Here is a 72089-nt window from a genome sequence, read left to right on the forward strand (position 1 = left end):
ACTATCGCACGGGCGCCGGGGCGTCCCGAGGGTTTTTTTTTTTTTTTAAAGCCAATGCCTGCAGTTCATTTAAATTCAAATTATTTATTTGTTAAACTTAAATACTGTACGTTATGTACACAACGCACTGACATTAGAAATATATTATTCAATGTAATAGAATTATATTACTGGTATGAAACGCTGAAAACATATTCTATCTAGTCATAAATCTTTAAACCGGAATGCAAAATTTATATTTGGCCTACTGTAATTGCAGAATATTTAGGCCGCTACTCATGTAAAGTATCATTGGAATGAGATAATTCAAGTTCAATATTCCAAATAATTAGATTAAAAATTAATCGCCGTGCATAGTATATGGTAAAAATTGATGTATTTTCCATTCCAGAGATTTATTTTGTTCACTTGTGCTTCGGATGTTTTGTCTTTAACTTAGTGTCCCAAATATACCATTCTCGACTAACCCCCAGGATGTATATATGTCCTTCAAGTTGAAGGATTGCACAACGAATAAAATGTGATCTCACAACTAACACCATAGTACGAAACGAAGATCGTTAATTAAAAAAAAAAAAGCAATGTGGTCTTGTGCCGAATATTTCGGCAACTGGACCGACGTGTGGACGCTACCACGCACAAATAAAGAAAATGAGCTGCGGAACGCCAGTGAACGGTAACCGGATGTAGCCGGAAATTGCTTTGACAGTTTTAATCAAAACAGTTACTCTTAAATGTGTGCGAATGCTACCTGTACAATAGGGGAACTACATTGTTAATATAAAATTATATCTGAAGAATGAAGTGACGAAATATAATTATGTATTTAATAAATCATTATTACAAAAAACCAGCCAAGTGCGAGTCGGACTCGCCCCACGAGGGTTCCGTACTTTTTAGTATTTGTATTTAGTATTTGTAGCGGCAACAGAAATACATCATCTGTGAAAATTTCAACTGTCCAGCTATCACGGTTCATGAGATACAGCCTGTTGACAGACAGACGGACAGCGGAGTCTTAGTAATAGGGTGCCGTATTTACCCTTTCGGTACAGAACCCTAAAAAAACGATAAATAACGCAAAAAACGCGGACTTAATGCCAATGGCACTCTCCTGCACATTGGACCACCTACTCGTAAATACATATTAAATATATTTATGACATGTAAAATTTGTAATTTTATCAATAAAGGAATATGAATAACTTAAGCACCGAACAAAAATAGATAAAATTGTGACCTACTGCGTTCGTTACGCCATCTGGCAATGAAACCTCGTTACGTTTGGTTTTGTTAGAATCGTCTTGATGACTTGATAAAATGCAGTCTGCGGTTGAAACTTGCACACATCATTTCAGTTTTTGTGTTTACTTTTATAGGTAAAAGAGACATCAGAAAGTATAGACGCCTGACTGGTCCGGATCAAGCTCTGCGAGTGCTACCAAACGAAATATTACAACGGGAGGTAAACCGACCGCCCACGGTCATCGGTCATACTCAGCTTATCTAGGTACTCAACTCAATCTGACGGACAACGAAGCCTGCACTCGCCCTCACATATATCGGAGCGGGCGAGGTACTCAAAAATGGCAGAACATGCACTTTAAGGGGCCCACCCATAGACATAGTATAGTAGTTATAGACATGAAACCGAGCGACCAGGGGTAAGAGAAAGACATATTCATGTATTGACAGGTTTATGTATGGCAACATAATCTTTTTTCTCTTTCACTCTTATAAATTTCGATATTTCGCCATCGCCTCCTACCTATGCTGCCATAACCCGACCATGAAAAAAAAACCTGGTCGGTGATAAGGACAAAGCATGGCACTATTTTCTCTTTCCTCTTATAGGAATCGCAATAAGACTATCTTTCTCTATCAAAGAGTGTCAGGCCCTTGGGCCCACCAGTCCGCTGGACGATATCAGCCTGTCAGTTAGAAAAGTTTTGACAGTTCCGAACAACTGACAGGCCGATATCGTCCGGTAGACTGGTAATGGGTGGGCTACTTTAGTCTAGTCTAGTCACCTTGTCCGCTCCGATATATCTGATGGGGACTACAAGATGAATTCAGGCAAGCGTAACCCTGCCTATGGCAAAATTGACATATTTTACGCATCGTGCCTAAGCATGCGAGGGGTTAGCCATATTTTATTGATCGCTCTTTTACCAAATTATTGGTTGGTTGTATCTTTGTTTGCACCTTTTTACAGATAGGTTTCAATTTTCAATTAACTAGTTTTTAAGCTTTAATTTTTCTCTATAATTTACGTGTACTAATTTGTCGTTTCTATGAACGCATAACGGATATAAGAATCAGACATGTATAGATGTGCACATGATCGCCCAAAAATGTATATAATGTCAATATAATTGCGCTATATTCACCAATTGCTTCCTTGGTTTATGACATAAATATGGGTTATGACGAAATAGGAATAAAGAAGAATGTTTAAATACGCTCTTGATTTTCAGAATTTGTTTTTAATTTGACGTGTCAATGGGACATACGCTTTGGCTTCTAGTTGACCCAGAAATTAGCTTAGTATGACCGTCTTGTGTTAGTTGTTAGGTCTAGAATTATCAAATTACTGTTTGGCTGTGTTCTCGTCGAAATGGGATGACGTATTTATGTTTATTTTTCTGTTTTAGTTGTACTTTTTAACCCTAAATCATTGGGTTTTTTTTCTTACTTTGTTTCTAAATATCAATTGTAAATAGGTTTTTAGCGTTGTAACGCAAAGTTTCGCGTTCAAACCAAACTTTGCTAATATAGAAGGCGATATAATGAAAATCCATTTTATAAGCAACCACCATTCTTTTATAATTGATAAGTGATATTATTCTACTATCGCCTTAAATGTTGTGTGATACACGTACGAAAAGGTGAATTTAACTCGTGTATCAGTTTAAAATACCTGTTGTTTTGTAATGAAGTCTTATCTATCTGTAATCAAACGGTCCCATGCAGACAGAATTTCCTTAAAACTATGTCCAAATGTGTGAAACGTAAATCTAGATGTAATATAGATCTTTTTTATTGTAATAGTGGAATACGATTTGAAAGACTATTAAAGAGTATAATAATATTTCACATAAACAACATTATGAAACTGGTTAATCAATATAGTCATCAATTTTTCCTTTAAGTGGAAGAAAGTCAGTTTCATCTGTCGTTTTTTTGTAATAATTTTTAAACAAAAATCTTCGAACACATACGTATAACATCTAAATTAATCTTTAGAAGTAGATTTAATCATTAGTGTTGAATTTCGAAATTTTAGAAAAGACTGAAGTTTAATTGAAATCGAATACTTTACGATATAGACTATTACATAGAGCACAAGTTATAATAATAGAAAACACAAAAATCTTGGCATTTTGCTTTTCCGTCTATTGACTTGAATCAATCTGGAGTTGGCATCACCAAAGACCTATGTAACTCTGTATGAATACAGTCTAAGGAAAAAACGTGCCTTGGAAAACAAGAAAATTTGATTCTCGCACAGATGGCGCTACCCCCAATACCAACCCTTGGCTTATTCTCGGCTAGATGACGTTCACGGTTTCGTTTGTTATTTAACAATTTTAACACATATCAGATATCAGTGAAAGAACATGGGTCATATATTAATTTTTTGATATTTTTAGTTTTAATCGTGTGTCAATAGATGGCAGTAAATTTACTGTGACGACAAAATTTACTATGACAGTACCCCTCTATCCTATATATTCTCTTTGGCATCACGGAACACTACTGGGAGTGCTATTATTTGGGTGCGATTTTTCTGTTAGCACTATTATAACTCCATGTTCTCTTATGTGAGAAAGTCAAATGATGATTATACTATATAGCACTTTTACATATATTTTTTTTGTAATTAATAATCATTGCTTATTAAGAACATTCATGTCATAAGTAGTTAAAAGTGTTAAAACCATTAAAAAATAATAATAATAATGTTCTTTTATACCGGGTGTCATCTGTAACACGAGAGAAAATAATTGAAACATACATTGTAATCCTCAAACTTTAAAATATTTCCTCAACAACTTTGTTGAAACTTTCTTATCTGTGCGGTGGTAAAACTCGAAGGTTTTAATGCTTGGGTCGTGCCGTATTAGAGGAAAAAAATCGTTCTCGAGAAAATCCCAAAAAGTTCGACTAATTAGTCAAGATTCTTATCATACACAGTACTTGATTGATTGCTCCCTGTTATAATTAATTAAACATGCCACACCCGGTAAACAGTTATAAAGATCAGCGAATATAAAGTGCGCATATTATATGATTATATTAAACATGCCACACCCGGTAAACAGTTATAAAGATCAGCGAATATAAAGTGCGCATATTATATGATTATATTAAACATGCCACACCCGGTAAACAGTTATAAAGATCAGCGAATATAAAGTGCGCATATTATATGATTATATTAAACATGCCACACCCGGTAAACAGTTATAAAGATCAGCGAATATAAAGTGCGCATATTATATGATTATATTAAACATGCCACACCCGGTAAACAGTTATAAAGATCAGCGAATATAAAGTGCGCATATTATATGATTATATTAAACATGCCACACCCGGTAAACAGTTATAAAGATCAGCGAATATAAAGTGCGCATATTATATGATTATATTAAACATGCCACACCCGGTAAACAGTTATAAAGATCAGCGAATATAAAGTGCGCATATTATATGATTATATTAAACATGCCACACCCGGTAAACAGTTATAAAGATCAGCGAATATAAAGTGCGCATATTATATGATTATATTAAATAGATATCAGTACTACCATAGAGTAACTTATACTAGAGCGGTACTGTCATAGTAAATTTTGTAACCACAATAATTCCACTGCCATCTATCGACACACTTTAAAACTAAAAATGAAGATTGATAAAAATACGAAAAAATGTATTTAAATATGGATAAATGATTTTTTTTATTTGCATTAATTATTTTTATGATTTTGACCCATGTTCTTTCACTGATATGCGTTAAAATTGTTAAATAACAAACAAAACCGTCAACGCCATCTATACGACAGTAGGCCAAAGCTAGTAGCGCCCTCTGAATGAGAATAAAATTTTCTTGATTTTCGAGGCTGCACGTTTTTTCCTTAGACTGTATCCATCTATTATGAAGTTATCTATCTTTGGTACTTCCTAGTTTTATTTTTCACAAAAGAAGCAATTTGAATTGTTTATTATATATTTGTGTTCATAGCTTTGATTGCGATGTACTCGTTAGAATCTATCGTTAGGTTGATTATACCTCATTGTTGTCACGTAATGAGGGCTACCGTTTTTGTGCTCACCAGTTGGCGCCACTGTAGATATGAAATTCTTCTGTGCTTATATTTATAAAATCAATACGTTCTAATACACAAAGGTATTTTAACGACTAAATGTGTAATTTTTCAACCTGTTTAATTTTGCATGTACTTTAGTTGGCACTTTTTTTAAACCACTATCATTTATTGAGCTATATCTATTGTTTACCATGATTAATCAAAGATGGACAAAGATTTACCACAATTATTAATAGGGAGCGTGCATAAGCTGTAGGGGGCAGCACAGGACACGTCAGATTTTTTAGCGCGAGGCGTAAATGTGTAGTTTATGCTTCCAAAGTAGCCCACAAGATGGCAGCACTTGCTTTGGCGTGAAGTGTCAATGTACATGTGATGTACATATTTATGGTTCCGATTCAGGCCACAAGATGGCAGACCCTCCAACGCGCACGGTCCCTATAAGGAGTGAAAATTCTCGATAAAAAAAGATTGAAACCCCCCAAACTTTTATGCATTTGACATTTTGAAAGACCTCCATCTACACTAGCGCCCCTAGTGGCGAAATTAAATGCGGTAGCCCTCATTATGTATGTTAACCATTATTACTTAAGGAATTATACCAGTCCGCATATTTTTATGAAAACACTAATGACCTCACGTAATTCTGGGGTCCTTTGCCTAGTAAACAAATTAACTATAGTAGGTATATCCAATGAACTAAATGACGACATATGTTATGCAAGAGCCAGGGGCGGTAGCATGGTCGCGTCCTTATCGCCTGTCAAGTCATGACAAGTATGTAACGTTCTGACGCATGACACGACAGACAATAAAAGCGCAACCAATCAACCATGCTACCGCCGCAGATTGATATACGATATTGTTTGGATTATCCATGTTACTTATTGGGTTGTGCAGCGCCATCTAGTTCATTATAATTTTAAGTAAAGTTTGATTCATTTTTATTTACTAAAAAATTATAAAAACGTCACATTCGAAGAACAATATAACTTCGTCCACGCCAGTGAGTAATAGTAATATAGTCTTAAAGCAAATGTAAATATCTAAAACGGTCTACATCAAAAATATCGGAGCGGCCAAAGTGCTCAAAAATATCAGAGACTTCGTCTTGATAATAAAGGCTTTGTTCAGATATTTGTGAACACATTGACCGCTCCTATATATATGATGGCGACTACAATTTCGTAATAAAATGTCGCTCCATTATTGCGTCTATCGATACGAGATAGAACGACGATAGAATATATTATATTAACCATAGTTGATCATAGATCGATTGATTTAGAATGTTTTTTTACCAATATATTGCATGAAGACGATGGATAGATGAGACATTTTGACGTTTAACATGCGATTTATACTTAACTCGCATATTAATATACATGCAATTCGGTTTTTAAGTATAAATACGGCCAATCCAAAGGGAGGGTTATCATTTTAACACTATGTATAGTGCGACATAAAATAGAAATTAAATAAAAGGAACTAAAAAAATTCCATACTAAATTGTTGCCATGTTTAAGCATCATTTTACGTCAAATATGTGACAGTTGCACAGGAAGTGGCGCCCTCAATAATTTTGTGTGTTTCAAAGTCAAAATTGAAACTATAGAGCCGATTTTCACAAAAAACCGGATTTCATTGCCAAATATAGGCTTTACGAAATATAAGTTAAAAATACGTTTGTCGAATAGATTGTTATACGATCGTGGAAGTTTTATCTTTGTTCGTGTATACTTCCACGCAAGTAAGTGTACAGAAAAGTATGTATGACCGATGTTGTTTATGACTAGTCTTTTTTTAATAGAAACGGCCCCGAGGGAACATATTTAAATAAGGCAGTTATTTTAGCGACTGGCAATAATTAGTAATATTGTCCTTGGGTTAGTTCCAAAATGATATTTTCCATAAAATAAGAAAAATTAAAAAAAAAAAGCTTTTGTAAACTAAGCTCGTTATTTATTATAATAAATCTTCTAAAACTCGAGACTCTTTTATTTAAAGAAGGTTGAGGAATTGCTCCAGGTAGGTACTTAGTCTCTTGCTACGCTCAGTATGTAACATGTCACTCGTGATAATTTCGTATTATTTAATTTAAATGAAATGTTGTGGAATTGAGGAAAATTAATATAAACACAATTAATTGGGTGCTTTTATATAAGAATATATTTATCACATTTTTTCTCAGATAACATGACTGAGATCTTTAAAACTATCTGATAGGTTGTGTAACTTATGTACAATATTATGAGATTTATATTAGTCTACATAAGTACTACTATAATACATACAGCTCTTTAACACTATAATATACAATTTTAAACCCTTTCACGGTTTAAATAAGTGAGATTTTAAATAAAAATATCACAAAGATGATAATTACGATAATAACCATTGTTACAAGACTAAAAAAAAACAACATATACTTGCACTACGTTTAGGCTGCGTTTCCACCAGAGATGCGCGTGGATACTTCAAGGGATGTGGGAATAGAAACACTTTATTTGTTTTCCTCGCTCAGCTTGTAGCGCATCTCTGGTGGAAACGCAGCCTTCTATATACTTGACGTTACAGCTTTGACTGCCACTGTTGTCTAATGTCTTATTTACTAGTTTTTATCAACGTCAGATCACATCCAAATTCACTGCAATTCACATTCACACATGATTAGTTTCCACGACTTTCTTGTCTTTAGTCTTTCTCCCCTCCAAATCGGCGTATATGTCCTCTAGACTCCTCATCTTGGTCTCGGGCACGCACCAGATGAGGTAGAACACGTTGGCGAGGCAGATGAAGCTGAATATCCAGAAGATGGAGTGGTAGCCGATCCACGCGATGAGCGGCGCGAACAGTTTGAGCAGCGCGAAGTCTGTGCCGAGGGATATGGCCATGATGAGGGTCGCCACTGTGCCGCGGAGCTGGGAAATAACAGCAAATAATATGGGACAGCATCGACAGTAGCGTGTACTACATCAATAGTAGATTGTGTTACAAGAGAGCAAAATGACATTTACGGCGAGGGCGTACATTGAATCCTAAACGAAGCGAAGGATTCTATAATAGAATCCCGAGAGTAACGAGGGATCTAAAGTAGAATCCTGAGCGTGTTGCTCCCAAGATGAAAATAATTTTGCTACCATGAGACACATACTGCTTTTCACATCACCTATGAGGTAATTATGATGTTTAAAAATGTTATTTAAGCCAAAAAAATAATGTGCTATTTTTTTTTTAATACTGACCTAGAACAGAAAAGTGCCACTTTGATCCCTCCTAGCAGGGAAGAAAAACCCCTTTTTCAAATTGGTGATGTGTAAATGGGTTACTGAACATTTAAAGAGGTATGTCTTTATGTATAGACCAATTAAACTGATTCAGATACTTTTAGGCTCAAACTGTCGAGATGTATCTATTTGGAATAGTATTCGAGGGTCGCAGATACTTTTGGTGCGTTCATACGCTACTAATTGATGCTGACCGTACTGACGAATGTTTTATAAAGTGGAAAATGGTATGTATGCTATCATATGGTAGCGGCACTGATGAGGCCATGTTTTTATTCGCGGAATCCATTTATAATGAGGCCATGCACTTTTGCGGCTCGGTGTAAAAAAAATGCATAAGAAAATATTCGGTCCCTTACTTTTTTCTCACGTTCAGTCGGCTGTTGCCCATTTTCGTCTATTTTTAGAGAATTTAGAGCTAGTTTAGTTTGATGTTCATTAACGCCTGAAATATTTTAATAGCAATATTTTCTAGTTAGATAATTTTCGCTTGTCTTTTGCAATTGGCGTCGGTACTGACCGACAGGAGGGGAGGAAAGCAAAACTGGCCAAATATACATTTAGGGGGGACGATAAATGCATGAGCATTGCTAGCCTAGCGGTTAAGCGAGAGTTTTGAACCGAAGAACTCGGTTTTAAAACCCAGCGCGGACCAATGAGTTACATCACTTCTTCAAATGATGTAGAGTAAACAGCTCACCTGAAAATTAAACATCTCAGTCATAATGACGAAGGGCAGCGGCTGCAGGCCGGACGCGTCGGAGAAGATGCACACGCAGAGCGCCACGATGGGCACCCAGCCCGCCATGTGCACGCCGATACTCTGCAGGTAGAACCACACGCCGAGCAGACACATGCTGAAGCCCGCGAACAGGCTCGTCACGGCGAGGAGCGGCTTCAATGAGGGGAATAATTGTTATAGATTTCTAATAGATTTTCATATTACCTAGTTGTCTCTATTTATTTATTGCGTATGGTAATTCAGGTTACAATAGCAGGTACTATATAGGTATTGCATATTACAAAATAGTTCCACTGAACACTACCTTTACAGGTGTACACGCTTGTTTAGAAAGTTAAGGCAAATAGGGTAGGTATAGGGAGTGAGGTCTGAAGCTGTGTTGGGTGTTGGCTATGTGTGCTTTGCCACGAAGTGCGTTTTCAGCTTTCTTCCCTTTTAGTTTCCACATCTGGCACTTCGCCCATAGTCAATAATCAGCAGCTGAAGTGGCCAAGTGGGCGACGTTTTCAAACTGGACAGAAACCCGCCTGTCTTTGACCGTAAGAAACTTGGCATTCCTTTCTAATAATAGTTGCTTGTGTACGCCGGATGATGACAAAAAGTGACCTTACTCTGGAAATCATTAAAACGTCAATATGATGATAATCATGATAAATAATATAGATATGTGTGCCTAGCTACTGCATGGACGTATGTACAGATGTAGTGCATAATTATATGTATTTCCATCGTTTTTTTCACGGAAACGTACGAACTTGTCTTGCTATTTCAGTCAGTCTCGGTACAAAAAGTACTGAGGTTGACTGAAGCAGCATGACTAATACGAACGATTCCAAGAAAATACGACACCAAAAACATTTTCATGTAAAATGTTGCCAAGACAAACTGTCAAAAAGTTATCAGATATCTTGTAGAGCCAAGCTTCTAACTCTACAAGCCCTAACTTCACAAACTACACCTTAGTCAAAACATGTGGCTTGGCCGGATTTTGGGGTTGAAAACTATTCTATATCTTTCCCCATAGCAAAAATTATCTACATACCAAATTTCAACTAAATCGGTTCAGTGGTTATTGATTCCCCATACAAAATTCCACCCCCTTAGGGGCTAAGCATTTCAAGTTTTTGAATTCTTTGTTGACAGTAAGACAATTTTACATACCAAATTTCAGCTTCCTAGGACTTAAGGAAGTACCCTAAAGGTTTTGATGATCATCAGTGAGTGAGTGCGACACTCCTCACTCCAGGGAGTGAAACAAAGTAGCTTTTTAATTTAGTGAAGGCCATGAACTGCCACTTCATACTTCTATTACAAGTTCTCACTACTGAGGTGAAAAGTTATGTGTCACACGAGAGCAAAATTATTATCTCGTGTTTTTGAGTCCCTCGCGACGCTAAGATGCTAACTTAGAATCACTCGCTTCGCTCGTGATTCAATTATAGTATCTTTCGCTTTCTCGGGACTCAAAACCAACACTCGCAAAAACCAACTTTCCTCCTTTGTTGCACAATTAACTAATGCTTAATAAGTCCACTATTGACATCATATCTCGAGAATTTTGTTTATCTGGTATAATGCAAACCCAAGTTATGACGGTTCAAAAATCGACGAAGCGCTTCGAGAAAAGGTAGGTAGTGGTAGTGCCCTTGCGCTTCGCTTTGCTCGCCTTGGCGGGGGCACTACGGTGCCCCCAGATGGAAACAATTATTCACTGCATCTGTAGGTAGGTACTAGATTTCGCAATAATAAATCAGTCGCACCACGTTACGTTATGTAAGGATGTGCAGTATGTTGACCTTTGCTGGCACGAGTTTTCGATTGATTCTTGCACGTGGTGCGCGGGTCAACTGATAATGAACCTAGGGCTATGTGCGTCAGCATGTCTGGCTGGTGGTAATTAGGGTTCCGTACCCAAAGGGTAAAAACGGGACCCTATTACTAAGACTCCACTGTCCGTCTGTTTGTCTGTCTGTCTGTCTGTCACCAGGCTGTAGGTATCTCATGAACCGTGATAGCTAGACGGGTGAAATTTTCACATCAGATAATGTATTTCTGTTGCCGCTACAACAACAAATACTAAAAAGTACGAAACCCTCGGTGGGCTAGTCCAACTGTCCGGTGTTTTACTAAACAGCATTAGCGTGAATTTTCGTTATAGTTACACGAACGAAGTACGTCACATATTTTCGTTAGGGCCACTTGCGCCATCCAGGGTTAGCCACTAACTCGTCGTTAACCGGCTAAACCCGGAGTTACCAGTACGATTTAACCCTGGTTTAACGGTTAACTCCGTGGCTAACCCTGGATGGTACAAGTACAAAGTGGCCCTTAGTGAAACAATGTTGGTAATAGTAGATTGTGTCACAAGGGAACAAAATGACATATTTACGACGAGGGCGTACATTGAATCTTGAACGAAGCGAAGGATTCTATAATTTAATGCTAAGCGTAGCGAGGGATTCTAAAATAGAATCCTGAGCGTAGTGAGGGATTCAAGTGTTAACGCCTAAGGTGGAATAGTTATTTGTGCAACAAGAGAGGAAAGTTGGTTTTTCTTGCGAGTGTTTATTTTGAGTCCCGAGAAGTAAAATAACTTTGCTCTCGTGTTGCACACATAATTTTTCACCTCAGTAGTGAGAACATATTAAAGGTTAAAATGTATTTCAAATTACACAGAATAAACAGAAAAAAAAGTATTATAATATGTACGATACGATACGATACGGGTCGGGGCCGGACCGGACCGGACCGTACCGTACCATACCGGACCGTACCGTACCATACCATAAAAAAAAATGTAATAAAAGTATGAAGTTCATGGCCTTCACTAAATTAAAAGGCTACATTGTTTTACTCCCTGGAGTGAGGAAAGTCGCACTTTCCTCACTCCAGGGAGTGACGAAAGTAGGCTTGTTCGAGCTGCTGAGGTGAAAATAATTATTGCTACCATGTGACACATACTGCTTTTCACATCACCTATGAGGAAATTGTTATATTCCAAATTATTATTTAAGCTAAAAAAATAATGTGCAAAAAAATGTAAAAATAGTGTCCTAGAACAGAAAAGTGTTATTTTGATCCCCCCTAGCAGGGAAGAAAAGTGCTACTTTGATCCCTCCTAGCGGGGAAGAAAAGCCCCTTTTCGAATAGGTAATGTGAAAACGTCCTTTTAATGTAGGTAGAACGCAAAGCTCGACATTCTTATGTCTCTGGCCCTGGTAGAATGGCGCCTTGGACAGAAATTAATGCTTTCAAACCAACCTAGCCTAAAAACCCCTGGTATTTTTCTTAATGTATGTTATTTATAAACAGCGTATTAGTTACGCAGTATAATAATTATCACAGTGCGATGTCGGACCAGTCCCATATTAAATTAATTGTTGGGTATAAGCGAGTGGAAGATTTTCCGTTCATTCACGTTGGGCAGTTGATGAGAGGCTCCGTAATTGTTCATGATCAAAGGAAGAGTAACGTTAAGGACGCTTACATATAGATTAGGTACCTGCGTCGATATAATTTTATGTAGGTATCTTAACTTTCAATCAACTTAATTTACTCAGTCCGACGTGCATTTAAAATGGCACAAAACCCCCGAAGACATAGTTCTTAATGTTATCAAGTACTTTTATTTACACACAGAAAGCTCGTTTATGCGTCAGACATAGAAAATGGACTTCGTCCGCCGGTTGACTTCATCAGGGGTTCCAAACTACGGCCAACGTTACACTAACACTAAATCTGACCTCCAGGAGGAACGAAAGAAAGCGGCCGCAATAGGTACGTTAGGTACGTACTTATTCAGCTTTGTAGGCCAATAGTCTCACAACCCAAGTCAGAACCGGGTGAAGTGGACAAAAAAGTCTGAAAGCAAAACCTGTGCTCCGAAGCGGCGAGAATACAATTGGGATAAATGCTAAGCTGAGAAAGTAGTAACCTTCCTTTAACAGTATCTCACCTTTCTCCCAGCTCGATCAACCAGCTGACATGCTAGAAACGAGCCGAGGATCTGCACGACGGCCAGCAGGATGGACTGCTTGTTGGGCGACAGCGCGATTCTGGTGCTCTCGTCCTTGCGGGCCTCCTCGAAGATGTGACTGGCGTATACTAGCACGGCGATGCAGCCGCAGAACTCGCGTGTCAGGTTCACGATCAGCGCCACCCAGAATGCTTTCACGGCGGTCTTGTCGGTGACTGCAAGAGAAACAAGCTTGTCAGAAAATGTGATTCTTGATACGGGTTTTTAACCGACGGGGACTGTTTTTCAGACACTCAGTAAGGTCTTTTTCTCCAGATGACGCCATAAGCGTTACGTTTTATAGAAATGTTGCTGTTTGCCCATACCTACCGTTAAAGGTGGTTTCAGACTAGCGTTTTATACGCGCCTATAAGCTCGTTTTTGAAAGCGCGTGTAGGCGGGTACCTATAGACCAAATGTAGCGTAATACAGCGCGCGTGTGTAAGCGCGTTACCGCCGAAACGGCCGTACACGCGTAAAAAACAAGTTAAGTTTTTATTAATAGTCGTTTACATATAGGAAACTATAGGTCTATTGCTAGAAAAATGTTACTTTAAATACTCATCTGTTTTATAAGACTGTTTGTTTCTTAATAAATAATTTAAAAAAAAAACGCTAGTCTAAAACCGCTCTTAATGGCGTCAAATTATACGGTGGCAACCAAGGCCTAAAGCGAGGTTTAGACTAGCAAGAACTTGCATGCAATTTAAGTAACATTGCCGACTACTAAAATAAACTATATTCAAAAGTTTGATCAGATACCGCAATGTAACGAAAATTGCATGCAAGTTCTTGCTAGTCTAAACCTAGCTTAACAGTTATAACTTGCCTAAACTCGATTAGGTTGTGTTGTTTCATTTCATAAATCCTATGACCTCTTCTGCCTACACCATTATACTCGCCCTCAACCAAAATGACGACTCTTGAGTTCGCGTTATCAGTTTCCCATTGTATTGCACGGAGCGAGCGGAGACCATTAGTGCACGTAGTAAACCCACATAAAGGAATGTCGATATTTTCGATAGGTTGAGTGAGTGAATAGGAATACATTTCTTGTGCAGAATAGAATACGACCGCCGAGCTTTATTGCCCCTGCCTCGAGTTTTATGGCCTCAGTCTTCATTTTGGTTGAGGGCGAGTATAGATTAAGAGTAATGGTAAAGTAGGTATACAATAAATTTTGGTTTGATGGCCGAATTTTACTTCATTTAATAGTATTCTTAATCTATAATTTGCACTACTGATACTACACGATATATATTTATGTACGTATTATGTAACCCTATTAAATTCTTTAGTTTGGAGAGAATTACAAACTACATATTACACAATTAAGTTTCACCAATGAGGCTAAAACTTGAATGTCACGTAGGTACGAGTACCTGTATGTTTATGAAGTTCTAACGTAGAAACTTAATCGCTCATTAGTAAACCAAGTTATTGCAATGTCTAAGTTACAGGTCATTATTAATATGACTTTGATAGGTTACCGTTATAATGTGATGTGAACCTGAGCTGTACGTATTAGCTTTGTTGTTGCTAAGTGGCTTTTAAACTTATACCGTAATTTTAGTCGGTTTATTTGGGTTTTCCAACATTCACGAAAAAAGACTAGCAAGTCTGGTCAGCAGTTAAGAACTAGTATTAACACATGTGCGATACCTATTGTATTTGACGAAATGGGACGAGTGTTTTAACTTGTGTATATCAAACGTCAGAATTCCAATATTGAAAGTGGACCAACTTTTTGCGACAATAACCCCATTTAATGTCTATTAAACAGAAAGGAAGACAATACGGGCAGATTCATCATGTCAATTGGCGAGACCTCCCCGGCCACCGCGACCAATCACAGACCGTGCTGCAGCATCGCACATTACTTCCAATTTGCCCCATTAATTCATTTGTATGGCGTCAAAAGTCAATTGGCCAATGGACCTGTGATCTGATCTCTTGGTTGTTTTGTTTTTCTATTTTTTAACCTTGATTGGCTTATTGGTGCTATTAAATTCTATAAAATTTACGGGAAGTATGAAGGGTCGATGTCTATTCAGACTATAAAAGGTTTTACACGACGAAATACGCAATTTACCTATGTAGGCACCACATTTTGAACCAACGTAACACTCCACTATCATGGAACCACAACTCCAATAATATAGATTCCCCATGAAGACAGCATAGAAGTGGAACCCTTTTCCAGTAAAATTTGAATTCGAACGCTAATATACACGGTGGCTAAAAAATAAGTGCATTCCTGTTGCCAGGGGAGGTTTTTTTTCGCGATTTCGTGGTTGGCCCTATAGTCAAAGTTGCTCAGTATAATCCCAAAACCTCCCTGGCAATGGGAATGCACTTATTTTTTAGCCACCCTGTATAAGACCTTATCAAGATAAAAAAAAAAATGCAAGTAGGCCTCAAGGGGTCTTCTCAAATGGAAAGTGAATAAGTAAGCATATCCCGGGTGTACTTCATTTACTGACTGCCATTTGGTCGCCAGACTAACCCCATTGCTAATGTCAGATTGTGGTTTCTAATTTGAAAGTTACTTACACAACAGTTTCGGTGAGAACTTCGGTTCACTGGTAGTTTGCTCAATAATGAGACGGTCCACCTCCTCGCTGATACGTTTGTCGTCTTGTGGCAGAGACCGCAGCCAGCTCAAGACCTTCGCCGTTTCCTGTTTAACACCAGACATTTGAAATACACACATAATCAAAAACAAAATTGTACGTTTCCATCACCACATTCGTTTGCGTGAAGGCTCCCTTTTTTGACTATAAAGGAACCGAGATCTCAGTCTCAATCTAAATGTCAGTTCTTGCTTGACCGAAAGGGGAAAATGCTCTCGTATATCTGTGCGGCAGTCTGTCAAGTAAGCAGAGCTGTCTATACGACTTTTTTCCTCTACTGGTCGCATTTCTCAGCCGATTCTCGTGAAATTTCAGTTCATTCCGTTCTTGGAAAAATTATGGGGGTTCGTGAGGCGAGGTCTACAATTCACAGAACCCCTACAGTGATAGTTTCTCGTGCAGCATAGTTGTCACGTTAACTTTACCTACGTATATAGTTATTTATGCAACAAGAAAGTTGGTTTTTCTTGCGAGGGACTCAAAAACACGAGATGTAAAATAACTTTGCTCTCGTGTTGCATACATAATTTTTCACCTCAGTAGTGAGAACATATTAAAGGTTAAAATGTATTTCGAATTACACAGAATAAACAGAAAAAAAAAGTATTATAATATGTACCATACGACACGACACAACACGACACACGACACGACACGACACGACACACGACACGACACGACACGATACGACCAAAACCATACCATACCGTACCGTACCAAAACCATACCGTACCGTACCGCGTACCGCGTACCGTACCGTATCGCGTACCGTACCTTACCGTACCGTCCCGTACCGTACCGTACCGTACCGCCGTACCGTACCGTACCGTACCATACCAAACCATAAAAAAAATGCAATAAAAGTATGAAGTTCATGGCCTTCACTAAATTAAAAAGCTACATTGTTTCCGCACTTTCCTCACTCCAGGGAGTGACGAAAGTAGGCTTGTTCGAGCTGCTGAGATGAAATAGTTATTTGTGCAACAAGAGAGGAAAGTTGGTTTTTCTTGCGAGGGACTCAAAAAAACGAGATGTAAAATAACTTTTCCCCTCACTAGCTCGGAAAGTTGTCTTTTATCCTTTAAAACAAGCGGGGAAAAACGCATTTTATCCACTAGTGGGGAAAGTAATTTGACCTTGGATGGAGCATGTTTAAGTAGCTTGACAGATAACAAAACGTAAAACGCTCATAATAATGATTCGTTTGATATTAATTATTATTAAACAAATGGTTTGAGAATATAATAAAAAATACCAAATTTAGCTTTATTTAATGATTTTATGTCATAAACCTTAAAGTTCCATAAGAAACGTTTGTTTTTTAATGATGATGTTAAATATAATTCTGAACGCACAAGTTGAGTCGATGCAATTTCAAAACGCATCATTGACATTTCATACGTCAGAAATGTCAACATTGTCAACAAAATTTTTACTTAAAAACTTCTCACGTAAAAATACAGAATTTCCAGAGTTTTTTGTTATAATATCGTAAAAAAATGAGTGATTTCAGTGATGAAGATGATCTAACGCCTGTGGATGTTGCACTTTCCTCGCTATAGTGAGGTGAAAAGTTTTGTGTTACACACGGGTGCAAATGTATTTTACTTCTCGTGTGTTGAAACACTTGCTACGCTCAGGATTCTATTTTAGAACCACTCGCTTCGCTCGTGGTTCAACTATAGAATCCTTTCGCTTGCTCGTGTTTCAATTCCACACTCGCGGGTAAAATACAACTTTGCACCCTTGTATAACAAATAACTATTGCTCTCTTGTTGCACACATAATTTTTCACCTCAGTAGTGAGAACATATTAAAGGTTAAAATGTATTTCGAATTACACAGAATAAACAGAAAAAAAAAGTATTATAATATGTACGATACGATACGAGACGAGACGAGACGAGACGAGACGAGACCGGACCGTACCGTACCGGACCGGACCGGACCGGACCGGACCGGACCGTACCGGACCGTACCGTACCGTACCATAAAAAATGTAATAAAAATATGAAGTTCATGGCCTTCACTAAATTAAAAAGCTACATTGTTTCACTCCCTGGAGTGAGGAAAGTCGCACTTTCCTCACTCCAGGGAGTGACGAAAGTAGGCTTGTTCGAGCTGCTGAGGTGAAAAAATAATTATCACGTAACTATTAATTTCCCCTGGCCTAACCCTAAATACGCACAATACATACGAGTACGTCATACATGAAATACACGTGAATCTTCTCAATACGGACTCAATGAGCGGATGTTTAATGTTTCTAGCAGTATTCTTTCATTATCTTACAGATAATACTGTCAGTATTTTCCACCAAGTACAATAGGAATCGTGACTTCCTTTGAGTCTCTTTTCTGTATTTTCATTGTGCTACACTAAAGATAAATAGATGGGCGTTCAGTGAATACTTTATTTTGTCTACAAAAGGGTCGAGCTTCATTCTTGAAGCTAGAATCGTTTTGTTTGGGTCTTGGTTGGATCTGATACGAGATTAGGTACTTTAAACTTCGGATTACAATAAATGTATCCAGACATTCCAGACTGATGTCCTACACTGATTCGTTATTTCTAAAGTAGGTACCTTACTCGTAAGTACTCGTAAATCATTACCACCAGTCGGGGTTTGAACTAAAAGTCCATCCGTTATGGTTAGGCTATGGACGACGCTTAACTTCATCGTCAATGGGAGAAAGTTTTGAAAATAATGTTTTTGGCAACAATTTCATTTTTAGGGTTCCGTACCCAAAGGGTAAAAACGGGACCCTATTACTAAGACTCCGCTGTCCGTCTGTCTGTCCGTTTGTCACCAGGCTGTATCTCGTGATCTGCGATAGCTAGACAGCTGAAATTTTCACAGATGTATTTCGGTTGCCGCTATAACAACAAATACTAAAAACAGAATAAAATAGAGATTTAAGTGGGGCTCCCATACAAGAAAACGTGATTTTTGACCGAAGTTAAGCAACGTCGGGCGGGGTCAGTACTTGGATGGGTGACCGTTTTTATAGTTAATAAAATAAAATAATAAATCCGTTTATTTAAAAGACAACATAGGTCCACACATCACAAATGGTACGGTAATGGTAATGGTGGTGGTGGTGGTGGTAATGGTGGTGGTGGTAATGGTATTTAATGGTACGGAACCCTTCGTGTGTGAGTCCGACTCGCACTTGGCCGGTTTTTCGTACTTATAAGCTTTTATCGCTGACTGTACTTTTCGTTCCAAAGGTAACTAATACTCATCGAGACAATTCTAAAACCAAAATTAGGTTTCGTTGTTTTCACACAGAGTTCCTATGGCCACCTCCTGTCTTCATCATCAGATCGGCTCGATGGTACAATAATATTGCATTGTCAATATTGGCTTATAATCTGAATAAGCCTTCTGTTGGGATTATCGAGTTAAATATACAACTATGTAATAATACAGGGCAGGCGCGGATCCACCGTTGTGGGCACGATGGGCATGCCCACAACCTTAATTGAGTCCCCGAATAAAATTACGCCGATTTTTCGCACACGCTTTCGCAGAAGTACGCAGAGAAGTTGGCATAATATTGATACGCGGATTTACTTTTCATAGAATGATCGTTTGCCGTCACGATTACCCGAGTAGATAACCATTGGTCGAAACACCAGTAGGTAGAGTGATCATTTGGTATTAATTAGAAATTCTTGCATGTTAATATCAGCTGGCCACAGAGTCCTAATTATTTGCAAGAATAATAGTTATTTGTTATACAACGGTGCCTAGTTGTATTTTACCCGCGAGTGTGGAATTGAATCACGAGCAAGCGAAAGGATCCTTAGTTGAAGCACGAGCGAAGCGAGTGGGTCTAAAATAGAATCCTGAGCGTAGCGAGTGTTTCAACACACGAGAAGTAAAATACATTTGCACCCGTGTGTAACACAAAACTTTTCACCTCACTATAGCGAGGAAAGTGCAACATCCACAGGCGTTAGATCATCTTCATCACTGGAATCACTCATTTTTCTACAATATTATAACAAAAAACTCTGGAAATTCTGTATTTTACGTGAGAAGTTTTAAGTACAAATTTTGTTGACAATGTTGACATTTCTGACGTATGAAAAGTCAATGATGCGTTTTGGAATTGCATCGACTCAACTTGTCCGTTCAGAATTATACTTAACATCATTATTAAAAAACAAACGTTTCTTATGGAATTTTAAGGTTTATGACATAAAATCATTAAATAAAGCTAAATTTAGTATTTTTTATTAGATTCTCAAACCATTTATTTAATGATAATTAATATCGAACGAACCATTATTTTGAGCGTTTTACGTTTTGTTATCTGTCTAGCTACTTAAACACGCTCCATCCAAGGTTAAATTACTTTCTCCACTAGTGGATAAAATGCGTTTTTACCCGCTTGTTTTAAAGGATAAAAGACAACTTTCCGAGCTAGTGAGGGGAAAAGATTATTTACTAACAGGGGCAATTATTTTTAGCTTATGGGAGTTATGATAGGTCGTAGAAATCTTAAACATTCACAAATATTAGTTCAATTTCCTAAAATAATGCCAGCTTTTAATTTACACCTGTAGGAGTTTTTTTAGCGTAGCGTAGTTAGCGTAGCGTAGTTAGCGTAGCGTTTAGTTTCATATTTATCTATGTATAAAAAGTGCTATCTATGACTCAATGTTGTAAGTAACGCAATTGCTAAATTACTAATTTAACTGTTAAATAGCAAAATTTTTAATATTTAAAACTGTCATTTTATTCGAAAATCACTTTTTCACCACACCAGCTGGTAAAGGCTGATTGTTCAAAAACTGATGAGAAAGTTAAATTAAGTTAATTAATAAGATGCAAATTTTGAGTTGTTTCTTTATGATAGCTGGTAGAATTTACTTTTAAATGATGATTTTGAATTATAACTATTACTGACGTTCATTTGGATTTTGGATTTGATTTGGTTTGATATCTTACAGTAAATATTTTCTTCGGGCTGGGCTCGCAACGCTCAAGATTCCATTTTTCGCTACTAACTCTATTAATTATAAGGTATTCAAAATTCATTTAAAACTGAAAAATATAGTGTCTTTTAAACATGTCAAAGCATGTACTACTGTTAGAAAATCTTAAAGATATTTTTTTATAAGTTAGGCAATTATTAATTTAAAAAAAAATCTTGAACTTACGTCTTTTTTGTAAACTAAAACTATGTATAAAAATATTTTTACGCCAATTATTTTAACATTTTATTAATTTAAGTACAACAAAGCCGAAATTTCGAGAAAAATGTGTTAATTAATGATTGCCCAACAACAGTACATTCTTTAACATGTTTAAAATTCATCATAGTTTTTTTCAAATTTTTAAGTGAATAGATTTAGATTCAGATGTATTTATTTCATAATATTAAATTACATTATAAATTATGTTAAGCTAATCTATATGAATTTAATAAGTACCTTTAGGAATGTTTTTTCACTTGTGATTGTGATATTGTGATATTGTGTTTATGATATATTGGCAAAAAACTAAATACTTACCATCCATACTTAATATGATAAATGCGAAGGTCTGTCTTTCTGTCTGTGTGTTACCTCTTCACACTTAAACCGCTGAACCGATTTAGTTGAAATTTAGCATAGAGATAGTTAGAGTTCCGGGGAATGACATAGGATAGTTTTTATCCCGAAAATTATCCCTTAATAGGGTGAAAAGCGGGGTGGAATTGAGATAATTAATTAGTTGTCTGATAATTTGTGTGCATATTATGCTCAAATTGAATGATTGCTACAAGACTTTCTCCAGGCGAAGTCGCGGGCAAAAACTAGTAATATTATAAATGCGAAAGTCTGTCTGTCTGTGTGTTACTCTTCACGCTTAAACCGCTGTAACGATTTAGTTGAAATTTGGTATAGAGATAGTTTGAGTCCCGGGGAAGGACATAGGGTAGTTTATATGGGAATCATAAAATGCAGATTTGATAAAAAAATTACTAACTCCACGCAGACGAAGTCGCGGGCAAAAGCAAGTATCTTATATAACTCTTCCAATTTTTTATGTGTTTCGCGAATAGGCCTGCATATCTAGACAGTATTTTTAGGAGCAGTATATTTATTTTTTACCATTTGATTTGAACTTGTCGACTAGACTACTTAACGAAATCTTTAATAAAAAATGCATAATATCTTACAATAATTGTTCTCCTAATTAACACAGAAGCGACTTGAACGGTAAAACTAGCAAATGTCGTCTAAAAGTTAGATGTTTAGCGAAATGTTGTCTGTGAATCCATAATCTGCGAAAAATTGGTCGGGGAATCATTATTATCAAAACACATGTGACGTCACACTTATACGGTCTATTGAGATCGGGATGATCGTTCAAGAGTCATGATTGTTCATGGGCGAGTTCGTACTCTGACTCGTACTTGCCGATTTTCGTGTGGCTGTGACCACAACCTTTTTTGGGGGCTGGATCCGCGCCTGATACAGGGTGAAATTGTTATCTCTGACTAATTTCACTCTCTATAAAATACTAGTATTTGTGCAACTACAGCAAAATTCAACTTCGAGCAGCCTATTAAAAGCACGCAAAGTTATTTGCAGCGAATTAATTATTAACTACTTAATAGCAATACCAATTACAGTTCTAAATATATTTAGTATACGATTATTTATCTCCTAGGCAACCATTACTTAAAATGAGGTATTCCATTAGGAAGCCGGCCTTTTAATTGTGGTCGTTTGTGAGTTCATCATAATCTCATCCACATGTCTAAGCATAAATTACTAACGATGTTACGCATGTATTAGGTATAGGTCAGATCAGACTACTCGTCAAGACGCGACTACTATTCTGTAATAGCTTAACAAAAACCGGCCAAGAGCATGTCGGGCCATGCACAGTGAAAAGGTTCCGTAGTCCGTAGTTAACCCTCCGTCACAATATAGGCTGCCTTGAACGGTAAGTGATTAGTACAGTCGAATGTTTTAATTTATGACCCATTTTGTACCTTGTCACAGTGACAATAGTACCCCAGTGACAGTAGTAGAGACCCCAGCGACTGGTATCATTTGATATTTACCAGTCGCTTTTCGCTGAAGGAACATCGTGAGGAAACCGGACTAATCCTAACAAGGCCTAGTTCCCCCTCTGGGTTGGAAGGTCAGATGGCAGTCGCTTTCGTAAAAACTAGTGCCTACGCCAATTCTTAGGATTAGTTGTCAAGCGGACCCCAGGCTCCCATGAGCCGTGGCAAAATGCCGGGATAACGCGAGGAAGAAGAAAAGATATGCCAAGCAAACGGGAGTACTTACCTTCACAGCGCTTTGAAAAGGGAATCAAAAGCACGAGAAAAAGAAATGGGAAAGTGATCAATTGTTAATCCTATTGATGATGACTGCCATTGATAGACTTTATCTCGTCGCAATATCGTCTGGAAATAGGTAATTATATCGACGGCGGTACATACAAGAATACTAAAAAAAATTCATATAATATAAATAAAAAAACCGGCAAGTGCGAGTCGGACTCGCGCACGAAGGGTTCCGTACCATTACGGAAAAAAAGCAAAAAAATCACGTTTGTTGTATGGGAGCCCCATTTAAATATTTATATTATTCTGTTTTTAGTATTTGTTGTTATAGCGGCAACAGAAATACATCATCAGTGAAAATTTCAACTGTCTAGCTATCACGGTTCATGAGATACAGCCTGGTGAAAGACAGACAGACAGACGGACAGCGGAGTCTTAGTAATAGGGTCCCGTTTTTACCCTTTGGGTACGGAACCCTAACTAGCGACCCGCCCCGGCTTCGCACGATTAACCTTCCTCAAGAATCACTCTAAATACTCTAATGATACTTGAAAACCGCATAAAAATCCGTTTAAACTACTAAACGGATTGAGTTTATCGCAAACATACAAACAGATAGACGCCGCGGACTTATATTTTTTATAAGTAAAATAAAATAAAATAAATATCTATAAAACCATGATTACGTAGCTGAAGTTCCAACATATTTATTTTACAATTATGAAATTTCCTACCTTTTCAAGAAGCGTTACGTATTTTCAAACATCACTCAAGTGCTCATAATTTCAGGATTTAGGTATTTCCTAATTAATGTCATTAACGGGCCTACCGCGAAATCGGCGGGTCTAAATTAATTATGTGTACAATACGCGCCAGTTTAGTGTTAGGTATTTGCTTCTAAATTATTTATAAGCGTATTCTTACCGAAAGCTCACAACCTTATTAAAACCGGTCCCTTAACCAAAATCCGTTTTGATCAAAGGGATGCCTTCATGTCATGTCTTTATCTTCTAAATTGGCTTAATAATTAAATATAAATATAAGTATTTCCGATAATAATATTTACCGACACAATAGTTAGGTACTTATTTAGCTTACGTGATGGCAAAGATAGATATAACTCCGTAATAGATGGTTACAGTCTAAGGAAAAAACGTGCCTCGAAAATTTGATTCTCGTTCAGAGGGCGCTACTAGTTTTGGCCTACAGTCGTATAGATGGCGTTGACGGTTTCGTTTGTTATTTAACAATTTTAACGCATATCAGTGAAAGAACATGGGTCAAAATCAGAAAAATAATTAATGCAAATAAAAAAAATCATTTATCTATATTTAAATACATTCTATCGTATTTTTATAAATATTTATTTTTAGTTTTAAAGTGTGTCGACAGATGGCAGTGAATTTACTGGGGTTACAAAATTTACTATGACAGTACCGCTCTAGTATAAGTTACTCTATGGTGATGGTTACTTGTTAATGTGCAAGATCGGAATTTATAAATAGATAAATTAAACATTAATGGGATTAGACATTTGTCGCAATTGTCGCCAAATGGCTTGTTTATTTTTGTCAGTTTTGAAAATTAAATGGCTTTTATTTTTTTGAATGCCTGGTCCTGATTTGTCTCTGATCTGTCTGTCTGTCACTAGGCTGTATCTCATGAACCGTGATAGCTAGACAGTTGAAAATTTCACAGAAGATGTATTTCTGTTGCCGCTATAACAACAAATACTAAAAAGTACGGAACCCTCGGTGCGCGAGTCCGACTCGCACTTGGCCGGTTTTTTTTGCAACTTTCGCAATAGTAACCTACCTCGTTTCTCCCGCACTTGATCAGGTAGGAGGGCGTCTCGGGCAGCCGCAGGCAGATGCAGAAGTGCAGCAGCGGGATAGCCAGAAGGATCCACAGCACCGTCTGGAACGGCAGCAGGTCGCCCAGGATGAACACCAGCAGGTTGCCCATTGTCTGTTACACAAATTGAAAAAAGAACCGTTTATTTTAAGTCACACGGTTATCTGAGAATACGTTGATAAAGGAATGGAATTTTTAGGGGTTTTAGGGGTTAAAAACGGGACTCTATTACTAATACATATTAAATCACATTTACAAACGGGTCTATCGCGAATTTATTTTGTTACCTTTATTTACCGACGTTTCGACACAGTTTAATATGTGTTCAAACCGCGAAAGTTTAAAATGTTCTATTACTAATACTCCACTGTCCGTCTGCCTGCCTGTCCGTCTGTCTGTCACCACTATCACCAGGCTGTATCTCATGAACCGTGATAACTTTCTTGAAATTTTCACTAATGATGTATTTTTGTTACCGCTACAACAACAAATACTAATAACCGAATAAAATAAATATTTAAGTGGGGCTCCCATACAACAAAAGTGATTTTTTGGCGTTTTTTTTGCGTAATGGTACGGAACCCTTCGTGCGCGAGCCCGAATCGCACTTACTTGGCCGGTTTTTATCAATCATCATCATTTTACCACGCAGACGAAGTCACGGGCAGAAGTTATTTATTCATATAGGTACCTACATTTATTTGAGAGAGAATAGACGATAAATATTAGCATTCCTTGTATGAACGAAATACAAGCATACGCACATTTTCCTCTTAATAAGAAAACCGCTGCGAAAATGATCATAAATTCCTTTAAATATACTGACATTGCACGTTTTTCAGCGGCTACGAGACACGTGGGGTAAACTCTCATTATTTGGTGATACGCCTAATTCGGTGATACAAGGTTTGAAATATGACACCCAGAAAAGCTAGTGAATTAGGGCCTTTTAAATGGGACCTCACGGCTTCACGGCTTCGGCGGCTTTGCCGTGAGGCCATTTTGCTCTGGATATTAACATTATTAAAAATATTTTGACACAATTTGTTGTATATCATCCAAAGCTATGCCCCTAAGTTTGATGTTGTTAGATTTTTTGATTATTGTAAAAATTAGGAGCGAAAAACAGATTTCATACAAATTTTTAAATGCTCCTAACGTTTATAATAATTAAAAATTCTAGGAAAATGGGGACTTCGTTTGTATGGAGATGTGGCCGTCTCCTTTTCTCTTAATACATTTTTGATATTCTGATCACGACCCCACAATTACTCAGTAATATTGACACTTCATATAATAAGTTTTTGGCAAAAATTTAATTTTTCGTACAAGCTTTAATGGCTGACTGTACTTTTCTTTCCACAGACAACTAATACTCATCGTGACAATTCTAAAAACCACAAACACAATTAGGTTGCGTTGTTTTATCACAGAGTTCCTATGACCACCTCCTGTCTCCATCATCAGATCAGCTCGATGGTACCATAATATTGCATATTGCATTGTCACCCGACCTACATATATGTATGCAAATTTTTCAGCTTCATCGGAAACCAGGAAGTGGGTCAAATTTAACTTGCAAGATTTGATCCTTACAAACATGTTAGATACATATTACATACAGTAGTAATAAGTAACATCCGTCAAGGTGTGAGACGAAAGGCGTGCCAAAGAATAAGACATAAAGACATACACATTTTTTTAAGACTGTCAGGTAAAAAGCTACCATAACTAGTGGCTCTGCCAGCTTTAAACATAGAATCCGCTCACAAAATTTCACGAGAATCGGTTGAGAATAGCGGCCTAGAGGAGAACATACGGACATACGAAAGCATATTTCACAAAGCTGACATGGAGACCTTCGCTAACGCTTGGTCAATAAAGTATTGTCCTTAAAGGTTGTGAGCATTGAGAGTATCACGATTACGGATTATAACGTTTTTTTTTTGTCAGAGGTGGAGGTAATCCTCATTGGATACTGGCGGCCCGGTATACGGCAGCATGCCCGACTCGGCTGCTCTGGAGATTTAGCCGCCTACGGACTAAACCCCTCCACCCTGTAAAGTGTTTTTCCCCTCACTAGCTCGGAAAGCCGTCTTTTATCCTTTAAAACAAGCGGGGAAAAACGCATTTTATCCACTAGTGGGGAAAGTAATTTGACCTTGGATGGAGCGTGTTTAAGTAGCTTGACAGATAACAAAACGTAAAACGCTCATAATAATGGTTCGTTCGATATTAATTATCATTAAATAAATGGTTTGAGAATCTAATAAAAATACCAAATTTAGCTTTATTTAATAATTTTAAGTCATAAACCTTAAAATTCCATAAGAAACGTTAGATTTTTTATAATGATGTTAAATATAATTCTGAACGCACAAGTTGAGTCTATGCAATTTCAAAACGCATCGTTGACATTTCATACGTCAGAACAGAAATGTCAACATTGTTAACAAAATTTTTACTGTTCTTCTCACCGACTCACGTAAAAATCAGAATTTCTAGTGTTTTCTGTTATAATATCGTAAAAAAATTAGTGATTCCAGTGATGAAGATGATCTAACGCCTGTGGATGTTGCACTTTCCTCGCTATAGTGAGGGGAAAAGTTTTATGTTACACACGGGTGCAAATGTATTTTACTTCTCGTGTGTTGAAACACTCGTACGCTCAGGATTCTCAGGACTCGCTTCGCTCGTGGTTCAACTATAGAATCCTTTCGCTTGCTCGTGTTTCAATTCCACACTCGCGGGTAAAATACAACTTTGCACCCTTGTATAACAAATAACTATTATTGCCAGAAACTCGGCGCTATCGGTATACGCGTTGTTTCTGGGTGTGTAGTTGTGTGAACCGGGAAAGATTTAAGTGTCTAGATGTAAGTGTGATGAATTGTGAAGTGTGTTGTGTGTGTTGAGTGTACCTACGTGTTTATCAGTGTAAGAAGCTCTATGCAATGCGAAGTAGTAAGGATTATAACGATTCGCCCCTCAATTTATAACAATTATGCGTTATCTAGGTCGTTTATACTAATTATATGTGACGTTCGACTAGCTTGACATGGGAAAGCAATTTTAACAACAGTCACGATTCCAACGGCATACTAATGACGTTGTAGATGCTATATGTTATAATTTAGGGGTAAACATCGGACTGGGCCAGTGTGGGCTTCCGCTGCGACGTTATACTTAAGCTGTTATTCTGTGGCTAAACACTACTTTTCATTTCGAATACGAGGAAAGTAAAATACGTGTATTTAAAAATATAACGACTATATACGTCGTAGAAACTTCAATTGTATTTCTTATGGGTACTTTCAATTACCAATTTAGGCAAAAACATCTTTATTTCTGTCGAGGTAGGCCAAACTACCTCGATCGAAATGGGTTTTTTAAAACAGTTGCTTAAAAAGTGCTACTTTTCGTGGCTTGTTAGCGTGCGGAAAGTTGGTTTTCGCGAACTAGTGCTTTTTACTTTTCCAATATTTTAAAATTTTTACTTGTTCCAATTCATGACTGATGAGTGTTAATATTAGTTTCCTTTAAACGTAATCAACATAAAAACCTACTGTTAATGTAAGAATACGAAAAATATGCATATTTCATATTTTATTACTTACCTCTTCATCATTATAAGTATTATAACACGTTTATTTTTTAATGTTGAAAAACCGTTCTTAATAAGTTGTCTGAATGGAACGGAACGCCTGTCAAAGAAGAGGCGTATTTTCTTACTGCAAGAATGTTTTAAGTTTCCAAAGGCAACATTCGATATTGTTTTTATAAATATACGATACACAAATAATCGTAAATAACGATATTTAGGTAATAGTACAATGTTTTAATATTTACAATTGTTTCTGTCTTATTATTATTATTTATTTAAATATATTTACATGGCATCACAGCATAGGCCAATACATCGAATAATTAAACTAGTTACAGGTATACAAATTACAAATACAATAGTTATTTGTTATACAAGGGTGCAAAGTTGTATTTTACCCGCGAGTGTTTTAACACACGAGAAGTAAAATACATTTGCACCCGTGTGTAACACAAAACTTTTCCCCTCACTATAGCGAGGAAAGTGCAACATCCACAGCCGTTAGATCATCTTCATCAACTGGAATCACTCATTTTTTTACGATATTATAACAAAAAACTGGAAATTCTGTACTTTTACGTGAGAAGTTTTTATTGGATTAAGGCCATCTACAGGAAGTATTCTTGTAGGGTGACTCACGACGGCCTCGTCTCGGAGGACATACCGGTCCATGCGGGTGTTCGTCAGGGGTGTCTCCTTTCACCTCTCCTATTCCTTGTCGTCCTCGATGGCATCATGAATAACACCACCAACAGCAAGCGCCGCGGCATAGAGTGGGGACTGTCCAACGTCTTGGAAGATTTGGACTATGCCGATGACCTATGCCTATAGAGCCACACGCGCGCCGACATGCAAGCCAAACTGGACGACCTACGGCGAGACGCTTTGGAGGTGGGACTAAAGATTAACATCCGGAAGACCCAGGAAATGAGGTGCGGAGCGACGAGCTCGTTGCCGTTGCTCATCGGCACAGAGGGAGTGGAGAAGGTCCACAAGTTTACGTACCTCGGTAGTGTAGTGTCGGAAACAGGAGGAACCGAAGAGGACATCGCTTCGAGAATCGCCAAGGGGAATGCAACCTTCGCACAGCTCCGTCCGGTATGGCAATCGCGGAAACTGACTAGGAGAGTTAAGCTCAAGATATTCCGGTCCAACGTGAGAACCGTATTGCTGTACGGATGTGAGACGTGGAAGGTCACTAACAACATCTCGCATCAGCTCCAAGTCTTCATCAACCGCTGTCTTCGCCGTATCCTCGGTGTATACTGGCCCGAGAGAATATCCAACGTAGATCTGTGGGAACGTTGCGGTGAGACTCCGATCGACCAGCAGATCAAACGCCGCAAGTGGAACTGGATCGGCCACACGCTCCGAAGGGACCCGGATCACATCCCGAGGCAAGCCCTAGACTGGAATCCCCAAGGAAAGCGGAAACGTGGTCGCCCTAAGCAATCCTGGCGGCGGACGATCATCGCAGAGGCGGCGACCATTGGCAAGACGTGGAGCGAAATGAAGCGCGAAGCTCAAGACCGAACGGGATGGCGGAGCACTGTGGATGCCCTCTGCCCCATCTAGGGGATATAGGACCATAAGTCAAGTAAGTCAAGTCACGTGAGAAGTTATTAACCTCCTGGATCCTGGAGGTATCGATTCTATCAAAACTGATATTTTTTTCGAAAAATCGATTAAGTAAGTAACCCATAATGTCGAAAAATTAGTAAAAAAAATCATGGCGTTTTCCCCTCGATTTTTCCTTATGTTCTCAGGCGAGCACATGGGGACTTTGTCCTCACTCGAGGTACCGTATCAAAAAAAAACAAAATACTACAATAATCAACTTTACTTGCATATAAACTTACAAAAATTACTTTTTTGTACTTATTATAGGACAAGCATATAAATTCAGTCTTAAATAAATTGAAATCCTAATGAATCAACTATCTTGCATATAAACTTACAAAAAATACTTATTTTGTACTTAACAGCACAGGCTATCAAATTAAAGTCAGTAACAAAATAAACTTTTCTGAAATAAACTATGTACGAGTACTTAAATGTTACAATGGTACGTAAGTTGCATATTAAGTAAATTACATTACTGTAATATACTAACTAGAAATCACAGCTACAATTTTCCTTACTAACTAACATCTTTACTCTGGCATTTCTTAGGACATTTTTATCTTACCGTAGGTATATTAAGTTTAGTGTTTAATTCAGTAACTTAAATCTTCAGTCTCACATTTCTTAGGATTTTTTTGTCTTACCTTATAGTTTAGTTTTCAATTCATTAACTTAAATCTTCGGTCTTACATTTAATAGGACATTTGTATCTTGTATCTTACCTTAAAGATTAGTTTTTAGTTCAGTCGTTACCAAAAATCAGTCAGTCGCATCAGTAAATATTTAGAAAGTGACACAAATCTAAACAAATTTAAACTATTGTGAGACATACTAACATTAAATAATTTTACGTAAGTCTAAAACCAAGTGTCTAAACCGTAAAATTATTTTATGACACAAATCTGTTCTCCATATAATCATCGCATGACAAACTTGGACTAAGAGCTGCCAATGCACCGCTTATTTCACTCCGTAAACTTGGGCTAGAATATCTTGACGCCTCTATTTCTACTTCTAGAGCTCGACTAGGAACCGCCGAGGTTATATCTTCTAACAACCTTTAAATATTTTCAAAAATGTCGCTATCGTCGTCGTCGCTTTCCGATTCAGATGTTCCGGAACCATTAAGTTTAAGATTACTTCTGACATAAACATCAGAAAGACCGTCGGATTCGTCGAAGTTAAGGTATTCCTCTATTTCACAGTCCTTTAAGCCTCAAAATCGGAAATAAAACATAGTTAACTTTCATGTGACATCAAAAAAACTTACAGGATTGAGACCGGTTGTACTCGTACGAGGACATAAATTACTTGTTTAAGTCCGCTTGTACTCGCACGAGTACATTAAGTTCAGAGCTGTATAAAGCTAAAGTTTTTTCAATTTACGGAGGAAATCTACTTACTAACATATGAAATACATCATATATTTACTAATCAAAACCAAACAAAAATATATAATTAGACTTTCAGTGAGATAAATTTGGATTTACTTACCGCGGGGCATGGTGTGACCGGTAGTGTCAGATGTCTAAGCCGCACTGATCGCTGATTGGCCATCTGTGACTTGGTGTTTATTTTAATAGGTTGACAGTTTCGTCCGGAAACGTTATATGCGTGCAAACTTCTTAAGTTGCTTTGACATTTGACAGGAGATTTTTTTAAATCTTATGTCCTCAAGTGAGGACCGGGGGATCCAGGAGGTTAAGTAAAATTTTCGTTGACAATGTTGACATTTCTGACGTATGAAATGTCAATGATGCGTTTTGAAATTGCATCGACTTAACTTGTGCGTTCAGAATTATATTTAACATAATTATTAAAAAACAAACGTTTTTTATGGAATTTTAAGGTTTATGACTTAAAATCATTAAATAAGGCTAAATCTGGTAGTTTTTATTAGATTCTCAAACCATTTATTTAATGATAATTAATATCGAACGAACCATTATTATGAGAGTTTTACGTTTTGTTATCTGTCAAGCTACTTAAACACGCTCCATCCAAGGTCAAATTACTTTCCCCACTAGTGGACAAAATGCGTTTTTCCCCGCTTGTTTTAAAGGATAAAAGACGGCTTTCCGAGCTAGTGAGGGGAAAAATATATTTACTTACAGAACATGCATTTGAAAAACAAAAACTTTCATTGAAGTGGGTTCAATAATAATAACAAAATCTATTCTAGTCGAATAAAAGCTAGACAAACACTTCTTCATAATGTCAATGTCAATGATGTCAGTGTCACAGAATGAATAATATAAAAGTTTCGAATTTCATTCCTTAATACTTGTTGCTTTTCTTATTTTTTCGCAACTGTATTAAAAAACGTCGTTCGATACACGTGCGGATATGTCATTCTTCACTCATCCCGAGTCTTGCCACTCGCCTACGGCTCGTGGTATATCTCGGTACTCGTGAAGTAATGACATACTTTCCGCACTAGCATCGAAATGTACTATTTCATCCTTTGTTAACAATCTACTATTTAACACCAAGTTCCGTGCAGTTGACGCCGCTAGGGATGAAAGTTTGTTAAATAGGGTGTCTTCAGTCCAAGTTTGATTACTTATTGAGTGCAGTTGGATGGTTTGCTTTTCTTCTTCGATGCAATTTCCAGATAGGTACTACTTATTTATTAAAGTAGTTAAAGCTAGTCAGTATCCAATGGTACTATATGTTGATGATAGCACCGTTATTATAGAGAAAAACAGTGACATAGACTATGAAAATGCAATAAATACAGATTTAAGACATATTATTGAATGGTTAGAATGTAACAATTTAAAAATTAATTTAGAAAAAACTAAGATTATGCAGTTCAGTCAAAGGAAAAAAGCGCCAACACTTAATATTACATATCAAGGCAAAAATGTTGATAAAGTTCGTGTACTTAACAAAATTTCTAGGCCTTACAATCGATAGCGATATGTCGTGGAAGACGCATTCCGAAGAAGTATGTAAGAAACTATACCGATTTTCATATGCTCTATACAGATTAGCGAAAACTACCGACCGCAGTGCCTACTAACCGTCTATCATGGATTTGTTTCATCAACTCTACGTTATGGGTTAGTTTTCTGGGGAAACTTATCGACACTCTGTTTAGGGCACAAAAACGATGCGTAAGGGCTATCTGTGGACTAAACCCTCAGGAAAGTAGCATGCCTCTTTTCGAGTCGCTAAAGTTACTGACATTTCCATGTCTGTATATTTTCGAGTGCTGCGTTTTTGTCAAAGGTAATTTAAACTTTTTTCCATTCAAAGAGCAAAAGCGAGCCTTGCAGCCTTCGCCCAAGAAATCATGGCAAACGGCACCAATACAAAAATTTAACCTTATTATTTAATTTTTTACTAGTTAAGTGTCATAGTCATATCATTTATTGCATACATGTGTTTACATTAGGTCTTATTTATATCTTAGGTTACAAGATGCACCCGTGTTATTATAGTGTAACTGATTATTTTAATGATATTGACATATGCCAAATGTATTGAATTGTAATTGTAATTTTCAACACACTTGCTCAAAACGACGTTTTTATTCCACCGATTTTTGGCTCATAATCCTAGATATTAAACACGCGTGCTTTCAGTGTAATATTCCACTCGTGCTTTTTCATTATATTATCCGACTGAGTTAAGAAGCTAACTGATTGCTAATAATATGCATGGAAAGGGAGCCTTCTTTAATTGGTCGGACTGGCGGGCAGCGTATTTACAAAGGCTATACTGATATGGTTCAGATGCAAACGGTTCCACTCTGGCCCAATTCGTAACTGGCTACATACAAGGAATTTTAGATTCCCATTTTGTAGCCAGTTACAAAACTTATTTACCAAACGGTAACACGCTGGCCCAATACGTAACCGGCTTCAAATTAACTGGGAATCTTGATTCCCATTCTGTAGCTGATTACGAAATTTTGGTTACTCGTACCTATCAACTGAAATAATTCTAAAAGTAAAAATAAAATCTTAGGCATTGTTAAGTAATTTGCATGAACGGTAATTTATTTAATACAATCGGAGTCGTTACTAAAATATTATTCAAATTTTAGATCGCAACAGACTAGCATTTGTAGTAACAATATCCGTATGAATTTAGTTAATAAAGTCTATACGATTTCAGTTAATTTCTATACTATAATAGATTAGGGTTTTGTTAAGTTTTGTCCAAACAAAAGCTAATCTAGTTCAGTTCGCATCTGAACCATATCAGTATAGCCTTTGTAAATACGTGACCGGGACAACAACAACTTTGCCCCCGAGTGTAAAACAAATAACTATTAACCCCCGACCGCAAAAAGAGGGGTGTTATACGTTTGACGCCAATATCTGTGTGTCTTTCTTTGGCATCGTCACTAGCTCTCAATCGGATGGACCGATTTTGATGCGGTTTTTATGTGACAGCGAGATTTCTTGTAGTGGTTCTTAGCTGTGATTGATAAAAATCGATCAAGAAATTTCAAAAGTATAAGATGTTTTAGCATTTTTTGCGTGGGGGATTTTTAATTTTTATTTAATAGTTATTAGGTAGGTGGGGTAGAAAGAAAGTGACTGAGATCTTGCAAAACTTGACAGTTCGCCCGCCTTCGCTATTCATTCACCCCCTGATTAGGCAACATCCGTCCAACTTAAAAATAAATTTTTTTAAATTTAAATTTTTAAATTTAAAATTTTTTAAATTTTTTTTTTTTAATTTTTAAATTTTTTCACTTGAAAATAAAGCGCGGGTTTGCTTTGCTGCACATCATTTTACATCAGATAATCCAATGACCATATGTATATTGTTTTATGCGGTAAGCGCATTGTCATTTTTCCTACATTCCGTTGATTGCATGCGTTCAACGCTGCGTTTATCACATAAAACAACCGCGCGCTTAAGACTATTAAGTGATACCTCTATCTGACCTGTGAGAATATAACGAAGGTGCCGGTCATGCCGCGGATGCTGTCCTCGCTGATTTCCTTGACGTAGAGCGGGCACACGACGAAGCCGCCGCCCGAGCCGAAGCCGATGAGCGCGCGCGCCGCCACCAGCGCGCCCGGCTGCGCGCACGCAAGCTTCACGGCCCAGCCCAGCTGCGTCGCAAAAACAAAAGCTTAGGTCGGGTTGCACCAAACCGTCTGTCACCGTTTTAACGTTCGCTAAATTTTATTGTACGGGAAGTTTCATAGTTTTCTGCTGCTTGACGTTGATCAGTCTGTTAATTGTGATTGGTGCAACTGACCCTTAGAATTCATATCAGACGCCAACGTCTGATATGAATTCCAAAGACTATTTACGCTAAGTCAGCATGTCTATGCCAAGTGCTACCCCAAGTGACCGCAACGTCCGCAACATTGTCTCTGGACTCTGGCAAGTCCGTACAAACTTAGCGTAGACAGATTCTACTAAATCTTTCTAAAATTGTATCATTGGCACAGCCATAATTCATACAAAGCGATGAAATTTATAAATAATACTAATCTGGCAAATTTGGAGAAAGCGATTAAGTTTGACTATCCGACAAAGATCGTCAATACTCACAGCAATCGGCACTGAAGAACACAGCAACGCGTTCTTCCGTCCAAACTTATCGACTGCCACTCCAAACACGAAAACTGCAATTGGCGCGAAAATGAACATGATGCTCGCCATCCACGACACATGATCGTCAGTGAGCGGCTCGCCTGCGGGTGAGTCGGGCCCGGTCAGCAGCGCGCGGTGCGGCGAGATCCAGCCCATGGCTGTGCCGTACGCGAGGATCGGCATGCACACTGGAACAACAATACTAACATTAAGCTACTTACTTTTACACGTGCGGTCTGGGTAAGTTTTACACAAAGGGCCTACAACACGTTGCGAGTCCAATACAATAATGTCCTTGGGATGCTGTTAAGGGTGCCGAGGCACTGTAGTGCGTCAGGCATGTTCGCCGAGGCGCGAACGGACGACTTCTATGCCATTAGACGGAAGAGAGTGGCCTCATTACTCCGACATGTGCGCGGCAGCACTAACAGCATGCTAAGGGCGTTAGCCGAGCGTCTCGACTTGACTGCCCGCTCATTAGGTACTGGACAAAAGTAGTCATTGGTAGGTCTAAGTAGATATAGGTTACTAACATAGTATTAAGGCTAAAATGTTACTAAAAAATTATGGATCACTTTTGATCTGAAATAAAGAATTTTTATTTATTTACGGTTTAGCTCAAGGGTTTTAGACCACTCGCGCGACATTTTCGGAGAGCCTAGGTCTCCATTTTCAAGCACTAACAGTTTATTTTTCACTTTTTACTTTCAATCTTAACTTTATTTCATTAAAAAGTTAGTAAGTATCACTTGTTACTTATAATAATTTCGGGTTAGTTATTTCAATTGGAATGAAAGTACAAAAATCTACCCTAAAATTTCTGAACTTTCTTCTTTCAACTAACGTTATGTTGTTGGAGTTTGGCAAAAATAAGAAAAAATACAGTAGTTAATTTTTCCTATAATTCGATTTTCTAGTTCACTGAATAGTTAGCTGCTGGAAGTAAATTCCAAAAAAAGTCCAGTCACGAAAATGTAAGAAAAATTCCTTCATAAATTGGTAGAAACCATAAAAAATATGTTTAAATTATATATATACACAGTAGAAAAAGTGTTAAATTTGACTGACTGAAGGGAGCGCTTAGGGTCAAATACTAGGGCTGAAGATGTTTTTTAGTAAGATAGTTTCAGATAAAAATAATTTGTAAACTGGAACATAACGAGAATTAGAGAAGTCGACTAATAAGGCATTGAGATAAAAATGCGAACTACGAGTTATTTTAATAACAAAACTTCCGTGATTATTGAATGGTTCTGTGTCTACTCTTTTCGCAGATAAGTTCCAGGCAAAATGGATCAATTTTATGTACAGTCGCCATCAGATATATCGGAGCGCCCGAGGTGCTCACAAATATCAGAACACGCCTCTATTGTCAAGGCGTTAGAGTGCGTGTTCAGATATTTTGATCATCTCGGGCGCTTTGATATATCTGATGGCGACTGTACAATCATACTTTCAAATTAGGTACTAAGTCCAACTTGCACCATCCCACTAACCCGGGGTTAACCAGTTAAACCGTTAACCCAGTGTCAAATTGTACTGGTAGCCATGGTAACTCCAGGTTAAACCGGTTAACCCCGGGTTAGTGGGATAGTGCCATCTTCTGAGATGATCTGAGGATGGTGCAAGTGGCTTTAAGCAAATGAACTATTTTTATAAAGAACTAGCAACCCGTCCCGTCTTCACGGGTGAAATGCTGATGTATTATACATATAAACCTTCCTATTGAATAACTCTATCTATTAAAAAAACCGCATCAAAATCCGTTGCGTAGTTTTAAAGATCTGAGCATACATAGGGACAGACAAACAGCTGGAAGCGACTTTGTTTTATACTATGTAGTGATACGCAAGCTTCAGTAGGCAGTAGTAGGGGAGACCGAGGTGAGTTGTTACAGAGGAGAGTTGTGACATTGTCGATTTTTTGGAACCTATCAACTGTTAGCTCGCAACAGTGCGCGTTTGTCAACTAGTAACTTAAACTAGCTCGTTATTAGTTAAAATATTTCAAATAATCGACGATGTCACAACTCTCCTCGGTCTCCCCTACCTAAAAAATACCTACTACATGGAAAACAAATCATATTTCTTGAAATTATTTTCACTTGTAATATTTTAAGTAGAAACACTACTATACTTCTAATACCGGCTGTACACACTCGTGGAGCGACCCTGAGAGAGGCCGTAAACGAGTGTGTTTATACTGCTCCCTTTTTAGGGTTTCGTACCCAAAGGGTAAAAACGGGACCCTATTACTAAGACTCTGCTGTCCGTCTGTCTGTCCGTTTGTCACCAGGCTGTATCTCATGAACTTTGACAGCTAGACAGTTGAAATTTTTACAGATGATCTATTTCTGTTGCCGCTATAACAACAAATACTAAAAACAGAATAAAATAAATACTTAAGTGGGGCTCCCATACAACAAACCTGATTCTTTTTGCATTTTTTTGCGTAATGGTACGGAACCCTTTGTGCGCGAGTCCGACTCTCACTTGGCCGGTTTTTATAGCAAGTCAGTAGTTTTATGATATCGTGCAGGTCGTCGTTATGTGTGTTGAGGCCCTGTTCTACATAGATATGTGGCATTTAGAATCTAGTAAAGTTAATATTAGATTGTTAACCAAGGGATAAAAGGCACCCATTTCTGTCGAGGTAGTTTGGCGCTAGTTAAACAATACTTTTCATTTCGAATACAAAGGAAAGTACACCACATGTGCAGTTAAAAAAACCGGCCAAGTGCGGTAAAAACTCTTAAATCCATTTAAAACCATAATTTGAATTGATTATTGTAAAAAAAGAGAAAAAGTACTTAGAAAGTGTGCTCTAGAGCAGAAACGTATCAATTTCTGCACACTTTTTAGAACAACAACGACCCACTTTCAGAACATGAGAAATGAAAAATTATTATCTGTCATATGATGGCAAATGAAGTATGTCTTGAATTAAATTTAGTTTGTGATCATTTAGGTACTTATACTACTAGGCTACTAAAAGTTATGTGAACCTTCATTGAGATAAGGGAGAAAAGAACTAGTGGCTAACTGATGAACATCTGACCCTACTATAAAAAACCATATAATTTTGCTGGGTGAAGACTAAAACTTGATGTAATTCCTAAGACACAAATACTTATAGTAATAAGTTTAAACTGGATGTGCCTTCCGTGCTGGTTCACGAAATCACGAACAACCGTATTTCGATTTAATATATCAAATAAAATTTAAATATAATACATTAGTATATGGTTATAACACTTATAACACATATCTTATTTCTGACAAATTTTATAGGGGTTGGGCTAAGTTTGAAAATTGTCGAGTAGATGACGACAATACCACCACCAGTGACAAATTAGCTCATAGCACACGACTGCGCACTTCAAGTGAAGATGGAGCGAAATGGCAGTTGGAGCATGTTGTCAGCACTAAAAATATTACACCTCATTCAAAATCCCGGACTACTTTTTGTCTTACCCCTATTTTCAACTAACCCTAGTACACCTAATCAAAATTAAGTGGACTCGGAAAGCGTTACATTTATTACGAAATAATTACTCAGGTAAATAGTCTGGTGAGGTAGCTCGCAAGTAGCACCATCGATTGTCGATTGTTGACAATTACGTACAGATATCCTCACAGATGTTAGTCTTTGCCACTTTGCAATAGGATCTAATTTCCTCTGGCTCTTGCTAATTGTTTCTTCACCACACGACACCCGCTGCTCCTCATTATCCAACACAATGGTGCCGCTGAGAAACATGAGATAATGGAAAATCTATACACAATTCATGTGTTTCTGGCCTACTGATTAACGTTGGCAGGTGATGTGACGCTATATCTATAGAACGTACGTACACCACATATAGGCCAGTACGTAAGAGATCGCAGGTAGCTACGACGTACATAAAGCGAGGTTTAGACTAGCAAGAACTTGCATGCAATTTTCATTACATTGAGGTATCTGATGATACGTTTTGAATGCAGTTTACCTTAGTAGTCAGCGATGTAACGTAAATTGCATGCAGGTTCTTGCTAGTCTAAACCTCGCTTAAGCCAGGAGTAGTTATTTCCTAGAGTAATCTGCAAAAGACAATCTGTCTGAATCTTGAAGTAGGATTTTGTGTTATATATTTATGTAAATATGTTATGTTGGTAGATTATACCGTGCGTTATAATTGTTTCAGCCGTGGAAGTGACATTCGATTTACTTGTTTAAGTATATGTTTTTGAAACGCAAGAAGAGGAGGAGGTATTAAGTTTGAAATGTATGACATACACTGTACGTGTACATAATTATATCTGTGGCTGTTGGGGTCATCGAAATTCCTAAACGGATGAACCGATTTCGGTAAAGGATTTTGGTATACCCAGATACGCTAGTTCTTAAATAATACGTTTAAACTGGTTATATAGTGATCTCATAATTGTTCTGGATGTTCTCTTCCAAATTTTGAAATTAGAGTTACCTACACATGCCTACACTGTCAACTCATAGAATAGACGAAATGAAAACAAACACATTCAAATTCGTACCTTCTAGAACTGATGATAGATTGTGTCACATTCATGAACTTCATCTAATAATACGTGCATCGTCAAACTAGGAATACATGGAGTGGGTTTACAATTAACCACAATCATCAAACATAACTTGGGCAGAACTTTCAACAAACTCTGAAATTGATAATAATTAGTGTAAACTTTACTTCTTCTCATTTGCATGTCGATAAAAGTACTTCCCGAGACCTTTCCAATGAACCTAAACTCTATGGGCTTGTGTTTTTCCATCGATCCGATTCCGACTGCATCATCAGATCAGCTTCATATAAGCATATTATTGCAGTGTTATCCGAATAAAAGGAGTACCTACTCCAAATTTCAGCCGAATCAGATACAATAAAGTGGTTCATACCACACACACACACCTTATAAAACAAAGTCCCCTTCTGCGTCTGTCTGCATGTATGTTCGCAATAAACTCAAAAACTACTAAACGGATTTACATGCGGTTTCCACCTATCAATAGAGTGATTCTTGGGGAAAGTCTAGGTGTGTAATTTGTTAAGGTTTAACTGTGCAAAATCGAGGAGGATCGTTAGTTTTATTTATTAAGATTTTAAACAAACATATAATATACCTATACAAACATATACGCGGTGAAGCTAATTAAAAGTGTGTCATAAACAGTGATTGCAAGTTACAAGCAGTTCATAAAATGCAACTAAGTAGACTATTTAGGTTATTGACATCAGTAGGTATACAAGACATTGTTATTGAAACTAGATTGATTCGTAGCTCACCGGTACGTTAGTGCGAGCAACACACCGTGCCAAAATATTCACACGTGTCTTATATCCGTATGCTGTGACCATTGTCTTTATGATGTAGAATTTCAAGAATTATGACATTGAATTATGAAACATTGTATGGATTTAATGATATAATCATCCAAATCATGTCAGAATATTATGGTTTTCAGAGACGAAACAAAGATCCTCAACTCAATTGGCACCGAATATTATGATAATTGAATTTGCGAAACGAAACGATGTATGCTTAATTAATGGTCAAGGCACTTATTAAATCATTAAGGATTTTCACACATTATTCATTATTTCCCGTTAAAGTAATTACGATCATCACATTCAAGCGAGAATGATAATAATATGATTTGTAGGCCATTTATAATTATATTTAGAGGTATGAAACTTTGCATGTTGATTTAAATGACAATCGTACTTAGACAAACGCCAAACGAAATGAATGGAATTTAATGGAATGGGAATATCTGAAATGGAATTTTCACCCGATTGGCTCTAGATATAGATACAGACCATAATAGAATCTTGAAATTCCAATGTCAGATCTCTTAGGTGACATCTGTCTCGGCCCGATTGGTAAGAATCGTGTATTAAGTGGGTACACGCGTGTTTTTAGGATTCCGTTGTCAACTAGGAACCCTTATTGTTTCGCCATGTCCGTGTGTCTGTCTGTCCGAGGCTTTGCTTCGTGATCGTTAGTGCTAGAAAGCTATAATTTGGCATGGTTATATAAATCAACAAATAAAATGAAAAACAAGTCGTACAATAAAAAAAAAATAGGGTACCTCGTACCACGTAAAGTGGTTGTATTTTTTTTTTGCTTTAACCTTACAGTGTGGGATATCGTTGGATAGGTCTTTCAAAAATAATAGGGGTCTTCAACAAACAGTTTTTGACAAAATTAATACATTCGGAAATCAATCACATTATTTGTAATAAAACATACTTAAATGCATGCAAATACAATTATGTGTACCATACACAATAAAATCAACAAAAAATATAATAAAACAATCACAACAATAATAATGCATTACAGATTACAGCTTATAATGTCAGTCAGAATTACACGTAGGTACAGTATAGATGAAGTACATATTACTATTAAAAATAATACACTAATTTAAAGCATTTGCAAAATATTCTTTAATAAAATAATAAGGTGTATTTATAAAGGAGCCTAAACTTAATTTCAAATGTCTGTGTGTTTTGATGTTATTGTCCAATGTTGTGTAAACTGTTATCGAAATGATGGAAATTACATTTAGTCGTCATAAATTCATTCTTAGCTCTCAAGTTTGTGGAGGTATTTTCTCGACTTATTTGGACTTTTCTTTACTTATTTTATGTGTTACATGAAAGTAGATTGTTTAACTCGGGTGAAAGGCACCAAACATCATTTCATCCCCTTGTTAACAATTAGTATACAGATAGCTCCAGCTTAGCCTATTCTGACGGAAGGGTAACTACGGAACCCTACACTGAGCATAGCCCGACATGCTTTGGGCCGGTTTTTTAACCGACTTCAAGATTTCAAAAGGAGGAGGTTATCAATTCGGTTGTATGTTTTTTTTTTTTTTTAATGTTTGTTACTCCATAACTCCGTCATTTCTGGACCGATTTTGAAAATTCTTTTTTTGATTGTAAGTATATACATACAGATTGGTCCCGTTTTGGTCAAAACGCAGTTCTGATGATGGGATCCATGAGGAATCGAGGGAACTCCTCAAATGTTAAAGGTATACATATAGTGATTTTAGTATTTTCATCAACAAATCAAGCATTTACATATAAAAAAGTGACATTTGATGAAGTGGAACTGCTGATGATGATCAGAACGGAACTCTTCAATGACGCATAGTTCACGTTTGGCGATTTGTCCTCTTCGTTATGATTGGTAAGCAAGTTAGGTTTTCAAGACACATTTTTGTCAAGCTCGAGTTCTGATGATGGGATCCATGAGGAATCGAGGGAACTCCTCAAATGTGAAAGGCATACATATAGTGATTTTTGTATTTTCATCAACAAATCCAGCATTTCCATTTAAAAAAGTGACATTTGATGAAGTGCAGCTGCTGATGATGATCAGAAATATCAGAATGGAACTCTTTAACGACGCATAGTTCACGTTTGGCGATTTGTCCTCTTCGTTATGATTGGTAAGCAAGTTAGGTTTTCAAGACACATTTTTGTCAAGCTCGAGTTCTGATGATGGGATCCATGAAGAATCGAGGGAACTCCTCGAATGAGAAAGGCATACATATAGTGATTTTTGTATTTTCATCAACAAATCCAGCTTTTACATAAAAAAGTGACATTTGATGAAGTGGAACTGCTGATGATGATCAGAATGGAACTCTTCAACGACACATAGTTCACGTTTGGCGATTTATTCTCTTCGTTATGGACCCAACCCCAAACTTGGACCTTGACTTTTTTTTGAACTGCGATCCTCACAGAACCGAACTGCTATCAGAAAAGTGGGTTAGGTTAGGTTGGAACTGTGACCCTTACAGAAACGAAATGCTATCAGAACATTGGGTTTGGTTAGGTTAGAACTATGACCCTTATAGAAACGAAATGCTACTAGAAACGTGGGTGGTTTTACCTCATTTTAGTTAGGCAAAAGATGCTGTCTTTTTCATTTCATTGTCTGGAGTGCACCATCAACAATAAGTAACCTTTCAACGGCATCCCCCATTGAAGTCGGTTTTTTTTTCTTAAAAATTATTGACTATTTTGGGTAACAAGAATTTTATGCTCGAAAATAGTTATATAATAAGCAAATAATCGTTAGGAAACGTATTTATCAGCAAATACTGTAAACAGCTACCGAATTTTATTGCTTTTTAACCGACTTCAAGATTTCAAAGGAGGAGGTTCTCAATTCGGTTGTTTTTTTTTTTTTTTTTTTTTTTTTTAATGTTTGTTACTCCATAACTCCGTCATTTCTGGACCGATTTTGAAAATTCTTTTTTTGATTGTAAGTATATACATACAGATTGGTCCCGTTTTTGTCAAAAAGCAGTTCTGATGATGGGATCCAGGAGGAATCGAGGGAACTCCTCAAATGTTAAAGGCAAACATATAGTGATTTTAGTATTTTCATCAACAAATCAAGCACTTACATTTAAAAAAGTGACATTTGATGAAGTGGAACTGCTGATGATGATCAGAACGGAACTCTTCAATGACGCATAGTTCACGTTTGGCGATTTGTCCTCTTCGTTATGTTCGTTAAGCAAGTTAGGTTTTCAAGAAACATTTTTGTCAAGCTCGAGTTCTGATGATGGGATCCATGAGGAATCGAGGGAACTCCTCAAATGTGAAAGGCATACATATAGCGATTTTTGTATTTTTATCAACAAATCCAGCATTTCCATTTTAAAAAGTGACATTTGATGAAGTGGAACTGCTGATGATGATCAGAATGGAACTCTTTAATGACGCATAGTTTACGTTTGGTGATTTGTCCACTTCTTTATGTTTGTTAAGCAACTTAAGTTTTTAAGACATATTTTTGTCAAGCTCGAGTTCTGATGATGAGACCCACGAGGAACCGAGGGAACTCCTCAAATGTGAAAGGCATACATATAGTGATTTTTGTATTTTCATCAACAAATCCAGCATTTACATTTAAAAAAGTGACATTTGATGAAGTGGAACTGCTGATGATTATCAGAATGGAACTCTTCATAGTTCACGTTTGGCGATTTGTTCTCTTCCTTATGGACCCAAACCCAAACTTGGACCCGGACTCGGACCCGGACCCGGGTCTGGACATGGACCCCAACTCGGACCCGGACCCGGACCGAACTCTGACCCAAACCTGGACCCGGACAGCCGGACACGGACCCGGACTCGGATGCGGACCCAGACCCGGACCCGGAAATGCTACTAGAAAAGTGGGTAGCTTTTGAACTGCGATTCTCACAGAACAGAACTGCTATCAGAAAAGTAGGTTAGGTTAGGTTAGAGCTGTGACCCTTACAGAAACGAAATGCTACCAGAAAAGTAGGTTAGGTTAGGTTAGAACTGCGACCCTTACAAAAACGAAATGCTACTAGAAAAGTGGGTCGGTTTACCTCCTTTTCTACATAATTAGGCAAAAGATGCTGTCTTTTTCATTTCATTGTCTGGAATCTAAGAATGCTTTCAGCGGCATCCCCCATTGAAGTCGGTTTTTTTTTCTTAAAAATTATTTATGAGCACTATGTATAGGTAGGTCGCTTACCTACCTACATAATATATAGGTAGGTATATATTTATGTTTGAAGGTACACGTTAGGTATGTAAGCAAAGACATTTCATAAACTAAAATTATGAATGTGAAATTCACTCTATTTTTTTTTAAGACACTTAACTTTTTAACCGAAATGAATTGATATAACAAACTTAACACATTCACTGCCAGCAACGCATATATGCGTTCACCGTCATACGATATCACGCCCCAAAATCAAACAGACCAAATTTCACGCCGATAGAGCGATTTAGTTAAATGCGATTTTGCTCACTGTTTTTAAGTATAAAGAAAATGGTGACAGCAATTCAAGATTTGGATAGGTATATCCACTAAAAACTTCTTTTAATTTTAGCCAAAAAATTGTGTACCGACAAGACCTTTGTTGCTATAAAATACATCTATAAGTTTATATAATAAACGATATGAATATTAATTTGTTACAATTATTTGTATAAATGTAAAACATTTATAAAACAATCCAAATAACCTGCATTTTTAATCATTTAGTCATTTATTTATTGCAACCATAGTGTAGAGATCTTAATAACTATTAGGTACATTCAGTCATAATTATGGGCCCTGGCAGGGCATTGCAATGTCATACATATTTTAATTTACAATAAGCCCAATCGCTTACTATTTTTTTCTATAAACACATATCTAATAGTCCTAATTTTATACATTCTATCACATTTATTACCTACTAGCTGTGCCCGCGGCTTCGCCTGCGTGGAATTCGGTCTGTGTCAGAAAGCGGCTAATTCACCCCTAATTTATCTCCCTGTCCCCTGGAGACAGAACTTAAAGTAAAGTTGACAGATGGATACGCTAGAGGACTGTAGTCCAGATTAAATATTTTACAATTAGGTACCTACCACCAAAGATAGATATAACTCCGTAATAGATGGATACAGTTTAAGGAAAAAACGTGCCTCGAAAATCACGAAAATTTGATTCTCGATCAGACGTCGCTACTACCTTTTGCCTACTCTCGTATAGAGGGCGTTGACGGTTTCGTTTGTTATTATTTAACAATTTTAACGCATATCAGTGAAAGAACATGGGTCAAAATAATAAAAATAATTAATGCAAATAAAAAAGATCGTTTATCCATATTTAAATACATTTTATCGTATTTTAATAAATCTCCATTTTTAGTTTTAAAGTGTGTCGATAGATGGCAGTGAATTTACTGTGGTTACAAAATTTACTATGACAGTACCGCTCTATAACATTATATCCTCTTTGCTACCACTAAATAAAATTACACTCCAAAATGTTTTTTTTTTTGCCGTTATTCAAATTTTTGACGTGATTTAAACGGCATAGAGTAGTAGGTGTATATCGAACGATACAGTACCATTTTTGTATTTTTACGTCCTTACTGTACCTATGCAAATCGGGTACACTACATAATTCCGAAATTTTTTATTCCGGATTTTAGAATGTCGAATTTTATCAATCCGATTTTAAAATGCTCGACCCATCAAAATTCCGACAGTCATAATTACGAATGATGAAAATCACGAAGATTTATATTTCCGAAAACCCATAAAGCCGAATATTGTAAATTCCGAACTACATAATTCCGACTATAACAATTCCGATGGTGGCAAACACCGAATTTAACATTTACGATTTTCAAAATCACGAATTCGGAATTGCCCTTATTCCGAATTAACGTGATTCCTATTTTAAATATCCCAATTTTTAAATTTCCACTTTTCTGGCAACAGTTCGTTTTCTTGGGGGTCGCAGTTCTAACCTAACCTAACCCACTTTTCTGGCAACAGTTAGTTTTCTTGGGGGTCGCAGTTCTAACCTAACCTAACCCACACCCTTGCTAGAAAGCAACAGTTCGGGTTCGCAGGTTCGCAGTTCTGTCTAATTTATTTACGCCGAATTTTTATGCCAAAAATATTTTATGCCGAATTTAACTCCCCGTAAGTACCCGTAATAATTACTAAAACGTGAGTCTTCATTTGAATATCACAGATTTCATTTTTCCGATCTTGTAAAAAACCGAATTTCTGAATACCGAATTATTTTATTTCCGATCGGACAATGATTATTCGGAATTTAGGAATTCGGAAAAAAATTTTTTTCGGAAAAGTGTAAAATCGGAACTTTAAGCTTTCTGTCAAGTGACAATCGGATTTTAAGTTTTCGGAAATAGCACATTCGTGATTTTATTCCATCGTGTTTTTAAAAATCGTAATTTTGATATTTCGGACTTATAAATAATCGGGATTATGAAAGTCGTGGTTATAAAAATCGGAAAAACGTATTTCGGAATATTTGGGTGTTCCCATCAACGGTACGGAGTGAAATATGTCGAGCGTTTTCGACTTAAAACACGTGAGTGACCCGTTATTAATATATTTAATATGTTCCCATCAAAATCATGTTATCCAAATCGGTCCTCCAGTCAAATCAGTCTAAGCATGACGCCGGCGGCGGGCAGCGTCTGCCCCTTTTTTTTGTTTTTGGAGTGGGAAATGCATCTGCCCCTACGACTTGTTGATGGTCATAGCGAAGCAGACGCTCACGGGGACCTGTAGGCGCTTGAAGCGGAACGGGAAGTTGCTCGGAATGAGGGGGATACGCGAGATGAACACGGCTTCTCCGGCGCCACACTCCGTCAGGATCTGCGCCTACATATGTATTACGTACGATGTATTTGGGATCACAATCGAACTCGCGCTGGCTTGCCGTTTCAGCCGAAAGCGAAGCGACCTGCCTGGCTAGAGCGCCACTGAGTCTCTCACCGTGGTTTTTCTCAAACTCCTGAGACCGTGCCCCTTGTGGCCGCAATGCATTGCGAGACTTTCGCGAAAGATTCGTTTTTTTTCGGGAAGGCATGGTAACGCGTTTAAGTCCCAAATCGTTTGACATTTACTGTTTTTTTTTTAAGTACCCACCTTCGTGACCATTATTAAGAGGAAAGGGCACGGCCGCTTCTCCATGCAAACGCAGTCTCCATTTTTTTGGTTAAAAACTACCCTATGTTCTTCCACGGGACTCAAACTATCTCTATACCAAATTTTATCTAAATCGGTTTAGCGGTTTAAGCGTAAAGAGAAATTAAAAAAAGTTTTTTCATATTTTTTGTGTTTTCACTCGGGAATGGTGTCATTTTGATATCATAAATGAATTCGGCATACCCGATTTATACAAAAACGATACCTAACTTGGCCTAGTAGCTAAAATGATATATAGTTATTAAGATAAAGTTTTTAACCCCTTTTTCACCACATAGGGGATGAATTTTTAAAAACGCTGAAAGTAATTTTCTTGCTTTTTAATATAATAACGTTTTGCAAAGTTTTAAGTTAGTAGCTTAAAATAAAATTTGCACCCCAAGACAAACTTTCATCCCCTTTTCAACCCCCTGAGGGGTTACATTTCAAAAAACGTCAAAATTAGCTTTTTTGTAATCGTCTATCATACCTTTCTAAGAAGTTTCAAAGCATTTGTAATGAATTCAAACTTTCAACCCCCTTTTAACCCTGTTAGGGGACGAATTCTTGAAAACGCTAAAATCACTCTTCCTGTGTTATAATAATATGCCCATTATACAAAGTTTCAAGTAACGCACTCAAAAAAAAATTGATCTCCATACAAACTTTCAACCTCTATTTCACCTCCTTAGGGGATGAATTTTCAAAAACGCTGAAATTAGTTTTCTTGTATTTCAATAATATATCTTCTTACGAAATTTCAAATTGCTAGCTTAAAATAAATCTTGAACCCCATACAAACTTTCATCCTCTTTTTAACCCCCTTAGGGGTAAAATTTCTCAAATTTTTATAGCCTATAACCTGGCCGTGGATTTTTTCGACAGATTAGTAAAGTTTGCATCAAAATCCGTTCAGCCGTTTTCATTAGTTGCGCGGTCAAATAAACAGACAAACAGATAAACAGATAAACAGACAAACAGATAAACAGACAAAAATTCTAAAAACTGTTGGAATGTGTTCTGTTATCGATTCTAAGTATCCCCAGCCAATTTTTTTTCGAATATCTTCCATGTACAGACTTTCGACCCTCTTCCGCTTTATTATATGTATAGATGTATATTTCTACAACCATTGCACTTACATTGTGACAGTCACTATTTTTAAGTTTGTATGATATAAAAAAATAAAATAAAATAAAATATCTTTATTTCAGAACATTCAAGATTCCATACAATATTGTTAGTACCATCGTTATAGCTATGTGTTAGCATGTGTGCGTGTGTGTATGTGTATGTGTGTGTGTGTGTGTGTGTGTGTGTGTGTGTGTGTGTGTGTGTGTGTGTGTGTGTGTGTGTGTGTGTGTGTGTGTGTGTGTGTGTGTGTGTGTGTGTGTGTATGTGTGTCTGTGTTATGTGTGTGTGCGTGTGATATGTATCGTTGTTTATTTCAAAGTTCTGTTTATTTTCTTTGGTGTCTATTTGTAAATAAGTTTTGTCAGGTTTCTAATTAAATTTAATTTTAACCTTCACAACTTTTGTTATTTAATCTAGTCGTATGATGAAAACCAAAGCGGTCATAGGAACTGCAGTCAAATAATGCCACATTTATTATTTGCTATTAGGATTTGAGCTTGCTAGAACCGTTTTAAATTCTATTTAAAAAATACAGATTAGTTAGACTAGAAAATACACACGGCAACGAAAGCTTTCATAAAACATAATTTTTTTAACAAATTCTTGTATTTTTTTTTATCGAGTTTGTAAACTTACCAACTATGGACATCAAAACTTGATTATGTTTGCTTCCATTCTTCTCCATCACTTGTGAACCTAATTTGTACACTTTGTTCACCATTTTGTGGTATAAAATATATTATAATTAAAATCTAATAAATTAAACTTATAAAAATAAAATTAAGCGGCCATTTTAACTAGGTCTTAGAATTTTGTAAATTGAATGATAAAAAAAATATAATTTAGAATATCGCGAAAAATCAATGCATTAAAATAGATCGCGTGTATACCGGCCGCGCGCGCATTGAACTGAGTCTACTGCCAGTTTGCGCATGCGTAATATTTATGATCGCAGCGCGCGGGCGAAAGGTTAATTGATATATCTTTGGTCAGATAAATAAACAATGATTAGTTATTAGGAGAGCGGTGGTTGGTACAGTCAACATAATAAATATCTATATCTACTTATATTATACAGTAACTAAAACCTAATCTGCATAATTTTGGGAGCCTATTCGAGTCGAGAAAGTGAACGAAGAAGCCACAAGATTTGTTTGTATGTTTTTGCCCGACTTAATCCAGTAACTTTGTCGCCTTTTGTAAGGGGGTTCGTTTGCGTCAAATCAGGTAGTTCTGATTTTTTGTAGACTTGTTTATGATGTTGGCTCAATTAATTGAATGAATAATCCAAATTTGAAACCTCGAGCGCCGAACGCAACTTTGTCAAAAATCGAAACAAACCGCGATTTTTTTTTAGATTTGGGCGATTAAAAAGTTGACTAAATTTGCTACAATACGAGATTAGAGTTGTCTCTGTAGATCTAATAGTTTCCGAGTTAAATCTTTTCAAAATTTATAATTTTTGGAACTTGAATTCGTAGGCTAAGTGAGTGCATTGAGTATGCGGTGTTCTTCCTTTTAATTTCAAATTCTTGTAATTTCATTTCACTTGGCAACCAACTTTTCGCCAAAGTTTCATTTGGCAAACCAATCGTTAGCATAACCTTACTGGAAGAGATCCCTCATAGGGATAAGTTCGCCTTTGTACATCTTATTATTTGTACCATGTAATTTTTAATGTGTATATTTGTACAATAAAGAGTTTACTACTACTACTACTACTTACTTTGCAACCATTTCATTTCCCAACCCCATACTTGCGAAATGAAAATGACGTACTAAGGTTGGGTTAGGTTAGGTTGGATAATGTAAATTTGAGAAATGAAATTTCGCCCAACTAAAATATGGGATAAATAGTTTGGCACTGAAAGTTTGTCAAGTAAACCTGAGTATGCACTTTTCTCTCAGGCGATGCCGCTTGTTCCTACGGTCAAACAAAGCTTGCAATTTGGCCCGAGAGATCGTACCGTGCCTACCCCTCTGAAAATCGAAATTTTGTGTGACGTAATTAATGGACGACCCCTAAGGGCCCTAAGTAGGTATATAATACAATAATAATGTGACATCTTTACGTTAGTTAGGACACTGATCAGCCTTTTGTCAATTTATGTTATTCTGAATTTTCATTTCGAATTCTGTGCATGATTTACATATAACATTTAAAACTTTCGAGTTTTGAACACATACTAAATCACATTTACAATCGGGTCTATCGCGAATTTATTTTGTTACCTTTATTTACCGACGTTTGGACCACGACCTGTGAAACCTGTGTCGAAACGTCGGTTAATAAAATGTAAATGTGATTTAATATATGCATGATTTAGGCTACGTTATTTTATTGTATACATTTTTGCATGATACATTGTATCTTAAGAAAGCAAATATAGAACTGAAAGTGAAGCTGAATATATATGTTTTCGATATCAAACTGATAGGATTCCTATATCATTCTAATATCGGTTAGATATCAGTGCACCTTTGAATTAGCCTGTTAGTCGTTGATTGGGTTTCAGTAAAGGTTAGATAGGGCCCGCTAGTAGCGCTGTTACAATTTTGTCGGGGGTTTTAAATTCACAGTTATGTATTTACGGATGTTTCTTTGGCCCACTGATTTGGCAAATAAACACTGACGGAACTTGACATATGAAAGAAGATTCGTAAAGTTTGTGTTCTTTTAAAGAGCTAGCAAAGCGGTAGCGGACCAGTGCGAAGTTGCGTTCCCATTGAGTGCCTAATGGGCCTATGACAGTATGGGGATCTTTAGGCCGCGCCGGTGTGCGATCCGTATTTATTACTGGGATAATCGTCGCGTTGACGGATGTTTAACTCACATAACGCTATATTAAAGTATCTTTGCAGAGGTTAACTTTAGAAAAAAGTTTATTGACCCATCTTGTGGGGACGAGTCAGTACACGTATCTGTCGAAAATAAAATTAGATACCTACCGTTATATTAGGCGGGCATCCGGTTTTTTTTATCCAATATCAGTATTGATTCCATCACTATCCTCCAATAGCCAGGTACATTTTAGATTTCATCAACTCTTAATAGAATACACCCTTGCGGAGGCTGCCTCAGTGTCACACGCGCAGGCAAAGAACAGCTACCACTAGGTGTACTCTTTACATTTATAGGTATTTAATCGTCGCGTGTGCGCAACACCACTGTAAGGGAAACAGACACCGTGTTTACCAAATTAATAAGAATTTCTGCTCGAGCACATGTGACTGCGTTAGAGCTGTCTAACGCTGCGTCTTACGTAATTAAGCGAACAAATCGCGAACGCGTAGCGGCGCGGCGGTTCCACGGCGTTCGCGTTCGCAACGAGATCGCCCACGTAAGACACTTCTATAGTTATCAAAGGATTGATTCACCCTGCGCCGTATCGCTTCGCTTCGCGTTCGCGTGTTGTTCGCCTACGTAGTACGTTGCGTAACGCAGCTCGCTCGAGCGAGTGTGTGTTTAAGGCGGGAGCTAACTAATGATGTTACTGACTTACCCCTGTATGCGGTTAGGGTGAAAGGATGTTTGTGTTTGTTTTTGACACGAATGAATATTTCCATGTATCTTCAGAACGGTTTTGTAAATTGAATGTTTGGTGCCGCCGCCTACACTCGTCCATGTAACTCGATGAAAGGTTGAGAGTGTTACTGTTTGTACATTTGCGATGGTTCTTAGAATCTTAGATAGGATTTAGAATTTAATCCAACGTTGACATAGTTAATTGAACACATGCGTGTACCTTATACTCCTTATAGAGTCTTATGAGTTAAGAGTCCCTCGGCCGAATTGCACCTTACCATACAAACGTAGTTCCGCTCTCATTTTAAAACTACGTGTGGGATTGTAATTAAACTTTGCACATACAATGACATGAGGTATATCTAGGTTTGAAATTAGTTTATGTAGCTCCAGTTTATAAAATAAACGAAATAAAGCAAAAACAAAGAAATGAGTTTTTCATACAAAAGTTAAGTTTTATATACCTAAACCAATCAAGTGCGAGTCGGACTCGCGCACTATACAGCGTGTATTTTTAATATTAACTCAAACCGTAACCAAACGTAGGTTTTAGTACTATAAACCGATATTGCAAAGTAATTTTAAGTTAGCCTTTACCACTAAAGCGTAATGAATTTTTGAAAATTTATCGAGCAGCAATGTATTGCGTACACTTATTTGACACGTGGAAGAAAAGAGTCTAGTATTGTTTAGTTATTATTTTTACGTATTTCCTACATGAGACTACTTGGCAGCCAAAACCAAATTATTATTGCGTTTAAACCACCAAATTAAAGGCAAAAAAATCTTATTAGAAAACAATACTTACCATTTTATTACAAAACAATTGTCTTGCAACGAAGAAATCACAAAAGTTTCACCTCATACTACAACATTTTTTGAATTCTTCTGAAATTGTTATGAAACCAATGATTCTACTATTAAATTAGCATTATTTTAAATTACTAAGCACTGTAAAGAAGATAGTAAATAATCAACAATCGGTTGACAAGATAACGTCAATGACACACTTCAACCCGATACCTCTACCACAGAAATATCTACTTACTTGAATAAAAAGTTTGTTCAAAGAATTCATTTCATTCAAAATTAATTTTAAGGTATTAATACAAACTACCAACCTAATGATAACCAATTTCCACAAACTCAGGCAGACTATGCATTACTGTTTACTGGCTGGTAAGATAAAATTACAAAAAAGAAAATAATTTGTTTTGACGTAGATTGTCTCGTAAATAGGTGTCGATAACTTCCGCACACAATGCCAAGACCATCAATATTTAGTTCTCAGGAACTAGCCGAAATGATTTTAATTTATGGCGAAACTGGACGAAGTGGGCGGCAAGCCATAGCTGTATACAGGCAGCGATTTCCAAATAGTAGGGTACCGCAGGACTCCCGCGTTATTATTCGTGCGTTACAGCGAGTTCGTGATGATGTTCCTATTACAGGAAGAGTCATAGTACCAGAAAATGTTAGACATGTTCCTGTTCAGAGAGAAGAAAGGATATTGCAACATTTAGCTGCGAACCCCGAAACTAGCACGAGAGCAGCAGGGCGGCGATTTGCTATGAACCACAGTACGGTTCACAAAATTCTTAAAAAAGACTTGCAACATCCCTACAAATTTTAAGTTCACGCATTATTACCAAGGGACTTACCGCCTCGTGCAGCGTTTTGTGACTGGCTACTCAGACAGCATGAAAATAACCGCGAATTTTTGTCGCGGATTATCTGGACTGACGAAAGTACATTTACAAGGAACGGTGTATGGAATCAGCGGAATAGCCACTATTGGGCCGAGTAAACCCCCACGTATCAAAAGAAACAGGCCATCAGTACCGCTGGTCAGTGAATGTATGGGCGGCAATCCACGGAGATCGCGTTATCGGACCAGTTTTCATTGACGGAAACCTTAACGGCGATAGATTTCTCGAGCTGATTAATGGCACTTTAGCAGATTATGTTGACGCATTGCCGGAAGCTGAACGTATGCAGACGTGGTTACAATTGGATGGTGCTCCTGCACACTCTTCAGTTCGCGTCCGTAACGCATTAAACGCGATTTTTCAAGACCGATGGATTGGAAGGTTTGGCCCCCGTCGTTGGCCAGCTCGTTCGCCGGACCTCACGCCGCTCGACTTCTACCTATGGGGAGCGGTAAAAAATAAAGTTTATTCCCAACCTAGAACGACTGTCGAACAACTCCGGGAAAAAATTACAGATGTAATTGAAAATCTCCAGCAAGTTGATATGGAGGTAGTACGACAATCACTGTTACGTCGTTGTGGCGCCTGCCTCGAGGTTCAAGGACGAAATGTGGAAAATCGGTACCTCAGACGTGTAAATCGTAATGATTTTTAATTTTTAATACAAACTTATACCAAACTCAATGTCGGCTATTATTGATTGACAGCAGTTAAAAGTTAATTATCACTTGTGACAGTTGTGACGTCACGCCAGTAAGACAAAGTAGCGATACATTGCGTGCTGAATTATTTTATTAAGGAAAAAAAAGAATAGTTAACGAGTTTTTTTCTTGCAATATCGGTTCATAGCACTAACGCCTACGTCTGGTTAAAATTTGAGGTAATATTAAAAATACACGCTGTAGATTCCGTACCTACATCACAATTTTTTTTGCAAAATTACTTATCCTCGAAAACTTTGTTTGGCTAATCGAGTAAAAAGTGTATTTTGATTTATCATAAGCGTGTGAAAAGTTCACAATTTATCGTTAAGGTCGAAAATATACGGGCAGTCGGCAGGCGGGGAGTCCCAGTCCCAACTTGAGGAAACTTATTAATAAACACCACATTAAATCGTGTTATCACTAGCGAATGGCGGGACTTACCTCTAAAGAGATACAGTCGCCATCAGATACATATATCGGAGCGACCAAGGTGGTCAAAAATATCTGAACAAGCACAACAATAGAGGCTTTATTCAGATATTTGTGAACACGTCGGCCGCTTCGATATATCTGACGGCAACTGTACAAGGTGGCACCAATCCATACTAATATTATAAATGCGAAAGTCTGTCTGTCTGTCTGTCTTTCTGTCTGTGTGTTCCCTCTTCACGCTTTAACCGCTGAATCGATTTAGATGAAATTTGGCATTGAGATAGCTTGAGTCCCTGAGAAGGACAGGATAGTTTTTATCCCGAAAATCATCCCTTAAGAAAGTGAAAAGAGGGGTGAAATTGAGATAATTAATGAAGTGCCTGCTAATTTGTGTGCATAATATGCTCAAATTGAATTTGCTATGAGAATTTTTCCAGGCGCTACACTTACTTTAGCTGCTGTTACTAAGTCCACGCAGACGAAGTCGCGGGAAAAAGCTAGTAAAGACATATTTTTAGCTGTTAGATAAAATCTCTGAAATGTCTTGGTGTCTACGGGGGAAGTCCCGTAATCACGGACGGCATATAGTGACGGACACACGTACTATCTCGGCAACTAAGATGTTGATGTCAACTTTAGCCGTCTTCTCCGAGACCACGGGGACAACGCCGTCCTCGTAACTTCGGAGGTGCTCGTGCTCGTTCTGGTGCTAGTGCTCTTGCTCGTATTATCAGAATCATTTAAAACCAAAATTTTAATTACTTATCGAAAAAAAAAACGTATTTAGAAAGTAGAGCAGAAACGTATTATTTTTTGCACACTTTTTAGAACAACAACGACCCACTTTCAGAGCATGAGAAATGAAAAATATTTAACTGACTGCCTGAGGAGCTTAAACAGCTACTACTCAATAAATTTAAAAGCAAAATTATTATAATCAAAACATGCATTATTAAACTAGAGTCAGAAGGAATGTTTAGTTAATTAACTGTCACTTTATAATTTGTCTGTAACAGTCCACGTTAATGACTTAATGGCTTCATAACTAGTTTAATAATGCATGTTTTGATTATAATAATAATGTCAATTAAAGTTTTTAGCATAATTTCAATTTGCATGGCTTTTTAAAGTCTAAATATGGCTCTATAAATAATACAGCGTACAGGTACAGCGGAAATAATTCGTGTATAAGCAAATTCTGGCATAGTTGTTAGGAAATGTGTATTAAACAAGATACTAAAAGTACCCGAGGCTGGGGGTGAACCTAACGGGTAGGGGGGGTGTAAAGGTCCCTTTTTATAGTTTTTCGTAAATAATTCTTTGTGGTGGCTTTTAGCAAAAAATGTTCTATTACATAAGTAATCTACATACAATTTTCTACAAAGAAGTACACAGTCAAAGGACGAAATATATATACATTCCCAAAGTTTAAAAATTATGTGTACGCTCTTGCACCTTAGACAATAAAGTCGTGTTCACATATATTTGAGCCATTTGTTTGGATCGATATTTTTGCCTTCGACTGTACTTACACTTTTTCGCTAGGACCATTATTTCAAAATATATTAAAATGGAAAAGTTACTTATAATTTGGACTAAGGTCGTTTTGTTTAGTTTTTCGTAAATAACTTGTAAACGTTAGCCCACAGCAAAAAAGAATAGTACGTGAATACGAGTTAATTACGAAAAACTAAAAAAAACCGGCCAAGTGCGAGTCGGCCTCGCGCACGAAGGGTTCTGTACCATTACGCAAAAAACGGCAAAAATATTACGTTTGTTGTATGGAAGCCCCACTTAAATATTTATTTTATTCTGTTTTTAGTATTTGTTGTTATAGCGGCAACAGAAGTACATCATCTGTGAAAATTTCAACTATCTAGATCACGGTTCATGAGATACAGCCTGGTGACAGACGGACTGACCGTCAGACAGGCAGACAGACAGACATAGTTATAGGGTCCCGTTTTTACCCTTTGGGTAAGGAACCCTAAAAACGACAACAAATGATACTACCCACTTTAATACTACCACTTTACCACTTATATTTTGAAATATTGATCCTAGCGAAAAAGTGTACTTAACCTTTTTTGTAGACAATTTTATATAGATTACTTATGTAATAGAACATTTTTTGCTACAGGCCACCGTTTAGGAATTATTGACAAAAACCTATAAAATGGGACCTTTAAACCCCCCTCTATCCGTTAGCTTTACCCCCACCCTCGGGTACTTTTAGTATGTAGTTTAATACACCATTCTCTACAATACAACTATGCCAAAATTTGCTTATACACGAATTATTTCCCCCGATTAGCAATGTTTAGCCCGCTCCAGATTACGCGGCGCGAAGCCGCGAACGCGAGTGTGGAGTCGATTTCGCTGATTAGCGAACTAGACTCCACACTCGCATTCGCGGCTTCGCGCCGCGATTTGCGCAAGAGTGTGGGGGGCCTTTAGGGCTTCGTTTGATGGCCTACACCATTGCATACCACATTTAATGGCGAATAAATATATTTGTATTTGTATTTGACAAAATTACAATTCCCTTGTTTTCTTTTGTACTGAGGCACTAAAGAGAGAGATCTCTCTTTGTAATCTTCGCAATTAAGATACCTACTTTGACCATTATTCTGTGTTTAAGCTACCAGAACAGACCTAAAATTAAGCTCACGCTTAAAGCCGTAACAGACTACCGCACCGAGACCTTTGCGCGCCGCACCCATAAGTGAGAGCGAGAAAGAGATATCTCTCTATAGGTCGCGTTGCGGTGCGGATAAAATTGTCCGATCAAATCAGGCCGTGCGGAACAAACGCCAATTTGGCTCGCTGATTTCGACGCGCGATCCCGTTTGGACTTCTATGGGACTTCCCATATCTACTGCCTGTGTTGCCAACAACAAGTCCATTAACTTTTCTCGACAAGAGGTGTTTGGATGCGTGGCGATTCGCCTTCGCCACAACTTGCACAGTCTGCTGTCAAAATCGTAGCAGTTATCTTACTCTAACTCTATTAACATTTTCACAGCATTCGATTGTATTAAGGGTGGTATTTCACCTGTCCAATTTTTGATAAAAATTTGTATTTGCGTCTTACATTTTGCTTAATAAGAGAGTGAGACGCAATGCACATTTGATCTAAAATTGGACAGGTGGAATACCACCCTAAAATCGATTATACTCTGGCAGAGCGACCTTGACAGTAGGAAAAGACGGCAAATTAATCTTTTTTCTTCCCATAGAAAATTTGAATTTCGCGCCTTTTTCTCGGGTGTGTTTCAGTATATAGTTGGTCAAACCAAATTATCAGTTAATAAAAACAAAAAAAAACTATACTCATCCTTTTCTTTTGGGTGCTAATACTAGTGTAAGACAAAGATAGTATGATTCTCTCTGTCTATGTTTGAAATGAGACAGTCCTTTGACAAACTATATATTTCGCATTGGCTGCTGGCCAATTACTTCGTACCTATTTAACAAAAAAAATACTTGACATCGAAAGTTTTGAACTTTTGCTGGACAGTTTTCATGTTATTGTTGTTTTGTTGGAGAAAAAGTAGATGAACTGAATAAATCAGCTTACTGCAGCGAATTTTATAACATAAAATGTCACTAATTGTGGTCGGGGATGATTCGACTGACGTGCTCGCGTCAGTGTCTGATGTCGAGCAAGCCAAAGATGTCGAAAACAGGAATCAAGCGAGCGCACAAGATTTGAGTGATTTGACCATGAATGGGTCTTATGACGATGCAGAAACTGTGGTCACTGCTGTTAATAATGATGAAGGTAATATTATTTTAATTATCACTCTTTTAGTTATACATACTCATCATTGGCCACAGCATCTTTACAGATGATAGTTGCAGCGACTAGAGGTATTTGAGGAGATGTCTACAGTCTACATCGACTGCGGTGACTGTAAAGACCAATGGCTGATCGGCATTTCTTGCCGCACCGATCACAGATGTGTCTTGACTCCTGGGGTGGTCCATACATACTACATATTACAATTTGTAAAAACTACAAATTGTAAAAACGCACTACACAAAGACCTCAAGTTTATCTATTTATTTTTCATACCTAACTAAGAGTTTCGTTAGTGTTCGGTTGGCTGCCAGTCAGAAAATCCACACAGACTATATAAATATTTGTTATAGCCTAAACATTGTTAAATCCCTATGTCTAGACATGCTTAATATACACACATCGAGGTTTTTGGTGTGGGAATGATTTCGTATATTTATAACTTTGTTTATTTTACTTAAAATAAATTCGAAACAATGAATTAAAAATAGGTAGTAAGCTCCTAATGTACTTAGAAATGTTAAAATAGTATCGGTTTTTACATTTTTACCTATTTTTTACTTGGCTTCAAAAAAAGGAGGTTGTCAGTTTGTATGTATGTATGTTTGTCCGCGATTACCTCGCATTTGGCTGAACCGATTATGATGCGGTTTTCAAAAAGTGTTTGTTACATTCTGGAGAATGTATACATGGATGGTTTGAAAAAACAATTGGGCCCGGTAGGTGGAGCTGCTATCAGTATATCATCAAATTTGATTTGCTGAAACTGATTTGAGTAAAATTTTGTATGTATATTTCAACGGGTCCTGGATGGTTTGAAAACACCGTTGGACCGGGTAGGTGGTGCTACTGTCAGTATATTTTTCTCTGAACATCTTGAATGACCTAATAGACATTGATAATGTTTTTTTTTTCTTGGAACTGATTTTTTTATTTATTTAAATCTATGTTCATGTAATATTATAAAAGGGAGTCTGTCTGTCTGTTTTACTCTCTGTACTCTGTCTGTCTCCCAGCCTCTGCCTCTGCCTCTTTATGCTTAAACCGCTGAACCGATGTAGTTGTAATTTGGTGTAGAGATAGTTTGAATCCCGAGAAGGACATAGGATAATTTTATCCCAGATATCATACTCTTAAGGGGATTGGAGAAGAAAAGAGAATATTAGAGAAGAGCTCTAGTGGGACTGTGAGTTGGAGTGTGAGTGCGAGTGGAAGTGGAAGGGGAAGTGCAGAGAAAGTAAGGTTTTTACTCAAATTTATATGCTTTTACTCGTCTACTTGAATCTTTTGAGAGTTTTGACCGAAGAGAGCGAAGGTGTCCGTTTTTACTTGGGCAATGTGCTGTCGTATGCCCGGATGTTTTCCTCTACAGGTCGCAATTCTTAACCAATTCTCATGAAATTTTGTGACCAGATTCTAAGATTAAATAGATTTTTTTTGGAAATTTGAATTTGAATTTCGCGCCTTTTTCTATACTTGCAGCCCGTAGGTTGCTATACGCAGCGGGTGTACTACGACCTACGAGTGCAGTACAACAACGCTTTTAGGATGCTGATGGGTCGCTTCGTCAATGTAGCGCCTCCGGGATGTTTGCGGAGGAGCAAGTCGACGGCTTTACGGCTATCATGCGGAAGCGGTGCGCCTCTTTACTTAGCCGCTGGTGGGGCAGCGCTAACAGTATCATGATCGTTGTTGGATAGGTTGTCCCCTCTGCCGCAACAGTAGACAAAACTCCAACCTGTAGCAAAATAAATATGTAGGTAAAATTTTGTTTGTAATTCCAATAACACTATTTTATAAGTTTAATGTAATTGTAACTAACAAATAAGGATTGATATCCGAAATAAAATTCTTTTATTACAAGCTTTTTATTAACTTGCAATGTACCTATGTAACTATGTATGTAATATGTAACTATGTTTGTACGGGTCAAATCATGCAAGTTAAATCTAACCTTCTTCCCGACTTCCAATGAAGCTGAAAATTTGCATACATAATGTAAGTCGGGTGACAATGCAATATTATGGTACCATCGAGCTGATCTGATGATGGATACAGGAGGTGGAACTTGGATAAAACAACGCAACCTAATTGTGTTTGGGGTTTTTAGAATTGTCTCGATGAGTATTAATTACTTACCTGTGGAAAGAAAAGTACAGTCAGTGATAAAAGCTTGTACCAAAAATGAAATTTTGCCATAAACTTTTTTTCTACTGACAAGTTGGGTGTGTTTTAGTATATATAATTCTTTTTTGAAGGCGGTTCCCTTTTTAGGGTTCCGTAGTCAACCCCTATAGTTCGCCATGTCCGTCTGTCCGTCCGTCCGTCCGTCCGCGGCTTAGCTCCATGATCGTTTGTGCTAGAAAGCTGCAATTTGGCATAGCTACATAAATCGTGCATGGCGAAAGGACGGTAAAAATTAAATAAAAAGCAGAAAAAATATCTTTTAAGGGTACATACAAAATTATTATTTTTTAATTTTTTTGCTTCATGGTGTGGGGTATCGTTGGATAGGTCTTTAAAAACGAATACGGATCTCCAATAATACTTTTTTGATAAATTAAATATTTTCGGAAATAATCGCTCCGAAAGAAAAAAAAGGTAAAGGGGGGGGGGGGGTCTAAATAATAGGGGGCGGGGGGGGGGGGCTCTATTGAATCATGGGTCCAAAGAATATGAAAAAGACTTAAAACAAAAGCTCAACAAGTAATTTCAATGGGGTTGGCAGCTTTCAAAGGTTTGCATAGATGGCGCCATCATAGCTTGCCCTTTTTTCTTTGAGATTTGGCTTAAAGGGCATCCAGGCCATAATAAAATGAAAGTTCATTGAAAAAACAAAAAAATTGACAATTCTAGGGATTGACAGGGCAAGCTATGCTGGCGCCATCTGCTAAACACTTCGACCGGCCAACCACATTAAAACTATTGGGCACACGACGGTCTAGCCGTTTTTAAATTATTGCAGTAAGTCTTCTCTTCTTAGTAAAAATACGTACAAATAAAAAGCGCTGTAAAGGTAGTCCCTTATAATTATAATGTACACATACATGATACTTACTAATAGCCCATAATAGCCCCCGTTTAGCTTATTCTGACAGAATGGTAACTACGAAACTCTACACTGAGCATGACCCGACATGCTTTTGGCTGATTTTTAGTGTTCCATACAAAGCTTTGTTCACGGAACACTTATGTTATGGCCTTGTTATTTCACTTCGGTCTTGTTATTTAAAAAAAGAAATGAATTAAAGGTATTATGGTTATGTTTGTTTACTTGTTGTCACTCTGCCTAATGTAAAAATAATAACAATCAAGTTATTTTCCAGAAAAACCGCTCCTTGAACTAATGAAGCACCTAATAAGCTACAATTACGGCAAACAGAACCCTAAAGTGACTAACAATCAGCTCATCGGCATCCTCAAGAAGGAGTTCGACCTTGTCCATGCCAACCTGCACTTTATTAGCATGGATATATATATGAACGTGCTTAAGAAGTTCTTGCAAACTTGGCCGCAGTGGAATGAATTTGATCACGTAAGTATTACAGATGTAGGTTTTTTTCTCACATCGTTTTCCTTTATCCATTTGCACGCCAAGAACGTCGTTACTAGTTCTGCCCACAGCGCCAAGGACAACTATACTATCCATACTAATATTATAAATGCGAAAGTCTGTCTGTCTGTCTGTCTGTCTGTGTGTTCCCTCTTCACGCTTAAACCGCTGAATCGATTTAGATGAAATTTGGCATAGAGATAGGTTGAGTCCCGGAGAAGGACATAGGATAGTTTTATCCCGAAAATCACCCCTTAAGAAAGTAAAAAGCGGGGTGGAATTGAGATAATTATTGAAGTGCCTGCTAATTTGTGTGCATATAATAATAATAATAAATAAATAAATAAATTCATTTATTAAGGACCAACTTGGATCAATTTGTGTTAGTGACAGTTTTATCTTAAGGCTAATGTTAGTATATACATAATTATTTACTGACTAGCTAACTATATAAAATTCTAGTTTCTAAAATAAATAAGTAAGCAGATTTTCTCAAAACCCAGTTTAAAGACAATCCGCCCACCTACCCATTCCTGCGCACATGAATCATGCAGCAGTTATTTATATATAGGCTATCAACCCTGTCCGCAATCATGGTCAGGATGCTGTTGGAGCTGGCCCGTACTCTGCGCACCAGGGATGTGGCTCGTTTGCGCATCGTGGTGTAGAAGCAGTCTACCCGCGCTTCCGCGAACATCGCTGACGCGCTACATAATCTGGGCAGCCCCATATCAGCACCCTGTACGCGTTGTTATATTAAACGCGCAGAGCGTTGTACCGTTTATACGTATAGTCCGCCCACAGGCTGCTTGTGTAGAAACTCGTACAGTAGGCTCTGAACAAACAGATTTTGACTTCCTTAGAGCACTGAGCAAACCTGCGGGCTATCATATTCGCTCTGACGGACAACGCTCTGCGCTCGCGCTCAATATCGGCATCATCCTTAAGGTCAGCGTTCACCAGATGTCCTAGGTATTTAAATTGGTTAACGATGTTTAGCGGTTGCCCATTCAATTTAACCGATGGAAACGCTGGCGGGCATTTACCCTTGACCTTAAAAATAACGCATTCGCTCTTGCTGACGTTGTAAACCAACCCATGGCTCGCCGATATAAGCTCAAATTAAATAATTGCTATGAGAATTTTTCCAGGCGCTATACTTACTTTAACTGCTGTTACTAAGTCCACGCAGACGAAGTCGCGGGCAAAAGCTAGTACACTATATACCGCTCATAACTATTTAGGCACTCGTAATTTTTTCCATACAATTGTATACAAAATCGACTTTCAGAATTATACCGCTAAGTTGTAACCCGACGGTAACAGTTTTTTGTGCACTTTACTTTTTACAAGCTTTTATTTAACTTGCAATGTACCTATGTAAGTATGTATGTAAAGTATGTAATATGTATGTAACATGTTTGTAAGGGTCAAATCTTGCAAGTTAAATTTGACCCACTTCTCGTTTTCCGATGAAGCTGAAAGTTTGCATACATATGTAAGTCGGGTGACAGTGCAATAATATGGTACCATCGAGCTGATCTGATGATGGAGACAGGAGGTGGCCATAGGAACTCTGTGATAAAACAAAAGAATAGCCGTATGAGTGATGTTCGTATACATCAAAAGGAAGTCCTTAAAATACTGCGAACGTTAGACGTGCATAAAGCCAGCGGTCCCGACGGAATCCCTGCTATTGTCTTGCGAAACTGTGCAGCCGAGTTGTCCCCAATATTAACACGCCTGTACCGCCTGTCGCTCGAAACTGGCGTAGTACCTTCGTGTTGGAAGCTTGCAAACGTGCAACCTGTGCCCAAAAAAGGCAGTCGTTCAGACCCAGCTAATTACCGTCCAATCTCAGTCACTTCCATACTCTGCATGATTATGGAGCGTGTACTGAACAAGCGGCTCCTATCATACCTAGAGGATAACGATTTACTCCGCGACTCTCAGTATGGCTTCCGCGGGGGTCGTTCGACTGGAGATCTTCTGGTGCATGCTACTCATCTTTGGAGCGAGGCAATTGAGAGGCGCGGTGAAGCCCTTGCGGTATCTCTCGATGTCTCTAAAGCATTCGACCGGGTCTGGCACGTAAGTTTGGTTAGCAAGCTTCCAGCATATGGGATACCAGTTGGCCTGTGCAACTGGATTGAGAATTTCTTGAGCGAACGTTCCATTGGACCACATCTGACCAATGGACTATTAATGCCGGCGTTCCTCAGGGCTCAGTTCTGTCCGCGACCTTATTTCTGCTACATATCAACGACATGCTAGTCCCAGATACTTTTGGATATGCCGATGATAGCACTGTCGTGGACAGATACCTCTCCAATGCTCGGGCCAAAAAAGATGAGGTCCAATCTTGTCGACAAGCTATGGTGGACCGTCTGAATTTGACACTTAAGACAGTGTCCGATTGGGGCGACGCTAACCTGGTCAAATTCAACGCAACCAAAACGCAGGCGTGTCTGTTCTCTGCGAAACGGAGTCCTTTCGGCCTGACTCCTACTTTCCGGGATGTACCCGTACCGATATCCAACCATCTTCAGCTACTTGGCACGAGTATCTCGTCTAACCTGAGCTTTGGGGCGTATATTGAATCTCTGGCCAAATCTGCAGCTAGACGATTGGGCGTCCTCTCTAAGGTCAAGCGGTACTTCACACCGGGGCAGCTTCTTCAGCTTTACGTAGCTCAAGTCCGGTCGTGTATGGAGTACTGCAGCCACCTTTGGGATGGGTCCGCCAAATATCAGTTAGCCGCCTTAGATTCCATAGACAAACGCGCTAGGAAGCTTATTGGAGATACGGGATTAGTAGAGGCTAGACTGCAGAGCCTTGAACACCGTAGAAAGGTAGCTTGTTTATCGGTGTTCTACAGGATACATTTCGGGGTGTGCGATGGGATTACATAATTTAATCCCCCCATCTCCATTCTGCCACCGTGGGACTAGACGCGGACTTGCGTTTCACCCTTACGTCGTTACTCTGCCACTGATTCGTACTAAGCGCTATGCATCCAGCTTTATCATGCGAACGGCTAAGGAGTGGAATTCACTTCCTGCAAATATATTCCCAGTCCACTATAACTTGGATCTTTTTAAATCAAGAGTGAATAGACATCTTTTTGGTAAGCATGATCCACCCTAGACTGCATCGGCACTTACCATCAGGTGAGATTGCGGTCAAATGCTTGCCTTTTTTTAATAAAATAAAAAAAAAAAACAAAAAAAACAACTCAACCTAATTGTGTTTGAGGTTTTTAGAATTGTCTCGATGAGTATTAGTTGCCTGTGGAAAGAAAAGTACAGTCAGCGATAAAAGCTTGTACCAAAAATGAAATTTTTGCCAAAAACTTATTTAATTTAACAGACATATCGAGCTTCAAAATGATGTGCAAAATATTCGAGTACATTGCCTATTTACCAAATGGCAAGCGTACAAATATCCATAAATCGTTTTCCAGTACAAAATCGTTTTATTTTGTATGAACTAGTAACATAAGGGCTTTTTAAATCGTTGCATAAAGTAAACTAGAAATTTTAAAGGATGTCTTTGGCAACAATTTGTTTACCTAAATCTCAATATGTTTACCTAAATAAAAATTCAATCCAACATGTAAGAGAGTCATTTGCCTGCGATCGAACAGTATGATTTTGAAAATATTTTTTGTATACAATTGTATGGTGAAAATTGGGTGCCTATATACTTTTGAGCAGTAGTGTAGGTGTTATGGCGGACGCTGTCAAAGTAACATTGACACTTTAAAGTAAGTTTGATGACCGGTCTGGCGTAGTGGTTAGTGACCCTGCCTATGAAGACGATGGTCCTGGGTTCGAATCCCGGTACGGGCATTTATTTGTGTGATTTCCTTCTATAACTTCTTATTGCTTATTGCTTACCATACATAAAGGAAACTGCCTACAAAACCGAAATTTGACAGCGATTCAGGAACGAGTCATGCTGTTCCTGTCTTATGTATGGTACTATCCCTTTCAGCTATTTAGGGTTGTTAAAATTCAGGTACAAAATTATCTTCTTCACATTCATTATTTTATCTGTGGTCGTACACGCAAAGGGATGTCAAGTTGTGCCAACCCTAATAATTGAGAGTAGATGCTGTGGCGCGTGCAATTTAAAATTGGTTTATCTCTAGCCATATAGGAATGACATTTAACTACTTAGTGATATTTCTATACGATCCGTAAATATTTGTACGAACAAAGTTTCTGTTCCGGCATAAAAATCATGTTTCCGGTGAAGGTTCGGTTTCGGCCAAAAAACTGCCGAACCTTTCGGCCGCGCCGAAACTGGATTTTTCAAAAACAAATAACTGTATGTATTTTTACTTTAAACTTTTAGGACGTAAATGAGACCCGCTGTATGGATGACCATGAAGAGGTTAAAAAAATGCTGGAAATAGAATACAAATCGCTAAAGGAATACCTCGCCACCATTTTGAAAGCGACTGAACCTTTCGCTAGAGAAGCAGCCCAAAAACTAAAAAGAAGCGATGGCGGCGATGTTGTTTTAGAGATAAATTGTACAAGAAATCAATTAAATAAACTTTTCATTAGAAATCCACATCTAGAATACAATAACACGATATCTAATATCAATTCTTATCCATCAAAAATATATCGTAACCAACAAACTTTTCAATCTATACTGAATACCTGCTACGTTAATTTTACTATAAATATGGCGTGCTTTGAATATAGAAGAAAAATGCTACCAAATTTCAAACATAAACTTATAAATAAAAAACTAAGACAGCTTCAACGGGAGCCAAAATTGAAGACTAATTTACAATCATTGAAAAATACAAAAGCAGAAGGAAACGTAGCTAGGAAAGACTTAAAATTACTTATAGAGAAAATACAGCATTCGAATAGATACAGCATAGAGCAGCAAGAAGATTTTGAAATGTTATTTAAAACTATTAATAAAGATTTAAATGTGTTGCCAGCGTCATACAATAATGGTAGAGTGGAAATACCATGCACATTTAGATTGCATATGAGCAAATATCCATATGTGAGACATTTACATGAAGAATTTGATTCTAAATCAGACAAGTATGATTTTCAGTTAGAACAGAAGATTTCACCAATGCTGTGCTTCCATATATCGAGGTACATATCAACCATTACACTTGCCCGAAAAAGATCTTATTTCATGCAGGTGTACAGGACAAAGGCCTATATTGCACTCGCGGGAGTTATGGATTTAAATAAATAAAGCTTACTCCCTAAGGACATAAACGGCCAAGCCACATATTTTGACTAAGGCGTAGAGTTTGTGAAGTTAAGAGTTTGTAGAGTTAGAAGCTTGGCTCTACAAGAGATCTAATAACTTTCTGACAGTACGAACCTTACGGTTTCGTCCTGGCAACATTATACATGAAAATGTTTTTGGTGGGATGGTAGTGACTCTTAATGTAAGAATATGACAATTATTCTTTTGCAGGGTTAGCCTGGTGACCAGGCCGAAGAACTTTTACAGCAACTGGCTGCAGCTCGAGTGCTCCATCTGTCAGACGCAATACGAGGGCATCCAGGGAATTGAGGAATTGAAGGCACATTTTAGGTGGGTACACATCAATTAAGGCCACAATATCTGGAAGACAGAGCTTTGCTCGGAAAACATAAACACTCAAAAATGCGCGTTTTCCCAGAGATAAAACCTAGCTTGATCGATTTTTTGCCCCTGAAAATCCCCATATAGCAAATTTCATCGAAATCGTTAATAGCCGTTCCCGAGATCCCCGAAATATATATACATACATCTATATACAAGAATTGCTCGTTTAAAGGTATAAGATAAATACCGGCTAAGGCTGCAGTGGTCCATCTGTCAGACATGTGTACAGATGTAGCGCATAATATTTTACCATCGTATTTTCATGGAAACGCACGATCATGTTATACTATTTCAGACAGTCTCAGTACAAAAAGTACAAAAAGTACTGAGGTTGACTGAAGTAGAATGACACATACGAACGTTTCCGAGAAAGTACGAAAGCACATTTTAGGTGGGTACACATAAATTGAAGGCACACTTTAGGTATGTAAACATAAATTGGAGGTACATTTTAGGTGTGTTCCTATACATAATTTGAAGGCACATTGTGGCGAGCTGTTGGGGAGTAGCGACCTCACATACCCGAGCGCTCCTGGGGAGTTCTGTCAGTGACGGATCCCTGCGCTACGCCGATGTGGGTTCGAACCGGGTCTGATCGCAGGCGGCCCCCGTCCGCTACGACGACCTGAGTTCTGTTACGCAGCCTTTCGATCATTAGACTCAAGGCTCGGTCATCGAAACAGTAGTGGCGCAGCTTATCTTCTAGGACACCGTGATCCGCCAAGTCGAAGGCTTTAGACAGGTCGCAGCATATCACTGCGACTTGGTTTTTAGGGTTCCGTACCCAAAGGGTAAGACCGGGACCCTATTACTAAGACTCCGCTGTTCATCTGTCCGTCTGTCTGTCACTAGGCTGTATTTCATGTACCGTGATAGCTAGACTAGCTTGATGGTAAGCGGACACTTTAGCCTATAGACACATGTAACTCGTGCGTTATTGCCCCTAAACCTTTATCGCTACGCCTATCGTATGCGTCGCGTCATCGTGAATTTAGCCTTTTGGATGCCAATGCCTTATATATCGGCACCGCAGGTCCAACGCCAAAGACTGATTAATAACTGGTTGACTGGTTTTGTACCATATTTTATGCAAAATAAAGATATTTGATATTTTTATTTAAATTCGTCACAGACCACAGAGCAACATAGACCAAAATAGAGCAACATAGACCTACGTGCATGTGTATAAAGTTCAATTTCAGTTTTGACACTTCGGTGACGTGGCGTCCGAGTGACAGCTTTTGTGAAAAGAGTAACCTTGACTAAATGCACGAAGCGCGCGTCAGTTAAAACGCTATGGTACTGGATCACTGAGAATTTCACTGGGAAATAAGATTGATAAATTAAATATATTTTCAGGGAAGCGCATCAAAACGAGAATATCATCTCGTATATTTTAAGGGTTTGTGAGCAGGCCCAGATAAGAGGGTCACTAAGCACAATTACTGTAAAAAAATTATCCATTTTAGTGAATACACGTGCATGAGTGTAACAAAATACCTTAATAGACGCTTATTAGACCAATGTAACTTTTATAATATCTATGTAAAACCCTTTTTATGTGCAAATAAATGATTATGATTATGATAATTAAGTTTAACCTATTTGCAACACCGTATTCCAGCAAACTCGATACTAGTATCACAGTAGTATGCCATTTATAACGTTATTCAAAATAACGATATATCAAACTACATTATATGAAAAGTAATTATAAAAAATGTAGTGCACCTATTTTACAGTTAAGTTTTCCTTGCGTTGGTGCGGTGAAATTTTTTGCGTTTCACTCGGTGGCAAAATTTGTTTAACCCTCGTACCTTAAAACCCTCGCAACGCTCAAATCTTTCAGTTCATTTTTTAATTAATTTATTTACATAACACCCTAAAATACAATATTTTCTTTAAAGCTTTGCTCGGGTGTCAATATTAGCACGAGCGATTAAACAACAACTTTGCTCCCTTGTAAAACAATTAACTAATATTTGTCTAACTAGTACTTTAAACGTACTCATAACAGTTATAACGTTTACCATAACATTTTATTTATGAATATATGATATCATTAACGTGTTGCAATTATTTCCAGCCAGACCTTGTCATAGCGGTTAACTGAACTGACTGAATGACTTTGTTAACTTAATTCACCTTTAGAGTAATTCATGCAAAATGCCTTTGATGTACCTACCCTCATTTAAATATGTACACTAAGATGCCTGAGTTTGGTGAGACGCGTTTAATATCGTAGATTCAGAGCCTAATAATGTCGTCAGGGAGTAGACGGCGAACCTCCAATAGTAAAGTTCGTAGATTTCAAACAGTCCCCTTTCGGCTTATCCTTTGTCTATTGTTAAATGAAACCGCACGTGCTACTTACTAGCATAAAAAAATGGTATGGCCGTTTTAACCGGTTATTCAATTACCACTCTATGGAGATTGCAATAAGGTTTAAAATGAACTAATGGGAAAACATATTCCTTAGCTGTGTGGTCTTTGCGGTTACTGAGTGCCGGCAAGTCGAACGCTACAGAACCAGTCTAAAATGTGTCACTCCTCTGTCCGTCTGTCTGTCACCAGGCTGTATCTCATCAACAGTGACAGCCAGACAGTTGAAATGTTCACAGATGATGTATTTCTGTTGCCGCTATAACAACAAATACTAAAAAGTACGGAACCCTCGGTGGGCGAGTCCGACTCGCACTTGGCCGGTTTTTTAATGCATTAGCGAAAAAATCACAATAAATAAATATTGGTTAAATGAGCATTACACTTACAGTTACGAATTATATATATATATACGAATTTAGGCAGGTAATGACATTGATGTAGATAAAACATACGTAATCAAAAACATACAGAAGTGCGTATTTATGTAGGTGGAGAGCTCCGGCTCATTAGGTAACTATTCGGTTAAAGCAAACGTCATCCGGAATCAGAACTTATATCAATATGTGCCTGCTGCTTAGAATTGGGTTGTCAAACTATTTTCAAGCTCCTTTACGATACAACAGGGAAAGAGCTAAGATGAGGATGGGAGATTAACTAACTGATTTACAAGTCTAGTCAAAATCGCAGAAAACTATTTGATGATGTTTAGCGTTTA

General features: G+C 37.7%; 1 protein-coding gene across 1 annotated transcript; it reads right to left on the reverse strand.

The window, feature by feature from the left end:
• Positions 1–7878: 7878 nt before the first annotated feature.
• Positions 7879–50419, reverse strand: LOC134751059 (facilitated trehalose transporter Tret1-like). Its single transcript, XM_063686400.1, has 8 exons — positions 50260–50419; positions 35922–36151; positions 35303–35473; positions 25130–25282; positions 15934–16060; positions 13321–13556; positions 9324–9518; positions 7879–8257 (listed from the first exon to the last, which is right to left on the reverse strand). Exons 1-8 carry the CDS (start codon positions 50342–50344, stop codon positions 7997–7999), a joined length of 1458 nt encoding a protein of 485 aa, XP_063542470.1. The 5' UTR covers positions 50345–50419; the 3' UTR covers positions 7879–7996.
• Between the last annotated feature and the right edge of the window lie 21670 nt (positions 50420–72089).

The sequence above is a fragment of the Cydia strobilella genome, chromosome 21 (assembly GCF_947568885.1).
Source record: "Cydia strobilella chromosome 21, ilCydStro3.1, whole genome shotgun sequence".
Taxonomy (NCBI): domain Eukaryota; kingdom Metazoa; phylum Arthropoda; class Insecta; order Lepidoptera; family Tortricidae; genus Cydia; species Cydia strobilella.

Coding starts and splice junctions, on each gene's coding strand:
- LOC134751059 (XM_063686400.1), bottom strand. CDS start 50,344: ATGGTGAACAAAGTGTACAAATTAGGTTCACAAGTGATGGAGAAGAAT. Junction 35,474..35,921: donor GTTCTTCAGTGCCGATTGCT/GTGAGTATTGAC, acceptor TTTGCGACGCAG/CTGGGCTGGGCCGTGAAGCT. Junction 25,283..35,302: donor CCTTCGTTATATTCTCACAG/GTCAGATAGAGG, acceptor TTTGTGTAACAG/ACAATGGGCAACCTGCTGGT.